General features: G+C 42.8%; 2 protein-coding genes across 7 annotated transcripts in view; both read left to right on the forward strand.

Annotated features, from left to right (window-relative positions):
- CES4A (carboxylesterase 4A) overlaps positions 1-6,861 on the forward strand; it is a gene marked incomplete at both ends in the record, with an annotated part of 14,487 nt that extends 7,626 nt beyond the window's left edge. Inside the window, 11 exons of the mRNA XM_084256543.1 lie at positions 132-491; positions 668-821; positions 2,158-2,262; positions 2,338-2,442; positions 2,586-2,624; positions 3,132-3,272; positions 3,752-3,832; positions 4,307-4,460; positions 5,072-5,203; positions 5,426-5,498; positions 6,693-6,861. Of these exons, the coding sequence (XP_084112669.1) occupies positions 132-491; positions 668-821; positions 2,158-2,262; positions 2,338-2,442; positions 2,586-2,624; positions 3,132-3,272; positions 3,752-3,832; positions 4,307-4,460; positions 5,072-5,203; positions 5,426-5,498; positions 6,693-6,861 (1,513 nt within the window). The remainder of the gene's footprint in view (positions 1-131; positions 492-667; positions 822-2,157; positions 2,263-2,337; positions 2,443-2,585; positions 2,625-3,131; positions 3,273-3,751; positions 3,833-4,306; positions 4,461-5,071; positions 5,204-5,425; positions 5,499-6,692) is intronic.
- A 12,778-nt stretch (positions 6,862-19,639) lies between these two features.
- CBFB (core-binding factor subunit beta) lies at positions 19,640-60,713 on the forward strand (the record flags this gene model as incomplete). Of its 6 annotated transcripts, XM_084257580.1 has the most annotated exons (6): positions 19,640-19,717; positions 19,919-20,005; positions 24,058-24,174; positions 41,060-41,176; positions 48,393-48,488; positions 60,648-60,713. In XM_084257580.1, the coding sequence occupies 6 exons, from the start codon at positions 19,640-19,642 to the stop codon at positions 60,711-60,713; spliced, it is 561 nt and encodes a 186-aa protein (XP_084113706.1). The 6 variants fall into 6 exon arrangements, with proteins under 6 accessions (XP_084113706.1, XP_084113707.1, XP_084113709.1 ...); XM_084257581.1 differs by lacking the exon at positions 48,393-48,488; XM_084257583.1 differs by lacking the exon at positions 41,060-41,176.
- Positions 60,714-64,682: the final 3,969 nt, after the last annotated feature.

Genomic DNA, 64,682 nt, shown 5'->3' on the forward strand with positions numbered 1-64,682 from the left:
CACGCACACGCACACTCAGGACTGCCTGGACTTCGCGTTTGGTCCCATTCCACCGTGGAACCTGGTGAAAACCCTTCCCCTCGCTCTGGGCGCCCCAGGCCCCAGGTGGGCCCCTCACCTCTTGCCCACAGGTGCCTGCAGGAGTCCTGGGGGCAGGTGACCTCCATGTACTTCAGCACGGGGAGGCGGTACCAGTGGCTGCGCTTCAGCGAGGACTGCCTGTACCTGGACGTGTACGCGCCGGCGCGCGCGCCCGGGGACGCGCTGCTGCCGGTGAGCCCCGCGGGCGCCCCCGCCCGGCCCGAGCGCGGCCCTCGGCCCCCGCCCGCGGCGCTCAGACGGCCGCCTCCTCCCCAGGTGATGGTCTGGGTCCCGGGAGGCGCCTTCCTCGTGGGCGCCGCTTCCACGTACGACGGCTCGGAGTTGGCGGCGCGCGAGCAGGTGGTGGTTGTGCTGCTGCAGTACAGGCTCGGCATCCTGGGGTTCCTGAGGTGGGGCCTGAGGCCTGTGGGCGGGGCGCGCGCTGTATCCCGCCTCTACGGGGCGGGGCCTACCTGAGGCGGGACAGGTGCGCGCTAGACCTGGTCTCCGAGGGACTGGAGGGGGCGAGGCGGGCGCACTTAGCCGCGGGGGCTCGGGACCTTAATCTTGAGTCCCGCACGCCCAGCACGGGAGACAGCCAGGCTCGCGGGAATTGGGCCCTGCTGGACCAGGTTGAAGCTCTGCGCTGGGTGCAGAAGAACATCGCAGCCTTCGGTGGAGACCCAGGCCGCGTGACCCTGTTCGGCCAGTCCGCTGGGGCCTTCTGCATCTCGGGACTGGTGAGTGCAGTGCTAGGCTCACCCAGCAAGCCGCAGGCCTTCTGCTCCCGCAAGTGCATCCCCCACTGCACGGACAAAGGCAGAATAAGTGTACAGGGACATCCCGGTCCAAACACCCGTCCTCACCCCGCGAGCGGCTCGTCCACTCATGACAAGGGTGTGGCACTATTCAGGGGGAACACTGGTGGGCAGGAAAGATCACCCAGCCCCTCTCGCTTCCTCACTTGGAGTCTGAATGGAGGCCACCATCTGCCTGCTGGGCAAGGCTGGAGCCACAGATGATATCTGGGAGTCATGAACAGCTCACCCGGAGTGTGCCTGCGGTGTGGGTGTGAGGTCAGGTGCCCTGCGAGGGGCACGTGCCTGGAGAGTGAGCAGGAACCACATCACACCTGGCCTTGTGGGGCACAGTAATACTGTTCAAACACCTGCGCACTCTCTGTGTGTCTAAGCCCCTTGCATGCATGCATTCATTTAGTTTCCCCCAACAATCCAAAGCAAGAAGTTTTGTCCGTTCTACAGATGGTGAGGCCCAGAGAGGTTAAGCAAATTTATCCAAGATGCACCGGAGAGTAGGGAGAGATTTTAAGCAGGAAAGTGACAGCACCCGATGTGAATTCTGAGCGATGGCGCAGCCTGCTAGAACTGGGTTGAAAGAAGCAGGAGCAGAGGCTTGGAGTGCAGAGGCTTGCAGTGCAGAGGCTTGCAGTGCAGAGGCTTGCCACAACCTGAGGGGTGTGGGGAGGGTGGGTGATATCCCAGAGGCACTGAAGGGGACTAGCTCTGAACTGGAGACAGGCAGGGTAGAGAGGAGAGGACGGTTACTGAGCGATGGAAGAGGGCGAAGGCCAGGCCTGGGCAGCTGGGCTGCAGACATGCGCAGAAGAGATGGTCCGGGACTGGGTGGATGGTATGGGGTGAGGGACACCACCTAGATGGGGACTGACTGAGGCAAATTGGAAACACATGAAGTCTGAGGCGCCCCCAGAGCAGGACAGGGGGCCTCAGATACAGCTGTTTCCTCAATGTGGGAAGTGGAGAAAGGCTAAGTGCTCCATGACCACGGGACTCCCCCACCATTTCCCGCCCAGCAGGAGAAGGGGGCCTTTTCCACAACCTCAGCTCACCCCTGAGGGCTCTTGGGGCCCATTACACAGCCAGGATACTGAGGCCCTGAGGAGGGAAGGCATTGGCTCTAGGTCTAGGACTCCAGCCCAGGACTCCTGACTCCCTCCCAGCTGCCTGCCTTCTTGGCAGTGGCCAGACAGGCACCCCAGAACGCCCAAATGATCCCCACTTGTGCATCTCATGGGTGCGATGCTCTCCATCCCTGCAGATGATGTCCCCCCTAGCCCGTGGCCTCTTCCACCGGGCCATTTCCCAGAGCGGCACTGCAGTGCTCAGAAATTTCATCAATCCTGACCCGCTAGCGGTGGCCAAGGTAGGTGCCTCCTCTCCCCCAGGGCTCAGCATGGAGCAGGAGGATAGCACCACCCCAGCTCCCTTCTCTCTGCAGAAAATTGCCCACCTGGCAGGCTGCAAACACAACAGCACCCAGATTCTAGTAGAATGCCTGAGGGCACTACCAGTGGCCAAGATGATGCATGTGTCCAAGAAGATGGTAGGTGGAACTTCCTTCAAGCTCCCTCACCCAATTGTCTGCAGTCACCCTCCTGACTCGGTACCCCACGGCCCCAGCAACGTTGTCCCAGGAGCACATTGGGGAGGCTCCCTTTAACTCTAGTCCCTTCCTCTCTTCCACAGAGATTCTTCCACTTCAATTTCCAGAAAGATCCTCAGGAGGTAAGCAGGCCTCGTAATATAGTTCCAGTATTTATTGAACAACTAATGTGTGCCAGGCCCTCAGTGAACTGTTTTGACCGAGATCCCTTCCCTAGTGAGGCTGATGTTTCTGTGGAAACATTAAACACTATGATTCATTCATTCACCTCCTTAGAACGTGATAGGTACATAGCAACACTGGAGCAGGCTAAGGAGGTCAGGCATGTTGGGAGAAGCAGAATTTCAAAGAGAAGTCTTCATTGAGAAGTTAACATTTAGCAAAAAATTTCAAGAGGGGAGAGGGTGAGCTACGTGGATACCTAGAGGGGCATCCCAAGTGTGAGTAGCCTGGTCTTGCAAATATTTGCTGCTCCTCCTCCACACCTGCTCCAGGGGCCACTGAGCCCCAACTTTTTCCCAATCCAGAGTAGCCGATGGAGTGGGACCTGCTGAACTGGGCACCCTAGACTATAGGTAGGCTGGGAGGGTTTGCAGGAAGACTGCCTGCAGATAGCCCTTGTCTTATAGATCGTGTGGTTCATGAGCCCTGTGGTAGACGGTGTAGTGTTCCCAGACAACCCTGTGATACTCCTGACGCAGGGGCAGGTTGCACCTGTGCCCTACCTTTTGGGTGTCAACAACCTGGAGTTCAACTGGGTCTTGCCTTATGTAAGTAAATAGAGGGTGCCCACCACAGTAGGTTGCAAAGGATGCCTCTTAGGTAATGCTGGGTACCAGATCAGATCCCAGTGGCCTCTCTGGGAAGCCCAAGTGCTTGGGGGCCTCCTGTAGTCCCTGTGTAGTAAGAGCTGGCCAGAAATAATGGGGGGTGGGGGAGAGAAATGTGGCAGCTTAGAGGACTGGGGCCCCAAATCTTCAGATCATAGTTTGTATGAATGATCACGTCCATTCCTGCCTTCAGGCAGCTGCAAATCCTGGGGCTCTCCCTTGCTCCTCAGTCACAGTCTGCCCCTGCTCAGGAGAGAGACTTCCAGCCCCCAAGCAGCTCTATACTAGGTGCTCGTGATAGGCAGGCTGGGAGCAGGAGGGTGGGGAAGGGTCATGGGCGCTTCCTGCACTGTGTGCTCTATTGGAGAACTCACCATGCTGGGGCCTGGCCCACACCTGGGTCCCTGTCTTGTGGACAGATCATGAAGATCCCACTAAGCCGACACATCATGAGAAAAGAAACCCTCTCCAAGATACTCTGGAGCACCAGCGCCCTGTTGGTGAGGGGCCCGACTGTCAGGGGTACTCAGTTTGATTAAAGAAGGCTGATCCCCTTTTTGGAACCTGGTAGCTGCTTTTCACAAAAGGCTCCCAACCAGGATAAAGGTTTTCTCTCTTTTTTTGGGGGGGGGCAGGGGAGGAATCTGGGGTTTGGCATGGAACCAGATCGCTGCTGGTGGGCAAGCCTCCCCCGCCCCCAGCAGCCCGAAGGACCTGGCAGACTATTCTTGTGCAGCAAGAACACAGGGGTAGGAATCAGCAGAGGGAGGCCTTCCCAGGAAGCTCCCCACTCCCCCCTCCCTCAGGGAGACAACTCCCTGCGAGTGCTGAGCCTGGGTCTAGTCACTGATGTGGCCACCTCTGGCCCAGCTGGCACCTAGACCTCAGGAAAGGCGCAGAAGAGGGAAAAGGCTTCCCTGGTCCTTGCCACAATCCTGAGATTAACTCAGGATGGGCGTGGCTTCCCCCTGCAGAACATCACCAAGGAGCAGGTACCTCTGGTGATGGAGGAGTACCTGGGTGAGATGGATGGCGGCGACTGGAAGATGTTACGAAACCGCTTGATGGACCTAGCTACGGACGCTGTCTTTGTGTCTCCCACCCTACGGGCTGCTCGCTGCCACCGCAGTATGTAGGGTCCCCAAGAGTGCCCACACCTGGCCCACTCATGGGCTTACCATCTGCTCACCCACCCTCTCTGTCCCTCTGGGCTGGTGAAGGGTTTCAAGAGGCCACTGAAGAGGCAGTATTCTTGCAGCTGTGAGAGGAGGAGCTGCTCCTTAGGGGGGCAGGGCCCAAGCAAGAACAGAGAAGAGAGCCTAGGCTGGTCAGGGAAGTCTTCCCGACTGAGACAACAGGCTCAGGGGTACCTTGGAGAACCCTCCCCTGGCTGACAGGGGCTTTGGAGAACATGTTGGTGAGAGATCAAAAATGGGGCTGGAGGGAGTGGATGCTGAAGAAACTTAAATGCCAAGCCAAGAAAGGAAAAGCTCAGAAGAGGGAAAAGGCTTCCCTTGCCACAATCCTGGGAATTCAATGATAGCACCCCTAGACAGCAGACGAGGAACCGCATCTCAGAGAGCTTGGGTGACATGGAGAACTGGGCTTACAGACACCGTTAAGATCTGCTCCCTTGATCCTGAAGGCTGCTTGAGGCAGGAGGGGTGGGATGCCAGGGGTGGATAAGGAAGTCAGCCAGCGGCTTCTCCTGCAGCCCGCCTCAGTTTCACTCTTCCTAGACGCCGGCTTCCCCGTCTACCTCTATGAGTTCATGCACCATGCTCCCACCACCATCATTATCAAGCCCCGAACTGACGTGGCAGACCACGGTGATGAGATCTACTACATCTTTGGAACTCCCTTCCTCAAAGGTGCTAAAGCCCTACCAGACACCCTCACTGATGTCTAGTCTCCCCACCTTTGTATTCGGACCCACCCCCCCACCAGCTGACCACAGAGAACTCACCAGTTCCTACTCGGGAATGCTCTCCCCAATCAAAGCCCCCACTATGGGGCTTTGAGCCGCAGAAGGCATAGGTGGGACAGCATCACCCTCTGCTGTTTCCCAAAGCCACACCCCATTGTGTCTCCAGGCCACTCCGCAGGTGAGGAGAGGGCACTGAGTTCCCGGATGATGAGCTACTGGGCCAATTTTGCCCGCACAGGGTAAGTCTGGCCCCGCAATACATCTGGGCACTAGATACCATGGCAGCTGCTTCAGATATTTGTCCCTGCCCATCGCTCAGGAAAGACACCATCAGCACAAGCAGAATGTTCCTTCTTCACCTATCCCCAGTCACAGGTCCTAAATGTCCCCAGAACATGTCCCTCTTTGTCCCATGAGCCACACCCGTCATTCACTCCAGCATTCAGCAGTCGTTGCTAGTGCTAACTTCTGTACCCAAGCAAATACCGGGAGCTGGAATTGGAGGACATCACAGAGGCTTGTTCCGCCCAGTGGCTTGTTCCCGCTTAAAGAGAACATTACATTACAACCTGGCATAATGAGAGCTGTACTGGGGGAGCAGAAGGCGCTTTAAGAGCATAGAGAGGTATCTGACCACGTTGGGGATTGGGTAGGGGTGGCTTCCTGGTAGAGGTGACATCCAAGCTGGGCTTTGGTGGCCTCATGAGGAGTTTCGCATCCACCTTCAGACACTCAAGGGGTTTTCTGAAATATCATCCGACTAAGTTAATCACCTGCTTAAAACTCTAAATGGCTTCCCTCTGCCCCCAGGATAAAGTCCCAACCCTTTAGCCTGACACAAAAACCTTCAGTCTTTTCTGTGTTATCTCCTTTCATCCTCTTCACATGCCTCAGGTTTTAACCTAACGCTACAGCAATGCTCCCTCCAAAAGCCCGAGTATGTCCTACCTCCTACCCTTAGCGCATACTGTTCCCTCTGCCTAGAAAGACATTTCCCGCCACATATCTTCCTACTCTTTCTTTCTTTTTTTTCTTTTTCTAAAAGTTTTATTTATTTATTTATACAAGCACTGGGTACAGTCAGAAGCGTGGGAGGGTGAGAGGATTCATCAGAGCCAGAGCGGAGAGCAGAGCAGGCAGACTAACGAAATACACTGCTGAGGGGAGCAGCGGACGGCAGGAGAGGTCTGCGCGCCATGTGGGACCCTTGCCGGCGGCCGGGGATCGAACCAGCGCTGCAGAGGCTGCGGGCAGCTTCGCAGCCCAGCGCTCAACCGCTGCGCCACAGGGGAGGCCTCCCTACTCTTTCTTAAAGCTCTGTTTACATAGCATATCTATAAAGCCCTTGGCCCCCAACTTCCAAAGGGGACAGGTAAAAGAAGGAGGCGGGGTGAAGATGAGCACAAATAACATCTCTTCCTCCTCCTGGGCAGAAACCCCAATGACGGGAAGCTGCCCTACTGGCCGCGCTACGACAAGGACGAGAAGTACCTGCAGCTGGACTACGCTGTGAGGGTGGGTGTGAAGCTCAAGGAGGAGAAGGTGGCCTTTTGGATGAGGCTGCACCAGAATACAGGGTGTGACAAGCAGAAGCACTTCTGAGGGTAGTTCTCTAGGAGGGAGCCTAAGGGATTGTCCCACCGCCCAGGTCTTGGGGCAACTGGCCCTGGACACATCTCGAACAGGGGTCTTGACCTCCCAAATCTAGGACCTGCAGAGACTCCCTGTTGACTCCAGGTCGGAGCCAGAGAGCCTGTTGTTTAGGGGCCCTGTGCCAACCTGGGGTACCTGCCTATCTCACTCACTTCATCAGGCTAGGCCCGGCCTCATCGCGGCCACACAGTGCCCAGTTCCCATCTCAGGAAAACCCTTCTTTCCCTTCTCCAAATCCTCCCACCCTTCAAGGTGAAGCCACTTTTATGGGAAGTCACCCAGACTGTCACTGCCCCTATCACTGCACCCAGTTGAGCCTTTACCCCGCCTTCTGCGCGTGGCTCCTCACACTGGCCTGAGGCCTTTGGGCAGGTTCTTTGTTAGATGGAGAGAAGCTTTGAGAGCTTAGGGTCTTCTCCCCCCTCCACACTCATCTCCGCAACGGCCTCTCCAAGCCTGGACACAGGATGGTGCACAATAAAACCATGCAGACGTGTCCTGAATTTTACCTGTCCAATGGCTGGGTGAAGCGGACAACATCTTGACTTGAGCCCTTGGAGGAGTGTCACTGCCTACTCCCTGCTGGGCCGAGCCTCTGTGTTACACTCTGTCACGGGAGCTGCAGCTAAGTCGCCTGGGCTGCCATACACTTTTTTCCTTCATGAGCGCATGGACCCCCTCGGGCATGCTCACTTGTCCACAGACTTAGTCTTGGTGGTGCATCCACATTCTTCACCCTCTGGTCTCTCTTGCAACTCAACCTGGACATACTCTAGCCTTTCCCATGAGTCTTTTGTTTTTTGTTTTTTTTGTGTGTAGTAAAATATACACAACATAGCACTCACCTAGAAGGTGGTCCGGGCAACCTCTGTAGAACTCAGTGGGTGCTGAGTGTGTTCCAGTGGGGCTGGATTCACCCCAGTCCTTGCAGGGGTCCTCCGGTAAGGTCCAGGTCCTGATCCCAGGCTGGTCCATCCTCTGAGGGGCCCTTCAGTTCTCCCCTCCTCAGGTTCTCACACAGGTCTGAGGTAGGAGCCTTCTCCAGACGGATACCAGCCCAGAGGCTATCTTCCAAATCAGAGGGCGTCCAGCTGAGCAGGAGCCAGGGCTCAGCCAGGATGCGAGAGATGCGAGAGTCATCAAGAACACTCAGGAAAACCCTAGCACTTTCTCTGGGAATTCCAGCCTGGAAGAACGCTGGTGGTCCGCCTGCAGGGTGGCTGGTCCCTGCTTCCCACAGTCCCGGCCCACCCCGCACACACCTTTCCCATCTCCTCAGAAAGGTCCCTACTCTCTGTCTGCCCGCCTCTGGCGGCCCTGCTGGGTGGGAGCGGCGGGGAGGGCTGCCTACTGGGGTATCGCCTCCCTCCCTTCCTGTCGCTGGGGCCACCCTGCCTCTCTCCTAACCCCCCGCCAGACCCCACCCAGTAGAAAGCGGTTTTCAGATCTGGTTGGATCTTGGTGAAAACTCTAGGACATTTCTGCGGCTGCTCTGCCCCGTGGCCCAGGCCGCCACTAGTGTGAGGCAGCACAAAGCTCCCAGCGGCTCTATTCGGTCTGAACCTGACTCCCCGCCATGCAAACCGCGCCCCTTCCCCTCCCCTAACAATCCCCCAGCCCCTGCCTCTGGAGCAGCAATTACCCGGCAAGGCGGCTGGGGAAGGGCCAATTAGTGCGGGAGAAGTGGCCCCTCCACGGTGCCCGAGCTGACCACAGCCCCGCAGCCAGCCGCTGCCTGGCCGCCGCGGCTCTCCTCGCCTGGCTGACGGCGGCTGCAGCCCGGGAGCCCCGAGGGACACCGTGTGGGCCTTCAGCCAGCTGCCGTGATGGATCCAGCAGCCTGGCACAGGGCCAGGGCCCCAGTGGACACCAGCACGCTGAGCCTGAAACTCACCGCCCCCGCTGGGTAGTGAGAGTGAGCTGAATGGGGGGAGGGGAGTCTTACCCTGTTCAGGTTCTGCACTCACCCACCCCCCCACACCTGCCATCCAGGTGCCAGCCAGCCATATCATCTGATGCTGAGAGAAGCAGGACTCTTCTGAGCACGGTGGCAGGCAGAGAGAGCTGGTGCAGCACACCCCCCCCCCCAGTGGGTTCCTTTAAAACTACAGCAATAACTCCATGGCTACGAGTGGTTAGGCTTGGGTCTATTTGTTTTGAAGTAAATCTGAAGGGAGGGAAGCCCATTTGAGTCCTGAAAACTGAGGCTAGGATTAGATGCCCTCACAAAGCAGAGTTCGGCATGCCTCTTTTGGGCAGATTTTGGGAGCTGTGTGTTTCTCCTTGGCCCCTTGGTCTGTGTGTGTCCTCAGATAAGCTACTTTCCTCTCTGGGCCTGGTTGTCATCATCTGTGCCCTGGGAACAATCTCTGTGGTCAAGCGCTACTCCAGCTGTGCCCCCGATCTCCTGTCTACTCCTAGCCCTTTCAGCCACAGGCTCTGTGGAGGAACATGCTGGTAACCCCAGCAAGGCGTCATTGGTGATCATAATGGATCTCTGACAGTGAAGGCGCAAGAACCCTTTAGGAGAGCCTTAAGGTGGAAGAAAAGCCTTTCAGGAAATTAGTACCAGTGGCAGGAAAATTCATCAAAAGCTGGCAGAGGCGCCTGCTGCTGATTCATGTCTCCTGCCTAAGGAGCAGCTCTTCTGACTGGGGGAAGGACTGGTAGCCTTCAGGGCCTCCCGAAGAGCCCAGATCCAAGACTCTAAAACGCTGGCGCTTCTTAGCCTTGGTGGAGGCACCGCCATCAATTTGCTGTTCCTGAATCATGGGATTCTGTAGTGCCAGCACAGGCTGCTGATGGGCAGGGGCCTTGATCTTTAACATAGCCCTTCCTTCTGCTGTGTGATCCTGGATACTCATTGACCTCTCTAATTCTTCCTGCCGGGTAGAATCCTGACCTCGCCTGGCTTCTTGGTGACCTATATAGCTACAATAGTCAGTACATGTGGGAAAATAGTAATTTTTCAAAGAGCGAGGATGCAACCATCCCCAAAACACCCCTAGTAGTTGGGAGTCTAATGTGAAAGCAGGGAAACAGCCTGAATGTGAGGCTCATTTTCCTAGGCATCAAGCACTTCCCACCCACAGTGCCCAGGTATGACAGGCAGAGAGCTGGTGTAGCACACACCTCCATGGGGCATGACTTAATCTGGCTTACAGTGTGAATGAACTCCTGGATATAACCTGACCTCCAAGCCCTGCCTCCTTTGGGCACCTACACACACACACTCATACCTCACATGTCTCAGAGAAAGCTCCAGAAGATGGGGCCATTGTTTGGCCCCACCTCACCCAAAGCTCCCCATTGGGCAGTCTTTGCAGCCCCTTCTAGCCAGCCCATGGCTGCCTTCAGCTCCCAGAATTAATCCATGTCCCAGCCAGCCAGCTCATTTGACGCTAAGAGAAGCAAGATCCTTTGAAGGGGCTATGGATATAACTTAGAGCCTCAGGGAATCTCGTCTAGGGCGACAAGGATTGCCATTGTCCTTGGCTGAGCTACAAATGGAGGCAGGCCAGAGTACACCTCTGCCTTGGGAGGGCTAACTAACCCCCTTGCCTCACTTGACCAGGTTCTTTTTTTCAGGCCCTCTCAGCTCATTTTATGGCATTTTGACTAGAACGTGTGTGAATTCAGGTTGTTACTCAGCGCTCCCCTTGACTGTCAGCATTTAAGGTGGATTTGTATCAAAGCATACAGCTGAATAAACCCTAGAATTTCAGAGCTAAAAAGGATCTTCGGTAGCCATAACCACCATTCCCTGAGATCTTAGATCGCTTTGGGCCAGACACTAACCCAAGTACCGTCTGTTGTTTTCGTCAGCCCTGTACACCCACCTTTTCCCTGTGACATCACCCTGTCCACAGCTACTCACAGTGATCATAATTCAGGGATGAGCAGGTAACCTGAACTTGGCCTATTCAAGACAAGCCCAAGCTTTTTCTGGGAATCTCAGGAAAAAGCAGTTCTCCTCACTTTAGGGTGAAAATAAGCCTAAAAGAGAAAAACAGAACCTAGAGAGAGAAAGAGAGAGAGAGAGATTTCTGCTGCAGTGCCAAAACACCTGGATCCAGCTATGACTGAAGTCATTTATACACCTAGATGTCTCAGTTAAATGAGCTAATACATTTCCTTTCTTGTACAAGATAGTTTTAATTGGCATTTAGATACTTCAAACCAAAACAGCCCTGATACATATAAGGCAAAGTCTTTGTCCTCAATTTATAGATTAGAAAACAGACACCAGCTAGCTCTGGGATCTCAGGTAAGTCACTGAAGCTCTCTGACATCAGGTTGCTCTAACAAAGAATGGGAGGAGTGAATTTCTTCCACTTCAGGGCACTTCTGCTCCCCTGGGAGCTCTCCTTGGGCTGACACGAGTTAGTTACTTGTTCTGTGTCTTGAATGAGTTAGTTACTTGTTCTGTGTCTCCGTTTCGACGAAATTGGACAGTAACTCCTTTCCCTCTCACCTTGTAGGAATTTGAGAGAGTCCAGTGAGAGTGTTTGGGAAATTGTTTTGTTCTAATAAAGCAAATGTTAAATAGTGTCCATATTTTACAAATGAGGCAAGCCAGCTTCATACCAGATAACAACTACTGTCCCCAAATGGCTCCTATCTCTTCCAAAACAATTTTTAAAGTTTTTAAAACCAAACCTAACAAAACCTTTAAAGGTTTATGGTCGGCTTTCCCACAGTATCTCGTTGGGCAGGATCGTGCTCAGAACAGGCCCAGAGAGTACGAGAGATAGCACAAAACAAAGCTCTCTTGGGAATAATTTTCTGTCACTGTTACAGGTTAAGTTCTCTAAGAGTCTTGCTTGCAGGATGTTTGTTAAGGAGTACCCTTGGGATCAAACCTGTTGATGGAGAGGAAGGAAGCAGAATTGGATAGAGGGAGAAACCAAGTTCCACTGCAGATTCAGCAACAGCTTCAGCTGATTCCATATAGAGCTCTGGTGCTAACATGGTCCATCAGCCTTGTCCTCTTGGGCCTTCATACTCCCATCTCGATCAGTCACTGGACATGAGCTACCCAGGAAGGAAGAGTGACCCACAGATAACCCTCTGGCTCGGGAGCCCCTGAAGGGACTGGGGTCATTCCCATTCATTGGGGTCACAAGTTCTTCCGTGGGCAGGAGCCAGATGAAGTTAGCACAAGGAACTAGGTAAGCTGCCAAGCCTGTGAGGTACATTTGAGGAGGCTGGGTCCACTCTGCAGGGCAGGCAGTGGTGAGGAGATTCTACCCAGCACAGCTGAGAACTTCTCAGAGGCCTCTGAATGCCCACTTCATGAAAGAGAATGCATTTGTTTGCCTAAGAAATGGGCAAGAGGCAAACCAGACAGAAATTTAGCCAGGGCTGGAACAGTCTAAAGCTGTTACTCATTCACTCAGAAGTCACCTAAAAGCGGAGAACTTTGCTTTACTAAATCATCTCTCCTGTGTTCCTGGGGAGAAGGCAGGCCAGGGAGGTGACCAGGGGCTAATAATTCTTTCTGCCTATTTTCAAAGCAATATTGCAACGTGATAGGGAACCCTGTCTGCCAGGATGGTTTAGAGCTTGGGAAAATAGGGAAAGAATCCAAGAACAGGGCAGGGTGTCAAGGTATCATCGGCAGGGAGACAAAATGAGAGAAGATAAAAGGATGCATTTGGATTCAAGAGTCGATAAATGAGCCAGAAGTGAGTGTTGAATTATTCAACCTCCTTTATTGATCCATTGATCTCTATCTGCAGGTCTTGGTTTATTCTTGGTAGGCGTTTCCTGTGTCTGAGACACTGAGAAGTGGAATGGGGGAGGAGAGATTTTTTAAGACTCAACAAGAAAGGCAGCGCCAAAGAGAAATTTGGCAACAGGTATCAGGTACCTTAAAATGTCCATACCTTTTGAAATAGTGGTTCTATTTCTGGAAATTGATCCTAAAAATACCATGCAAAACTTTTATGCAAAAGCTTTAAACACCATAATGTTCTTAGAAGCCTTATTTTAAAACAGCAAATAGAAGAAAACAACCTAAATAAATACCCAACAGTAGAGAGCTTGGCCAGGATGCCATTATGAGTTTCATATGATAACATGGGGGGAATATTTATGCTACAGGATGAGGTGATGAAGGAACACTCAAAACTGTATACAGAGCATATCGAATGTCATCACTATGCAAAGAAATGTGGATGGAAAGAAGTCAAAGAAGGGCATCCCTGGTGGCGCAAGGGGTTAAGTACAGCACTGTGAAGCTATCCCCAGACTCTGCAGCACGAGTTCGATCCCCTGGCAGGCCAGGGAGCTACCCACATGGCGCAAGAGATGTGGGTAGCTCTCCTGCCTCTCCTGCTGCTCCCCTCAGCAGTGTTTTTCAGTCAGTCTATCTGTTCTGTTCCCCAATCTCTCTGGTGAATCCTCTTACCCCCCACACCTCTGGCCTCTACCCCAGTTCCTCTATGCATAAATAAATAAATCTTTTTTTAAAAAAAGAAATAAGTCAAAGAAATGCACTGAAATGTTAGCAGACTGTTTTGAGGTAGTGGGACTCTCTTCCTATGTTTCCTAAATTTTCTACTAAAAATATGCACCAATTTTGAATAATTAAACAAAATTAACAGTGGGGCAAAAGATACCCTTATAAAGGCTGCACAGCAGTAAAATACACACAAAAGCTGCAGGGAGCCAAATCCTCCAGAACCAAAACCCAGGGTGCTGCTAAGTCCTAGGTACGCTGATTATCTCTGGCTCATCATATGCATTCAAATAATAGAATGAGGTGATTCTATTAGAGTGCAATCGATGGTCATATTGAACTCATTTTTAAAGAGAAAGTATATTTCTCTTCCCAGGAGAGAAAGGGAAGAATTTACACTAGGTGGTGGGAACAGTTAGAGCAAAGGCGCTGCGACATGTGAGGCTGTGAGCAGGCCAGTGTGGCTGGATTGCAGGGTGCCATGGGGGAAAACGATAGGAGCCGGGGTTGGAAAGGAAAGTAGTGATTGTGAGGGGTCATGAATGCTGCACTCAGGGCCTTTGCCAAGGCAAATCAGAGACTTGGGGGAGGGGTCTCAAGCTGGAGGGCATCATGCGGTTAGAGCTCACCACTGCCATTCTCTAGTCCCCTGGCTTAATCTGCTTCCCATCACCCACCAAGACTTGGAGAGTCAGGGAAAGGAAGGAGAGCAGTTCAGCAGCCCTCCCTGCTGATGATCCAGGTCTCCTGACCCCAGCCTGGCCCTCTTCCCACCACATGAGGCCCGGTCTCCATCCCCAGGCACCCAGACAAACCCCTCAGCCTCCTATGACAAACAGGCTCATTTGGAGCCTGGGCAAGATTTGCAAACGTCAAACTTGTAATTACAAGGATGAAATCATCTGGTTCCTTTTAAGCAAACGGGTTTATTGATCCCAACACTGAAGAATTGCTATTCTGGGGAAACTTGCTCCTCTCTGCTTTCCTCTCCCTCTGGGATGGCTGAGTTGGTGGGGGATGGTGGCAGGGAAGTTAAGAAGGGGGAACCTCTGGGAGGAGAAATTCTTAGGGGCTTAAGGGTGGATTTGATGTATATGGTATCTCAAAAAAAAAAAAACCACTCTAGGGGTCAGGAAACTGCCTCATTTAGACAGATGACACCCTCATCCTAAAACTAGAAGGTGGGTGGAGTCCAGGTTTTAGGCACTGTGCCAGTCACTAATTTTCCTTCTCTCCCACTCTCAAGTCTGATTTGTGGCTCCAGGTCCAACTTCAACTTTAAGAGGGCACAGTGTTTCCTCAGTAACTGAAGAGAAACTGTTTCCTTCGGAAAAATGCACTAGAGACTCAAGGACCTGGGAGGTCCTCACCCCCTCTCAGAGGCAAGACAATGCAGGTGACTGCTGACTTAGATCTCGAGAAAGCTATCCTTTTTACTGGACCTGGAGAGGCAGGATGTCTAGACTTAACCTTCAAGACCGGGGGGCACAAAAACCGGGGGACCAAAAATCGGGCTTCATAGGAAAGAACGCATAACCATCAAGGGCAAGAGGCCCATTCTGCCACTAGGTCCATGGTGGGACTTCATTCAACCTGCTGGAGCTTCTTTGGAAGCATGGTAGAGTGCCCCAAGATGGGGGTGGGGGGGCCCAGCTGCAGCTCTCTATGAGCTCACAGTTAAGGAAAAGAGCAAGACTTTTGGCATGTCTACCAGCAAAGGTGTTAGGGCGGAATGGTTAAGGAAATGATGCAGACTTGGGGGCATCAATAGGTGGGCTTTGGGCTGCTTCAAGACCAAAACACTGGGCCTCCCTGGTGGCACAGGGGTTAAGTCTTAGCATTATCAAGCTATCATCAGCCATTGCCACATGAGTTCAATGCCCGGCCAGAGAGCTAACCCACATGGCGCAGCAGACCTCTCCTGTCTTGCCCGCTGCTCCCCTCAGCAGTATATTTCAGTAGATCTGCCTGTTCTGCTCCCCACTCTGTCTCTAGTGAATCCTCCCACCTCTCGCACCTCTGGCCTAGGCCCCATATGCATAAATAAATAAAATAAATCTTTAAAAAAAAAAAAAGACAAAAAAAACTGGGAACTAATGAGGCAGCCAGCTCTGTCAGGGTTCTCAAGTGGGGCTTGAAGGTGATGTGAGACTGAAATATGTTATCCAGACTGGTCCAGAACCTAGTGTTGCCCTAATCTGGGACTTCACTTTACTTAGAGACTCAGCAAGAACCTGGCTGATCACCTGGCTACCTAGCTCAGTCGGCAGAGCATGATACTCTTAATCTCAGGGTCGAGGTTCCAGGATGAGGAACTGGATATGAGGAAGAGCACGAGGTATTAGAGTTATGCTGAGGAGGTGAAGATGATATATCCCAATGCTTAGCCATTTTGTTATCTGTAATGAGTGAAGATTTTGTCACTGTCCTTTGGTTACTTCCTTACTTTTTCAGGATCTCTATTTCTTCATCTGTCAGATGGGAACAAGATCTGTCTTAGAAGGTGGTTGTATGAACTGACTGAGATAAGGGGCCTATAAGCATCCAGCTTCACAGTTGGGTCACAGAATTGAGGGCCCCATCTCCTGTTCAACATTACTGTGCATTCTCTGCCCACCTAGGGAAATGGGAAGAGGAGGTATTGGGCTGGCTGAAACCTTAGGAAAGGAAGTCTCCAAACGTCAGGGCTTCAGAGAACTCTGCAAGGTTCCAGAGTGGGAAAGGGGTATTTCTAGACAACAAGCAGATCCCTCAGGTTTCCACGTGTGGCCCCTACCTGAGCTGGCTCTTAGCAAATCCCTCCATGCAGTGGTGCCTTGATCAATCTATACCCAGCTGGACTGAAGCACAAAGGTGAATATACCCAAATGGGGAAATTTTTCCCTTAATAATTCCCTTTAATCTAGTTTTAAAAGTAAGTGGGGGCCTCCCCGGTGGCGCAGCGGTTGAGCGCTGGGTTGCGAAGCTGCCCGCGGCCTCTGCGGCGCCGGTTCGATCCCCGGCTGCTCCCCAGCCACCGGAGGAGGGTCCCACATGGCGCGCAGACCTCTCCTGCCGCCGCTGCTCCCCTCAGCAGTGTCCTTCGGTCCTTCTGCCTGTTCTGCTCCCCGCTCTGGCTCTGGTGAATTCTCTCACCCTCCCGCGCTTCTGACTGTACCCAGTGCATGTATAAACAAACAAACAAAAACTAAATAAATAAATAAATAAAAACATGCCTCTATTAAAAAAAAAAAAATTAAAAAAAAAAAAGTAGGGCTTCCCCGGTGGCGCAGCGGTTGAGCGCTGGGTTGCGAAGCTGCCCGCGGCCTCTGCAGCGCCGGTTCGATCCCCGGCTGCTCCCCGGCCACCGGAGGAGGGTCCCGCATGGCGCGCAGACCTCTCCTGCCGCCCACTGCTCCCCTCAGCAGTGTACTTCAGTCCTTCTGCCTGCTCTGCTCCCCGCTCTGGCTCTGGTGAATTCTCTCACCCTCCCGCGCTTCTGACTGTACCCAGTGCATGTATAAACAAACAAACAAACAAACAAATAAATAAATAAAACATGCCTCTATTAAAAAAAAAATTAAAAAAAAAAAAAGTAAGTGGAAAATAGGCACTCCCTGGTGGCGCAAGGGGTTAAGCACTGCACTGTGAAGCAATCAGCAGCCTCTGCAGCACAAGTTCAATCCCCGGCCAGGGAGAATCCTACACGGCGCAGCAGACCTCTCCTGACTCGCCAGCTGCTCCCCTCAGCAGGGTACTTCAGTAGATCTGCCTGTTCTGCTCCCCACTCTGTCTCTGGTGAATCCTCTCACCCCCTGCATCTCTGTACCCCAGCTCTTGTATGCATAAATAAATAAATCTTTAAAAAAAAAAGTAAGCGGAAAATATATAAACGACAGGTCATTCAAGGAGATGGTCTCTTTTAGCCTTATTTCCCTGTCTTCCTTGCAGGTTAGCCACCAGACAATACCAAGTGTGGGTTACCCTGTGACCTGGAGTTGCCAAAAGCTGCCAAGCTGGTGCTGTTTTGGGTCTGCCTGGCAGGTTTTCCCATCCCTTTCCCTCAGGATATCATTCCCCACCCCCCGCAGAGAGTGACAATTAGAGTACTCTGTTCTGCTCTGCATACCCACCCTTCATGCAGTTCCACTGAACCTGGAAGGCTTTTCTTGACCCTGACCTTTTCCTTGTCAAAGCTCAGGATGTCTGTCTGAGCACGTAGGCCGCCCTAGGTGAATTCTACCTTGTCTCTTTGTGGAAGAAGGGTGCTTCCCTGTGGATTATTTTTTAGAGACAGAAATGGAAAGTTTGGGACAAATGTGTACCTACACAGAACATAGAGGTGCTGAATGGTGTCACACGGGATAGCCTTTATTTCCTATCACAGAGGCCAACAACAGCAGAAATGTTGTTCCCCTAGCCTCTGGCCTTCAAACAGGCCTTGTTCCCTGGGAGCAAACTCATCGTCTTCCTCTTATTTAAGCAATGGCTGCACTGAGCTAGTGCCTGGAAAACCTGAGGGAGAGGCAGCAGATGGGTGAAAGCTTCTATTCCTTGTGGGTGACTTAGTTCTGCCCTGGGATACAAGCTGCTTCACCCAACGTAAGTTGCACCGTGGTTTTTGTTGTTGTTTTTTTTTTAAGATTTATTTACTTATGCATACAAGAACTGGGGTGGAGGCAAGCAGTATGGGAGGTGAGAGGATTCACCAGAGACAGAGTGAGGAGCAGAACAGGCGGATTGACTGAAAGAGTGAAAAACACTGCTGAGGGGAGCAGCGGGTGGACAGGAGAGGTCTGCCGCACCATGTGGGTAGCTCCCTAGCCGGGGAGCAAACTCATGCCACAGTGGCTGCGGATAGCTTCATAGAGCTGAGACTTTAACCCCTGCTCCACCAGGGAGGCCCAAGTAGCACATGTTTTTTTTAAGACTGGTTTTGTCTGCGTTTGCCTGTGCTGATGTGAAATCTCCCTCTCCTGTGTCACCAGAACCTACAGGCAACAACAAAACTGCTCTTCCTATCTTTCCGCCTTTAGGTTCTCCCTGAGGCAGCCAATCCCAGGCAGGTGACATTCGCTGGCCAGCTCTTCACACCTGCCTGTACATGGTTACTTGGCAGAGGGCACACGACCAAGACTGGGTCAATCAAAGTTCTTCACGGGAATTTTACGACTTGGAAATGGAGAAATGGCTGCCTCCGCCCCTTGCCAGGAAATGAATGCCACCGAAACGAGACTGAGAGATTCAGCAATGAAAGAAATGGAGATAAAGTCCCTCTCTGTGATTTGTTTACCTGAAATAAAAACGCATGCCTTCCCAGCTTTAAGTGGGTCAGCCCTGGGGTTCTGTCACTCGCCGTGGAGACACCTGAGGGGGCGATTCTGAGGTAGCCGGAGACCGAACGTGCTAGAACCACATGAAGGCCCTCACGCGAGCACCGCGAGTTTGCGCGTGTTTGTATTTTAAGAACAAGCAAACAGCGGCTTCGCAGTCAGGACCCGTGCGGGGCCGGCAGAGCCGCGCGAGCGCCCACGGCTGCCGCAGCCCCGTCCCGCCACCGCGACGCGGACGCACGTGCCTCCTCCGCTCTCCGTCCACCGTGAGCCCCGGCCGGGCGCCGCCTCGGGTCCGGGGCGCGACGCGCCCCAGCAATTCAGTTACCTCAGGCGCAGGTGGCACGCGGGGCTGCTCCGCGCAGCTGAGGGGCCGCGAAGTTCCAGACAGTCGAGAGAAGCGGCCCGCGCGGGCCCCGCCGCCGGTGTCCGAGGGCCGGCGGGTCGCGCCGGGCCGGGCCGGGCCGGGGGGAGGGGGCCGGGCCGGGGGAGGAGGGCCGGGCCGGGCCGGGCCGCGCCGCGCCGCGCCGGGAGCTCGGGTTCGCCGCAGCCCGGCGGCCCCGCGAGCGGACGGGCGGCGCATGCGCGGCGCGGCCCGCGGAGTTGTGAATGGTGCGTTTTGTTTGCCGGAGTTTGGGGCGGGCGGGCCGCGCGCAGGAGGGTGGGGCCGCGGGGGCGGGGCGGGCCGCGGGGCGGGCGGCGAGAGGAAGTGGCGGCGGCGGCGGCCGGGGGCGGCGGGTGCTGGGTCCGCGCGGGCGGGAGACAACGGCCGGGCGGCGGCGCCGGGGGCTGCGCGCGGGCGGGCGGCGGCACCTCGGGCTCGGGCGCGGCGTCCACGCGGGCGGGCGCCTGAAACAAAGGGAAGCGCGAGCCGGGGCGCCGCGGGTGGGCGCAGGCGGTCGGCGGGTGCCCGCGCCAGCCGGAGCCCCGCGGCGCGGCCTCGGGCGGGAAGATGCCGCGCGTCGTGCCGGACCAGAGGAGCAAGTTCGAGAACGAGGAGTTCTTCAGGAAGCTGAGCCGCGAGTGCGAGGTGAGGCGGCGGCGCCGGAGGCCGCGCGCGCCCCGAGTGGGCCCGGGCGGGGAAAAGTTTGGGCGGGCGGGCCGGGCCCCGCCGGCGCGCCCGGGGCAATCTCGCCCGGCGGCCGCGCGGCGCTGCCCGTCCTTATCGGCGCCGCGGGCGGGCGCGGGCGGCGCCGCGGATTTGCCCCTGATTGCGGCGTCTCCCTCGCAGATTAAGTACACGGGCTTCAGGGACCGGCCCCACGAGGAGCGCCAGGCGCGCTTCCAGAACGCCTGCCGCGACGGCCGCTCGGAAATCGTAAGTCGGCGGGGCGGGGGGCCGGGGCGCGGGGGGCCGGGGGCGCGGGGGCCGGGGGCGCGGGGGGCCGGGGCGCGGGGGGCCGGGGCGCGGGGGGCCGGGCGCCCGGCGCGCGGGTCACTTGTTGCGCCCCGGCCGCGGCGCCCGGCGGGTTCCGGAACTGGGCGGCCGCCGTCTCACTTCCTACTCGGGATTCAAAATGCGAAACCAGACGCCGGCGGGCCGCGTCCTCGCGGGGAGACCTGCCCCGGCCCGCCGCGGGGGGAGGGGGCGCCCGGACACCCCCGCGCACGGGGGGCCTCGGCGGGGGGACGCCACCCCGGCCCCGGCTGAACCCGGGAAGGTGGTGCGGGCGGTGGCGCTGACCGAAGGCTTGGGGTGCACTGACCGAAGGCTTGGGGTACATAGGTGGGAAGAAATCATCCCGGGGTGGGGGGGATGAGGCTTCATTCAGGATTCTGGCTCTTGCACGATCGTTTGTTTTTCTTGGACGCTAGATTTTCGGTGAAGCTGTGTGTGTGTGTGTGAAGCTGCCTCCCCCGTACAACAGAATGAATCTGAGAAATCACCCAGGGGTTAGTTAGCTCTCGTCCTGGCAGGGGAGCGGGGGAGTCGGTGCCATCCTCTTAGAATGTTAAGCCTCAGGAGGATCTGAAAGACGCCTTTGCAGGCTCTTTTCAAACCTGATACCCCGCTCGGGGCTGTCGTGCCTGAAGAATTGAGTGGATTGGAGAAATCGACAGTTGAACTGGGGGCTGTTTCATCTCCACCAGACTTTATGTTGAAGGGAAAATATAAGTGTCCTCGTTGCCCTCATCTCCTTTTGATTTGTCCTTTTGATTTGTCCTGTTGGAGGTGCTGATGAGACCGAAAAGTGGGTAAGAAGAAACTAAAGACAAAGGTTGATTGTTAATTTTAAAAAGTAAAAAAATTCAAGTATTGTGTAATGCAGTACCGTTGTCTACTTGATGGCTTGGACCATTGCTTTTGCAGACTTAAGGTGAAGATCCGGTTTGAATTGGGGTTAATGATAAGACATTGGAAAACTCTCACCCCCATATAGAGAATATTTCTTTGTATTGAGACATACTACATATTCATACCATAGAATTCTCCCTTTTTGTTACTGAAGTCGAATTTATTTTTAAAGAATATGTGATAGTTAAGATGAAGGCGTTTTCGATTTATTTACTGATAGAAGTTACTGGCTAAATTTATTAGCTCTGGAATATTTTGTCGTTATTGCACATTATGAAAGAAAATCTTCACTTTTTAGCCCACTTCCAAGTTTCTTGACTAGTTCAGTACTTGCATGACTCAAATGTATAGGACAAATATGTTTTGGTTTGGCACTGAGTGGTACAAGAATCCTTCATCTAGCCTGCTCTGTGCAGGTTTTATGTAGTTTTTTTTTTTTTTCATCATAAGTTCTTGATTATTTGAATTTATAGATCACTAGATTTACTGTTCAAAATTTATCCTACGACTTATAAGCAGGCTGTGGTTTTTACTTTGACTGGACAAGGTATCATTTTGCATATATTTTGTCAACAGCTTTATATGGCAAACATCTGTCTAGAACACTACACTGTATATGTACACACATTTATAAAACATAGCACCATATATATGATTCCCAACAGGTTTTTTCCCCTCTTTTCTTTATGTTTTGGACATCTCTGACATGTTAGTTGTGCTAATGAAGATTTTATATTTTTTAAATGTAAAACAATGTAAGGGCTGCGATGCTCATCTTTTCTTAGCTGTAAAACTTACCCACACTCTTATTGTAACCTAAAATAAAAGTGATTATGGATAAGGAGTAGAAGAATCTGTTTGGTAAAATCTCATTTAATTCTCACTGTACTAGGAGTGTGGGCGATGTCTCCAACACTAATGATTAATAAAAGAAAAAATGCTTATGAGAGGTATGGTGATTACTTTGAGCAGTAAAAACTATATACATTTTTAATCTTGAAGATGGAAGGATAAAGGTATGTTGGAGTGGCACATGTTCTGCTCTTTTATTATTTATGGAACCTATAAAACATAGGTGGGACATCATGGAACTCTTACATACAATTACACCTATAGACAGTTTTACATATAGACAGTTTGACCTTTTCATGTTTTTTAACAGAATTTTCCCAACTGTTATGTGTAGCTATTCCATTTAAAAAAAAAAGTTCTGTGTTCAGATAAGTTTGGGAAACACTATTCTAGAATGATCCTGTTTTGTTTGTTTTTTTAACTACTTCTGTCTCAGAAAGGGATGTTGATATAATGGGCATAAAGTGATGAAGCAGGAAATCTCTTCTGAGGTTGGCCTTCAGACAGGAGGTGAGGTAATAAGATCTGTAGACTGTCTTTACTTAGCTCAGAACTGATTTGGTAGGAGTAGAAGTTACTAGTTCAGTGCTAAAAAAAAAAAATGTGTGCTGCATTTTGACAGAGGATCTTTCATTCTTGGCTAAATCTCTTATCAGCTACCACTCTGCTCTGATAATTTCATTATCTGAGGCTGAATAGGTGGCTCTCTTATTCAGTTCAAAATTATTTCTCTTATTTACATATACATGCAGTGTTTACGTGCTACTGTTGTAAGCACTTTACAAATACTGGAAACTGAGATACAGAGTTAAGTAATTTGCCTCAGGTTATACTGCCTAGGCAGTTTCCCTCCTAGAGCCTGCTTTTCATTTGAAGTATTATTGGTTCACTTCACTTGACATGATTGTTTTTTAAACTTATGCTAATATTGGGGAAATTTTTCTTTTAAAGATTTATTTATGTATGTGTAGAAGAACTGGAATGTAGGCCAGAGTGGGGGCGGGGGTTGTCACTAGGGACAAATTTTTGTTTTTTTAAGGTTAATGTTGATGTGTGTTCGGTCTACTCATATAGAATATTTACCTCAATGTTCATTAGGGAAATGCCATCAAAGATGTCTGTCTACAGAGATTTCGAGGTTAGGTTGACAATTATATTAACAGTATCAATACTAGAAATAGGAAGTATAATTTTTACCTTTTAAAAAATCTATAAAAACTCTTAAGCATCAGGGAACTAGTGTATAGCTGAATCAGCCAGTGACTTCAAACACATTGCCCAAAATGTGAACCCCTTGCTTTCAGATGAACACTCTATAGTTGAAAACAAATTACACTTTAGAATTTTAATTAGTAAAAGAAAAATCTTTTAACGAAGAGTTTATATTTATATGATGAAAAAAATTTTTTTTTCCAAAGATGCTTTTTACTTATTTCTTAATTCCCCTCTGGACTAGAGACAATGTTACTTCCTTTTTTTTTTTTTTTTTCTTTTTTACTCTGAGGGAAATATAGAATTAAATTGCTTAGGGGCTACAGAGAAAATGGTTTTAGGTTCTTCTATCTGTTGACTTGTGCCATCCAAATCGTTTATAAATACTGGATGAATATTCTTGTTATTGGCAGATCCCATTCTCCTACTTAAGTCAGATTTTAGAAAATTTATGCTTCAATCATCCAAGGTTTTAAAGAGGTGAGAACTATCGCATCACGTGTGAATGTATGGTTTATCAGAGGACAGTTCCAAATACATTTTTAACATGAACTTTAAGAGCATGGTATTTTCTTCAGCAAAGGAAATCGGGAACAGTTTAACTATGTAATTTGCACGACTTTAAACTGTGCTATGATTTAAATTTTAATATTTGTATAGATCTTCAGTGATTTTCCTATTTAAAGTACAAGTTTTTTAATTCAGGGATGGTGGCTTCTAGTTTGATGTTAGCAACGCGCGATCCTAACGTCAGCAAAAAATGACCTGAAAGAAAGTATTGATTCCATGTCTGATTTTATATTTAAGCAGCCAATGGCAAATGTCCTCAAAATGGAATCAGATGTTTGTAACTTAATACTTAAGAAAAATGATGAGTGCATGTTTTTTACTTTTAAGTATTCTCGGTGCTGCCTGGCTTAAGACAGAAACTGATGTAAAAATAAATGACTGCCTGCATAATTTATGTAATGTCCTGCTCCTGATCCTGTTTGTATTGATTTTTCTAAAAGGCTTTTGTGGCCACAGGAACCAATCTGTCTCTCCAGTTTTTTCCGGCCAGCTGGCAGGGAGAACAGCGACAAACACCTAGCCGGGAATATGTCGACTTAGAAAGAGAAGCAGGCAAGGTAGGAAGCATTTTCTTTGCAATTTGAAATACTGTGCATTGTTTCATTATGGATTATCTGATTTGCATAAAGAGCACAAGAGTCTATTTGGTAAAGGAGGTCACAGGTCTGATTATACAGGTATATTATTATATTTGTTTGCATTCCATAATAAATAAAAATGTTGCACAATTTAAAAAATCCTCCAAGTTTTTATATCATTCTATTACTAATTTAATGTATGTAATATTCACAATGGAAAGTTCTAGTCCTTTAAAGAGAGTAGCTTGCTTTCTTACATGTAACATTCAAAACTTAATTCGTTTAAAAGTGTTGACAAAAAAAATTTATTTTTTTTTTACTAAAATGTGTGTGACTACAGTACTGTTAAATGAAATTAAAAGAAAAATGGGAAAAGTCTCTGTGGGCTTAAAATTTAATAATATTTAGAAACAGTTCATGGGTAACTTTCTACTATTAATGCAGCAAATTTAATTTTGGGGAAAACAATGTGAAAACTAACATGGAAATTTTGTGTTGAGGAAAAGTTTCTGGGAAAACAAATGCATTAATTTCATGTTGTAAATAAAATTTTCATGTTGTAAGTTTAGATTGAAGATATGAAAAATGTAGGTGGAAATGTTTAAATTGGAGCCTTATTACAGCTGAGTTATATGTTTTATATGATTTTGGTAAAATTTTAATGAATAATATATTGGATTGGTTCATCTTTCAATGTAGATGTTTTTACTTCTTCACTTCTTGAAGTAAGATAGAGAATTTTTTTATATGCTTTATTTTATACTTAATATTTCTCCTGTTTTCTTCACGGTGTATTTTCATACCTGATTTTGCCAACTTGCTAATTTTTCTAAATGTTGTCACAATAGCATAACCTATCACTTTATTTAGAAAGCATAACATGCATTTAAACACCCTTCGGAGGAACTTGAAAGATTTTTGTATTAGGCTGTGTACACACACACATCACAGTGAAGAGTTTTTTTGTTTTCTTTAGTTTTATACAGTAAAGTTGATTTATTTTAATGGATGACAAACCAACTAATCTTTGGATTGGGAGATGGAAAATAAAGATTAAAGAATTTAAAAAATGAGTAATACGTAATTTGCTTCCCTATCTATTAACTTTTTTTGCTTGAAAGATTAAAAGCAAATGTTCCGGATTTTATTATTTGGTAATCCTTATATGTAAAGGAAAAGTTGGGAAATCATTGTAGGATTATTGCTTTTTTTTGCTTGGTGCATGAATGTGTGACTAAATGAAGAAAAATTTTTTTCCTTGTCCAAAATCTTTTCTTAAAGTTTATTTAACATGGTTCCTCAGATACTAAAGACATAAACTAAAAAATTCCTTTCCTCTTGGTTTTTATGCTAAACTATCTTAAACCATCACAATTGATATCTCCGTATTATGGGGGTCTTCCAGTATTTAATAATTAATAAATAGGTATTAACTCTGCTGCAAAGTATGTTTGCTTGAATTAATTTAATATTTGTTTGCTGGATTGAAGAGTACATTATTCTTGGCTTAAGCCATTGAGATACTGTCAGGTATATGAGCAACAAAAATGTTGACTGACTTATAGAATTTAGAGGATATGTTTTTAGGAAAAGTGAGCTATTGGGGAACTTATATTTTATTCATATTTGTTTTATAAGTTTTTTCTGTAAAGGATCAGGTAGTAAGTAGTTTACGTTTTGCAGGCATATGATCTGACGCAATTTTTCAGCTCTTCTGTTCTAGTGTGAAATAAATCATAAGCACCATATATGCAGTTGAGTGTGACTATGTTCCAAGAATAGCAGAAATCAATGTCTTTCCCTCAGATTTAAATCTTTGTTTATATGTAGATCATGTATTTCTCAAGTACAGCTCTGTCAATCCCGATACTACACCAATAGGACCTAGAAGAAAAGAACACTTTTAAGGCCCAAAAAAAAGCTAGTATATTGCTTCGTATCACTGGGATAAAGTACACCAGTGTGTTTAGAGAAAAGGGACTGACTTAAGTTTTCTCCATTATTGAGCATAAGCTTTAGGATCTTTTATTTTTCTTCCTCATTTTTTATGTATGTCTTTTTAATAGCTAGTTGCTTTTATTTCTGTCCCCACAGGACTAGAACTAGAAGCAAAGAAAATTACAGGAATTTCCCCAGATGTTAATTATTTGCCTCCACTCTTTATATTGATCCCAAATCACTGTCTCTTCCACATACTCTCAACCTAGGTACTTACCTCCTAATACATCTTAGTTCTCTTCCCATTCATACCCAATTTTGAGAAACTAGTGATTAAGACTTTGAAGTTAGGATTAATTGAGCTGAATACTGTATTCATATACTACTGCATTTACTGCTGTGTTAATTTGGGCAATTTATTTAACCTTTATGGTCCTCGGTTGTAAAATGAGATTAATGCATAGCTCCCAGTTCAATACCTGACAGTTATTCAGAATGGATATCTTCAGAAGATCTTTGTTGAGTATCTTTTTATGTATACCAAGCAATGTACTAGACAGTTGAGCTACAATCCTGCCATATTGTTTTGTGGAAGGATTCGAGAAGTAGACAATATAGATAATAAGTATTGTTATGTTACAAAGTGGTAATCACTCTGGAAAAAAAGGGAAAAGTAGAGTAAAATAAAGCTGTTCCATGAACAGGATTATTTGCTGTTTTAACTGGAATGGTCTGGGTAAAGGTGGTCATTCTTGAGTTGAGACCCAAGGAAAGTTAGGTATTGGGAGGTGGGGTGGAGGATGATGCTCCAGACAGGAGACATTCTGAGTAAAATGGAGTATTTTGGGTTTTTGAGCAGATGAATAAGATCAGCCTTAGGTTTTGGGTTACCCTTAAGTTTAGAGGACAGTAATGAAGCAGGGAGACCAATTGGCTTTTGTGTAACTTTTTTTTTTTTAAGATTTATTTATTTATGCATACAAGAGCTGGGGTACAGGCCAGAGATGCGGGGGGCAGGGCTGTGAGAGGACTCACCAGAGACAGAGTGGGGAACAGAGGAACAGAACAGGCAGATTGACCAAAATACACTGCTGAGGGGAGTAGTGGGTGAGACAGGAGAGGTCTGCTGCACCATGTGGGTTGCTCCCCCGCTGGGAACTGCTTCATAGTGCTGTGCTTTAATCCCTTGCGCCACCAGGGAGGCCTGGCTTTTGTGTAAACTTTGGTGAGAGATTAAAGTAGTGGAGATTGTGAGAAATAGCCATAGTTTGATCCAATAAGATTTGCTTAGGGATTGGGTGTGGGCTGTGAGAGTAAAGAATGCCTCCAACATATTTAGCCAGAGCAACTGGGAGTATGGGATTGCTGTCATATGAGATGGGGAAAGCTGTGGGTGGAGTAATTTTGAGGAGCAATTTAAGACATGTGAGTGTGTGGTGGTAGCTTGTTACTACAGCTTCTGTTTTCTCAATACCCACCCTTCTTAAGTTATGGCACTGCTTTTTCCACAAATAATACTTAAGTCTGCTTATCTTAAGAGTTCAAGGGCATTTTCAAAAAAGATCAACTTTATTAAAGTATAGTTTTACATAAAATAAAATGTACCCATTTTTAGCAAATATATGTGTACCCATGTAAATATCATCCACAATGCAGGTAACCCCAGAAGTTTCCTCATCTCCTTTTACAGAATCTGTAAATCTGACTTGGTTAGATGGTGGTGGGAGCAGGGTCTCGCAGGAGATGGCAGTCAGACTGTTAGCTAGGGTTATGCATTCTCTGAAGACTTGACAGAAGCTGTACAGTCCCTTTCCAAGCTCACTCATCTGACTATTGATTGGTGACTTCAGTTCCTAATTATGTATTTTTCTTCACAGAGAAAAGAGTAAAGCCACCCTCCTTCCTTTTTACGACCTATTCTACAGTCGCCTGTGTCTTACTCTATTCATTAGAAGGAGTCACTGAGTCTAGCCCACACTCAACAGGGAGGGGAGGATATATTTATGCATAAGTGTGTGAATACCAGGAGGCTAGGATCATTGGGGCCGTTTTAGAGACTGGCTACCACAATATTCACTTAAAATTAGTGAATTCAAAAAAATTAGAATGCTAATAAGAAACATGAGCTCCATAAATCTCTTCGATTGGAAATATGGCTTTTAGATTTAAGAAAATGGGTTCAGGGAAATCTTCTTTTATTCATTCTCTCTGCCTTTGTGAATATTTTCAAATCAAGGGTCTTTAAGGAAGATCTGTTAATGGATATGTGACCATGAATAAATACTTTAAGGTCAAGTCAAGGACTTTTAAAGTTTGTGTTACAAATACATTTCAAACTTTTGGACTCAGGTTTTTAGTGAGTTGTCTACGTTGACATCTAATAAGGGTCTTTCTTAGAAAAAGTTTAAATAATACAGTGTAGAGGAAAGAGCTGTGAGTCAAAAGATTGTCATAACTTTTTCTTACCTGTAAATGGGAATCACAATGTCGGCCATATTTATATACCTCATGTGAAGGTTAAACTAGGAACCAGGGCTTCCCTGGTGACATAAGGGGTTGAGACACAGCCAGCCTATGGGGCAATCTGCAGCCCCTGCAGTTGGATCCCCCCAGCCGGCCAGGGAGCAAAACCCACATGGTGCAGCAGACCTCTCCTGGCTTGCCCGCTGCTCCCCTCAGCAGTGTATTTCAGTCAATCTGCCTGTTCTGTTCCCCACTCTGTCTCTGGTGAATCCTCTCACCATCCACACCTCTGGCCTGTACCCTAGTTCTTGTATGCACGAATAAATAAATCTTAAAAAAAATAAAATAAACTAGGAACCAGAGTATGTAGGAAATATCTTTTAAATTATAAGGTTCTGTCCAAAATTAGACTATTTGATGATTTTCTACGGTGAGATTATAGATAACTTCATCATCCAGTTTTAGTGCTATAGGGTACCTTTGGTCAGCTTCATTTCAGGTAGCTATACAGTGTTGGAACACCACATCTTTCCCAAGGGGCCATCCTGGTGTATTAGAAACCCTGACATCCCAGATGTTTTTAATTCTTCCTTCATTTAAATTGCTTTCCTCTAGGGCCTCCCCAGTGGCGCAGTGGTTGAGCGCTGGGTTGAGAAGCTGCCCGCAGTCTCTGCAGCGCTGGTTCAATCCACGGCCACCGGGCGAGGGTCCCACATGGCGCGCAGACCTTTCCTGCTGCCCGCTGCTCCCCTCAGCAGTGTACTTTGTCATTCTGCCTGTTCTGTTCTCTGCTCTGGCTCTGGTGAATTCTCTCACCCTCCCGCGCTTCTGACTGTACCTAGTGCTTGTATAAATGAATGAATAAATAAATAAACCTTTAAAAATAAATAAATTGCTTTCCTCTAATTTAGCTGGTAGAAGACAAGGAAAGCAACTGGTCAGAATTTAAATCATTCTTGCCTTAAATTTTTGTAGCCCAAACAACTCCAGTTCCCTTGCTCTTTCCTCTTAGAACTGATTTTCAATACTGTTTATTTCAAACAAATGCCAATGATTATGGCTCACCATACATTATTGGTCTTCATTGGTCAGATTAATGTTTTTGCATGCATTTTGTGTGTCATAAAGCTTACAAGATCCTAGTTTGTGAGCATAAAGAAAAAGGGTGTGAAAAATATTTTATGAACTAAAGAATGAACTTTACAGTGCTACTGTTTGTTTGCTATTATTTCTATGGCGATTGAATACAGTGTCTAGTTTGATTACATTGGCCCCAGAAAAAGGGATTGAATTGTTTACAGTAGTTGAATTTCTATTTACAATTTATGATTTTAAATTGATAGAAATAATAGTAGTGGATATTGAAAAGTAGTTATAAAGTATATAATTAGAATAAGTACTTTTGAAAGTTCCATGTAATTTTTCTTCCTTTTTTTTTTTTTAAAGATTTATTTTTATTTATGCATACAAGAACTGGGGTGTAGGCCAGAGGTGTGGGGGAGAAGGGGTGAGAGGCTTCACCAGAGACAGAGTGGGGAGCAGAACAGGTGGAGCTACTGAAGTACACTGCTGAGGGGAGCAGCAGGCAAGACAGGAGAGGTCTGTTGGGCCATGTGGGTTAGCTCCCTGGCCGGGGATTGAATTCATGCTGCAGTTTCGAGATAGCTTCACAGTGCTGAGACTTAACCCCTTGTGCCACCACGAAGGCCTCCCATGTAATTTTTTTTCCTGAACTTTTATAAAACGTTAAACAAAAGTTTTTATTACTTTCATAGCATAACACAGCAAAATAAAATTTAATAACATTTGATTTAATGTATGAGGACAGACTGCTTTAAATGGCTTCTCCACAGTTCTATGACTTTGTTTCTTCTGGAGTATTTTGCTTACTTGCCTGCAGAATCTTTGTCCCAAAATAAATATTATGTCTGTTTATATACTATCCACAATTTGGCAGGGTATAGAGGACTCTGTGATGTTAGCTTTGAGAAATCCCTATTCAAGCTCAACAAGTTCTTTTTCCTTAGACAACCCAGTCACTCCAAATAAAAGATAGCTGTGGTAAAACTTTGGAATGTGATTTTCCCCTAGAGAAATTGAGGCAACTTTAGCTTGGTAGATCTAGATTTTAAGTATTTTAATTCAACTAAAATATGAAGAATATTTTGTAGGGTTTGTTTATCAGCAGTTTAGTACATGAAATAAGTCATGTTTTTTAAATATATTTTAAGTAAATGATATTTTATTTATTTTCTGTTTAAAGATTTATTTATTTATACAAGAGCTGGGGTATAGGCCAGAGGTGTGGGAGGGTGAGAGAATTCACCAGAGACAGAGTGGGGAGCAGAACAGGCAGACAGACTGAAAGCACTGCTGAGGGGAGCAGAGGGCCAGGCAGGAGAGGTCTCCCGTGCCATGTGAGATGCTCCCAGGCTGGTGGGGAATCAAACCCGTGCTGCAGAGACTGTGGACAGCTTCACAGCGGTGCTCGCAATGCGCTGCTCTCAACCCACTGTGCCACCGGGGAGGCCCTGATTATATTTTAATAGCCGAATAGTAATACTTAGAACAGGGAGCCTTATGCATATATTTTGAAAGAAGCTATTTTATTACAATTATTTTTAAGTCTCCGACTGTTGACTGACTTCATGAATAATAAAGTTTAAAATTTAAGATGTCATACTATCATCCAATTGGAGTTACATTAATTTTCTATGGTAAATGTACCTTTGAAGTATTTGAAAATTGTGTGCTCTTTTTTCTTTTGCTTGAATTGTATATTTTACCTGGATTTACCTTTTAGTATAAGGTGAAATTTCATTTGTGGCCTCATCTGAACTACATATTCTAGGTTAAAGAAGGTAGAAATAATGTCTGAGAGGAACTTCCTTAATTCTTCTCTCCTTGCTTCTGTTTCCTACCCCAATATTTTTTATTGATTAATTGAAATACTACAAGGATAAAAATTGTTGAAATGTTATCAACTGAAGGGATTGATTTTTGATAAGGGCTGCGATCTTCTAGTTCAGTTCTTTGCATTTTTCTCTTGTAATTGATTTTTTGGATCAGTGTTGCTGAAGTATAATACAACAGAATTCACCTATCTTTGGACAGCTTTCCTGCACATCTTACAAAAAATTGGTGGATACTTTTTTATCTGACATTTAAAAAAAAATCTGTATCTTTCTGATCTTACTGCTATTAACCATGAAAGAATAGGAAAATTAAAATTAAGTAAATCCCTTTGTATATAGAGGAAAGCAACAAAATGATTATCAATGTTAATTTTTAAAATAATAAAGAGGAGAAATATGGACATGGCTGCACTTAGTGAACAGACACAGTTAGTGTTCCTCCAGAATATAGGAAGCCTTTGCAGGTTAATCAAGGAAAAACAGTAGTCATACTGTACAGGTGATAGTCATGAAAAATATTTTTCTCATATCAGAAAGCCTTTGGCATACTAGTGAAAGCAGGTTTGGGGGGAAAGAAAGTTTATTAACTGCCTCTGAATAGAGGACTCCCTTTTCTATAGTGTACTTTTACTCCCCTGTTTAAGAATTACAGTAGCAAATACTTCTGTAGCCCTGGCTATGTGCCAGTTAGGTTTTAATGGAAACATAGAAAACACACTGATACATTTATGATTTCCATTTTACTGGTAAGAAAACATTTGTAAATTTTAATGCCATTTAGGGCTCAGAGACCCTATTTCTTTGATATCACTTCTTTGATCCTTAGTTTTCTGTAGAGGATTAGAGGCCACAGACTTAGTTAACATTCTTTATCTTATATATAGTGATATGGTTAGGGAATTAAATTATTGCTGTCTTTTTGTGAACGTATACACTATAAACAGTTGGAAACTATTTTTATCATCAGTGTTTTAGTTTAGGCTGACCCTCTCAAATTGGTGTGTATTTGCAACCATTAACTTAAAATAACACTTAAAATGTACTTTCTGGTGGTAAAACAATGCTTTTAGGATTCTGTTATTCTACAGTGCTGTACTATATGTCCTGAGAAAGTAAAAGCCGAATCTGGGAATGGAAGTGTTTAATCTCACTTGTACGATAGTGTTTTAAATAATAAGCCCTTCAAAGAAACCTTAGTTTTTTTGACAGTATTGCTTCTTATTCCTGCTAGTTTTTCAGTCCTGTCTTGCCATCCTTTTGCTATCCAGAACATTCTTAGTTAACTATTTCTGTGCCACTTAATTATTTAAATTGTGAGAAAATTCATGTAACAAAATTTACTTTCTTACCCATTTAAAGTATATATAATTCAGTGGGTTTTTTTTTTTAATTATATTTACAATGTGATCTTCACCAACACTCTAATTTCAGAACATTTTCGGTTCTGAAATCTGCAAGCCAGTTACTTGATAGGTGATCACCACTACCAGATACTGTGCTAGAGGATTTACATCCTCATTAACCCTATTAACCTTGCATTATATAGTGCTTTTTTTTATTTGCTTTTAAGAATACATTTAGTGCTAGCTTGATTTTACAGCTGAGTAAACTGAGAACCAGAGAGGTTAAATAAAATCTTCAGGAGTCAAAATCTGTTACCTACATAGAACCAGGATTCAGACTGAGGTCTTTTTTACCCCAGAATGTATATGCTTTTTACAATTACCACACTAATCATTAGGTGAGTTGCCTGAAACTCCATATACCACCTTCCAAAACCTTACATTTAAGTTATTTTGGCCTATCAAGTTACTCTTCCCATTCAAGCCAATAACAATTAATATTTCAGTATGCTCTTTGTAGTCCTTATTTTGATGACTTCAGAATAACCTTTAATATTTTTCTTTTTAATCTTTATCTTAACCTGAATTGTTTCTCTAATTCACTGTGTCAATAATGTTTATGGTGATTGTTGAACTGCTGGAAAAGTAGTCATTATCAATTGTTTTGTGTTAATATTATGTTAATAATTTGGTCAAATCAACTATAATATTTTTAAAAATAATTCTTAGTTAACTCAGGAATGGATTATAATAAATAGCGTCTGCCTTTTTTTATTTCATTACTTTTTTGTCTTAAGAAACAAAGACTTTCATAATGTAATTTTGTATGCTTTTCACTTGAAGTTATATCTCCTAGGTCAGAACATGTTCAGGATTCTCTTAGACATACACTGTTTACTATGAATCATAGAAGGAACATGACAAAATTAATCTGATTTTGGGGAGAGGGGAAGTAGTCATATGATGTAGTCTAAAGTCATGGTAAAGAGTTCATGGTATTTTTGTTCTAGATGCTCTGGATTTAACGATGAAGTTGACTATCCAGTCTGTTCTTTAGGAAATAGTCTATTTTCATATACACTGAAATATTTGGAAAACATTAATAGTGCAATTTGTTAATGCAACTGTGGTTTACGTGAATGTAGTCAGGAGTTCTGGATGCTAGCTGTTACCATTTAATAGCTGTGTGTACATCTGAAAATGAATCATTTTAATGTCTCTCAGTTTTATTTTTTTATAGATTTATTTATTTATGCATTCAAGATCTGGGGTGCAGGCCAGAGATGCGGGGGGTGAGAGGACTCACCAGAGACAGAGTGGGGAACAGAACAGGCATATTGAAGTACTCTGCTGAGGGGAGCAGCAGGTGAGACAGGAGAGGTCTGCTGCGCCATGTGGGTTGATCCCTGGCAGGCTGGGGATCAAACTTGTGCTGCAGAGGCTGTGGATAGCTTCATAGTGTGGTGCTTAACCCCTTGCGCCACCACGGAGGCCCTCAGTTTTAATTTCTTGTTTTAAAATTTTCTTATTGAATGGTTGTAACAGTCAAATAGGACTGGAGAAACTTTGAAAGTTGTAAAGCATTTATATAAACTTAAGGTAGTAATGCTAAATGTGTGTGAAAGATATTTGAAGAAATGACAGGAGCTAAGAAATGAGTTAAGAAATGACAGGAGCAGGGCCTCCCTGGTGGCGCAGGGGTTAAGACACAACCTATGAAGCTATCCACAGCCACTGCAGCAGTTCGATCCACAGCCAGGGAGCTACCTACATGGTGCAGCAGACCTCTCCTGACTCAGGCATGTTGCTCCCCTCAGCAGTGTATTTCAGTCAGTCTGCCTGTTCTGCTCCCCTCTCTGTCTCTGGTGAACTCTCTCACCCCCAGCACCTCTGGCCCCCAGTTCTTGTATGCATAAGTAAATAAATCTTTTTTAAAAAAAGAAGAAAGAAAAGAAATGACAGGAGCAGTGTGAAACTGCTTTGCGGTGGGTTAGGGGCTTCTTTCAGTAATTTCAAAGGAGAGGCATGGAGTTGCAGAGATTCCAGAAATAGCTTCAGAGTTCTCAACAGTGTTCAAGTGGTTTGTGATATTTAGACTACTTTAGAAACAATTTTTTTTTATATCGTGAGTAAGCCAGCAGGTTTTTAATAGACCGCCACAAAGAAAAATTTTATGTAAGAATATAAATCACATTACACATTAACCAAATTTTAGATTAGACTACAAATGTTTTCTATTTAACGAAGCCTTGTATATCTGACTATACATGTAAATGATATGATTGACTCACAGAAGGATTAGCTTTCACGCAACAATCAGTGTTTCTAGGTGGAGCATTCTTCTGAAAAATGATGTCTAGTGAAAATTTACAACACATGACATCAGATTTGTTGGCACTGTACAGGGTATATTTCAGTATGCTTTTTGGATTTTAAAATGTACCACAATGTGATTTTTGTTGTCAGAATGCCTCATCAGATGTCCCAGATTGAGCTAGTTCTACATTTTTTACTTTTTTACATTAAATCACTGTAGAAGCTATTCTTACACTTACATGCTACCCAGTTATTATAATTCAGAGGTAAGTGAGTTGAATGACCGTGGTGATTACCTAATAGGTGATTAGCCTGTTGAACCAGGAGCATGTGGCTAGAACAGGATGAGTTAATAAAGTATCTCCGAAAGAATCTGTTAAATAGACTACAGAAATGGTTATAACTAAAAAGCAGGGTACATACTTCTTAGTGGAAAATCTTTCTGTCCTGGGAGCCCATGGCATTCCAATGTTTCTCTGCCGATTCATTGGTGGAAAAGACTTCATTGTCTGAAAAAAAAAGTCTTCTTTCCCTTGGAAAGTAATTACTGTGTAAAATTAATTAGTAGAAATGTGTGTGTAAGCAGTCAAGTTTCTGTGATGCTCTATATGTTTCATAAATTTTTCAAACATTGATTTAACTAATTTTTCCTGTAGCCTATGAAATGGCATTATTTAGCCCTGGCTTTGTATGCTGAGGAATCTGAGACTTACTAGCAAACTTAATAATTTGTCTCAGACTCACACAGAATTTTTTTTTAAGATTTATTTATTTATGCATACAAGAAGTGGGGTACAGTCCAGAGATGCGGAGGGTGAGAGGATTCACCAGAGACAGAGTGGGGAACAGAACAGACAGATTGACTGAAATACACTGCTGAGGGGAGCAGTTGGCGCAACAGGAGAGGTCTGCTGTGCCATGTGAGTAGCTCCCTGGCTGCCAGGGATCGAACTCGTCACACAGAATTTAAACCCAGGTTTTATCTGATTCCAAAGTACATTTTGTTTTCTTTCTTCCTATGAGATCTTAGGATTAAGCATAGCAATAATACTCTTTTTCCTTTAAAAATAATTACAGCTGGGCCTCCCTGGTGGCTCAGCGGTTGAGCGTTGGGTTGCGAAGCTGCCCGCAGCCTCTGCGGTGCCGGTTCGATCCCCGGCTGCTCCCCGCCACCTGAGGAGGGTCCCACATGGCGCGCAGACCTCTCCTGCCGCCCGCTGCTCCCCTCAGCAGTGTACTTCGGTCCTTCTGCCTGCTCAGCTCCCCACTCTGGCTCTGGTGAATTCTCTCACCCTCCCGCGCTTCTGACTGTACCCAGTGCATGTATAAACAAAAACAAACAAACAAACAAATAAATAAATAAATAAAAACATGCCTCTATTAAAAAAAAATAATTACAGCTAATTCTTATCATTTATGGTAATCCTCTTATGTAAAGTTGATGTAAGTACTGAATTAGTGAATACTAAATAATTGCTTTCAGGAAAATACGTTAGGTTCCTACAGCTTCTGGTCACATGTTCCTCAGCCAGTCAGTACTTGATCTTGTGTTATGTCTGTTTTTGTTTATAGACGCCTTATTTAATACATATTGTTTGAGTAGTTAACCTCTCATAGTAATAAGATATTGAATATCTAGGTTATTTCCAGTCTTTTACTATTGCTAAAAAATCCTCAAGTAAACTTCTGTTGTAATCAAATATTTTGTGCACATCTTTAAGTTTTAGTACATTTCCCCAGGTATGGCATTGCTGGGCCAAAGGAAAATTCACTTAATGGCAAAAAATGTCTTTCTAGAATTGCTACCCATTTTATATTCCTGATACTCCTGAAACTGTTGAACCTGGTTTTCCTCCTCCTAGACATTATTAAAGTTTTTTAATTTTTATATTTGTTTATAGTCATCTTAATATATTTGATTGGTAATGTGTAATTTTTCATAATTTTTGGCCATTTATATTTATTTTGTTCTGTTGCTTCTAGGCCTTTGGCTAAGATCAAGTATATTTATTTTGTTCTAAACTCGTATTTCCCCCCAAGTGCTTAGCCAGTTTAACCATATTTATTGGTTGCATCTTTAGAGTTTTTGTTTTTCCCATTAAGTTGTCTGTGACTGCCACAGCCCTGCTGCATAAGCCTGATCTTCTATAAATACAGAGTATTACAGAGGAAAGGGCACTAGATGATGCCACTGTTTATTCCAGATTTAGATACTGTCAGAATATGTAAACTCCAAACTCTCCGAGATGGAAATATTTTGTACAGGCTGATGAATTAGAAGTTGACTAGGTTCTCGCATATCTTTCCTCTGAAACATTTCAAAATACCAGTAACTACCTTTTTAGCTACTTAATTTTGATCCATTCACTAAATGAAGCTCTCACAGACTCTGTGCTAAAAAGACCTTGGTGTTTGTGACAGGAAGGGAAGGATGATGCTTTTACTGTCATAGCTAAATCCTTTTTGACTTACACACCCTTTTGAGAAACTGGTGAAAGCAGTGACTTCCCTAGAAAAGTGTAGATGGTTACAGAGACACATTTTACACCACATTTCAGGAGGCTTCTGGTCTTCTTGAAACTTATCCATAAACCTGAGCTCTCCTGTAGGTTCTCTGAACCTCCATACTAAGAACTCTTGCTGTAAATAAAAGCATCATTAAAAGTTGTGGGTGACCTAAGATTTCCATAACATAGCCCTTAGCAATCTCTCCTCCCTGGATGCCAGATTTGTATCAGCAGTCCTTATCACTCCTCAGCACTCTGGAATACCATTTACAATTGCTAATCAAAAATCTGTTTACATATCATAGATGTCACTTATATAACAAAAATTATTACAAATACTGTTTTATAGTAGCTTTATGGAGATAAAATTCACATTGTAAAGTTTGTCCTTTTAGAATGTACACAGATTTTCTTTAGTATATTCACAAAGTTGTATAACCATTGCCATTCTCTAATTACAAAGCATTTTTATCACCCCTCAAAAAATCCTGTACCTATTTGTAATCACTTCTTATTCTTTCTTTCCCTAAGGCCCTGGCAACCAAATGGTCTATCTCACTGTATTTGCCTTATTGGGGACATTTCCTGTAAATAGAATCATAATATGAGACCTTTTTGGTTTCTTTCATTTACTATGTTTTAAAGTTTCAATTGTCTTGTAGCTTGTATCAATACTTTTATTATTTATGGTTGCATATATTCCATTATATGGATATTGCCACAGTTGATAGTACATACATGTTTTTGCTGAAACTTTACTGCTATAGTGATGGAATGTAAAGCTACAGAATATGAAGATGATAGTGATAGCATATATCTTTTAGACTGACTGTAACATCACCAATGTAGATATTTAGAACTTGGGTTCATTAAAAATTGTATAGCATTACCACAACAAAATATAAGGCTATAGTCACTTTTAACTTTCTGTGAATCTTAAACACAGTCTCTGATATTTTACTTATGGAAAGATGAGCAGGTTATTTTGTTGGTGGTTTTTTTGGTTTAATCTAGTCACCTATTTTAAAGGCTTTATAGAGTCCATTTTGTATAAAATATTTAATTGTTGTAGGATGATGGGTTTAATCCCTAGATCATATTCTAATATGTTTTCTTTTCACAATTTGAAATAAGGCATCATTATTTTCAGTGAAAAAGTCTTAGTGTTTAGATAACTTTATTGAATTACATTACAAAATGTCAAACTATTAAGAGACAGAATTTTATTTTCTTCATCCTTTGAGGTTTGGTGTTTATGAATGTATGAAAGTGCCAAACATTGACTTCGAAGATCTACACATAAAACTACTTATTTCAATGTGAACATGTAAATAAATCAGTGGGACAATCTAAATACTATTTTAAATTATGATTATATGCACAGGCCTTGACTAAGAATTGTAGCCATTTTCTGAACCTATTTAGGAATTGCCCAAATAGAGCAGTGGTTTTCTTTGTCATGAGAGAACTTTTATAAAAAAGTAATAAATGGACTTTTTAAAGTTCATGAGAAAAATATTTGGACTGTGGAGGTTAATATGAAAACCTAGATTATGGAACCTTTGCTTCTAATAAACATAAATCATTGATGATCAAGTTGGTCTTTATTAGGTAAGAAGAATTCTCTTCATGATTAGATGAGAATTTGTTTTTTAAGATTTATTTTTTATTTATACAATAGCTGGGGTACAGGCCAGAAGCGCAGGAGGGTAAGAGGATTCACCAGAGACAGAATGGGGAGCAGAACAGGCAGACTGACTGGAATACATTGCTGAGGGGAGCAGCGGGTGTGACAGGAGAAGTCTGCTGCACCATGTGGGTAGCTCCCTGGCTGGCCGGGAATCGAACCTGCACTGCTGAGGCTGCGGACAGCTGGACAGCTTCACAGCACTGCACTCAACCCACTGCGCCACCAGGGAGGACCATGATTAGATGAGAATTTAAAATAATGAGATGCATTAATAGGTGAAATGTGTTACTTCTCACTGTGTGATACCACCTGCCCCATTATAAAGAGCAGGTATACATTTTGATTAGAAGATGTAGCAAATCAAGTTATACTGATAGGCTGTGAAGGGGGTATTGTTTTTAGATTTCGTGAGGTGTTGAATATGAACTTGTCATAATCACTTGTTTGAGTAGGTGCACATCAGTGGGGTTTCAAATTTATAGTGTGGAAGGGAATGAGCACTTATCAGACCAGAAGGAAATGTGTGGTTAAACGGTTTCAGCTATAACTGTAGACTATTTCCCTTGGTCCAAATAGGAGGAGAAATGGAACCTTAGTTTTCGGGGGGTTTTTTTTTCCAGTGTAAGTAGAAATTGGTTCAACATGGCTTATTAGAACCTTAACAGGAATAATGGTTGTGTTAGGTAATGAAGTGGGGGGTGACACAAATCTGTACCAAAAAGGCATAAATCCATAGGTATTCTCGTATAGGTGTCTCAGTGGTAATGTTTCTACCTTATTTATAATTATTAACAATTATTCTTACTAAGCCTCTAAAAATAATAATGTCCCAAAATTCTTTGTTGAAGAAACTGCTGAATGGGTAAAGAACAGACTCCTAACCAGGTCCAACCAACTTTTGAAAAATAAAACTATTAAATAAATAAGAAAAACTGTCTTACCAATTTTTATAGAATTATGTGTAACAAACAATACTAATTTTAGCTCAAGGAAGCACTGGGATTATCCAAAAAGTATATTAGCTGTGAGTATGTGAGGCTCTTATAAGGGTTGTATTTGATAACCTGAAGTTTTGAAAGCTCATTGAAGTCCTGCTTCCTCTGCATTTTCAAAAATATTTGTTAAGGCAGCAAGATAAAATCTATGTACATGTTTGTTCAGGAAATCCATGTTAAATTAGGTAACGAAGACCTGAAAAATGTTGTGTTTCAAAAGTATTAAACCAGTGTGATGTTAAGGTGGAAGAGATTGTAAGAATTGTAATAAAATTTACATTTCTTTTTGTATCATAATATTCACCTCAGGATGATAGCATTAGCACTTTTCCTTTCTTAATGAAGTTTTAATTGCTCTTGAGCGCAATTACATTTTCAGTCAATATGAGCATTAATTTGGTGATTGAAAATAAACTATCTGAATTTGGAAATCATAATAAGGAGACTCTTGTTCTATGAGTTTTTATTTACTTGAAAAAGAATGGTGACTAGAAATAAAATCCTCACAAACCCAGTTAACTTCGCTTAATAGAATTTTGTTGAAGGCTGTGGTTTATATACTTTCCTTAATCCTTAATTTTATAATTATATTCATCTTTTTTCCTAAGAAAGCTGCAATTTTCATAAGTAAGTTTATCCTTTGTTTTTTGTGTGTGATGACTTATCATTGGTTTCATCCTTCTTTTCTGTATCCTAGGTGTATTTGAAGGCTCCCATGATTCTGAATGGAGTCTGTGTTATCTGGAAAGGCTGGATTGATCTCCAGAGGCTGGATGGAATGGGCTGCCTGGAGTTTGATGAGGAGAGAGCCCAGGTAGGTGACGTCAAGCTTTGCTGAACATGGTCCCTTTATCTCCCCTTTGTCTGGGGGTCTATCTTACCCATTCTTAAAAAGTATAGATGGTCTCTTGGGGCCTCCCTGGTGGTGCAGGCGGTTGAGCGCAGTGCTGTGAAGCTGTCTGCAGCCTCTGCAGCACCGGTTTGATCCCCACCCGCCTCAGAGCAACCCACATGGCGAGCAGACCTCTCCTGTCTTGCCCACTGCTCCCTTCAGCAGTGTATTTCGCCAGTCTGCCTGTTCTGTTCCCCACTCTGTCTCTGGTGAATCCTCTCACCCTTCTGTGTATCTGGCCTGTACCCTGGTTCTTGTATAAATAAATAAATCTTTTTAAATAAATAAGTATAGATGGTCTCACGTTCAAGTAATGGGAGGAATCCTGAACATGAGGCCCAAATCTGATCATGATATTAAGAAAGTTTTTCCTTCATTGATTCTGAATTTTGTTGGGATACCCCTCTCTGCTTGGTGGGGGAACTTCAAATTCTTGTAAATGGTTCTGTTTAATACTTGTACTTGATCTTCAGAACATTATGAGGGAAAAAAACAGTTCAAGGTAAAGTGTAGAACCAGCATTTGTGGCATGGCTAAGTGAGGAGCTTGGCAAGTCCTCTCCGTAGAAAGCAGTGATTAAGCTGGACAAAATTACTTTTCAAATACCCAGTAAAGAGCTCTGGAAATTAACAACAGGACATAAATTGAGGGGCATTTATTCAAACAAATGTGGCACTTCAGTAAGTACGGAATAGTCTGTGGCATTTTAGCAAGGGGTTACTCTCATCCCTTCCCTCTGCTTTGTAGTCCCTCAAGTTATACCCTTAGCAAGCAAACCCTGAGGACTAGCAACTCTGCTGTCCTATTGGAGGGCGTTGACTTGATTAATTCCATGCCCATGTATTAGACACAGTAGAATTCTCTGTTGCAAACAACTTATGAGAGGCTGATGTTGAAGGAAGCAATAAAATGGCAAACTATCCAAAAATTTTATCAGGCAGCCCTGGGGAAAGAGATAGCTAAAGTTGATCTTACTGACATCACACTTAACCCCTCATGGTCCAGAAGACTATGTGCATGTGCTAGGCTACACCTGTTCAGGAGCAAACAAAGAGGGCCCTTTTAAACTACAAGTCCCTGGCTGAAACCAGGGTAAACTAAGAAACTTCCTGCACTTTGAACATATTCCCCGAAGCTGCATACAGATTCGGTGGCAAAAGACAGAAGCCTACTAGCTTGAGGTGTTTAAGCAAAACCTCTGACCATCATGGCTGACCACTAAGTTATGCTGACCCAGGAGGAAACCTCTGGAAAGCAAGACTTAAAAAGAAAAAAAAAATTTAAGCAGTGGTATCAGAAGCGGCAAACTTTGGGAAAGAGATGCTACAGAATTAACCTCTCTGTTATCCTATTGTCTCCTACTATGTTGTTCTCCATGCTTGGAAATGTGAAAATTTTCTTAATAATATTAAGAGATTTGAAAAAAGAAAGAAAACCTTATCACTAAATAGTGCAGATTCAGAATTTAAATTCTTAAAAAGCATCTTTTTAAAACATACTTTTATTTCCATAGAGATAAGGAGCCCCCTAACTCTTTCAGAAAAGTAGTCAATAATGAGCAATTTGAAAGACTGTTTTCTATAAGAAGTGATTCAGCAGACTGAATATATGTAAGGGAAAATTTTCATATGGAGTTGACTTCTAAAACTGAATGTTTTATTAAAATGATAGGTAAAAGGCCTCCCTGGTGGTACAGGGGGTTAGGGCGCAGCACTATGAAGCTGTCCACAGCCTCTGCAGCACACATTCAATCTGCAGCCAGGAAGGTGACCCACATGGCGCGGCAGACCTCTCCTGTCTCACCCTCTGCTCCCCATTCTGTCTCTGGAGAATCCTCTCACCCCCCATACCTCTGGCCTGTACCCCAGTTCTTGTATGCATAAATAAATAAATCTTTAAAATAATAAAAAATTAAGTTTAAGCCACAGCATTTTTGATACTTAGAATTTTCCAAGCTGCTTGCCCTGGTCCACAAATTGAACTTTATCAATACAAAAAAGGCGTCCTCTTTTGTAATAGTTAAGCTAATGCAATAACTGGTTTTACATAATGTAAATACTGAAGTAAGAACCAACAATTTTATCTTACTGTTGTACATTTTTTTAAATAATTCTTTTTAAGATTTATTTTTATTTATGCATATAAGAACTGGGGTGCAGGCCAGAGGTATGGAGGGGTGAAAGGAGGATTCACCAGAGACAGAGTGGGGAGCAGAACAGGCAGATCAACTGAAATACACTGCTGAGGGGAGCAGCAGGCAAGACAGGAGAGGTCTGCTACGCCATGTGGGTCACCTCCTTGGCCAGAGATTGGATCAGGGATTGGTGTGGTGGCTGGTGATACCTTGAGAGCACTGAGACTTTAACCCCTGCACACCAGAGAGGCTTCCTTACTGTTGTACTTTTAAATTAATTTTGGCAATCACAGAAAAATGTTTAACCTTTAGCCTAATGAGCTTTCAAACATTTTTATTCTATGATCAGGTTAGAAAAATTGAATCATTATTGAAATAAATTTTCTATTTGAAGTACCTCTTAACACTGATGGAAAACTGGTATCTTGTTTGCAAGGATTGTTTGCAAAAACTGTTTGCAAGGTTTTTCTCATGAAGCCAACATATAAACAGCTTTGCGCTTTGTGCTTGATAATGTGAGTGACATTAATTTAGAAGAGTCATTTAAATGAAGTTATATTCTACAGAATGATGGTAAAAGTACCATTTGCAGCTGCAAATGTTAAATTGTTGCCTTTGAAGTTATGTCGTTGCTTCTTCAGCAGATTTATTTCTTCTGGTTTTCATGTGATCAGTGATATCATTCTGCCAGAGAATAGTACATATGCAAATAACACTTCCCTCATCAACTTTCTTGGAAACAAATTTGATTCTTAGTTTTTCATTAAACATACACCTCCATTTGTTAAATTGATTGCTTCATAAGGTAAGTATTATCAAGCTATAAAGATAACTAGATTTAAGCAGTTCAATATAGACAAAATTACTGTAACAAAAATAGTCAGAATATGTAGTGTTTGCTCCATGACAAGACTCGTAGGCCTTTGTTTCCCTAGTGAGTTTCACATAATTTTTGTCACCTTTTATGATCAACTGCCTAGCTACTTTTTTTTTTTTAAGATTTATTTATGCATTTAAGAGCTGGGGTGCAGGCCAGAGATGTGGAGGGTGAGAAGATTCACCAAAGACAGGGTGGGGAACAGAACAGGCAGATATACTGAAAAACACTGCTGAGGGGAGCAGCGGGTAAGACAGGAGAGGTCTGCTGTGCCATGTGGATCACATCCCTGGCCAGGGATTGAACTCGTGCTGCAGTGTGCTTCATAGCTTCATAGTACTGCCTCTTAACCCCTTGCGCCCCCAGGGAAGCCCCCTGCCTAGCTACTTTGTGCAGAATCTGGTATAGACCATGAAGTACTAGGGGGACCAAAATATTCACAGCCTGACTACCACCTGAGGCAAAGAGCTTGTTGCTCCTAGCTGTTGGAGCATGTGTGATCTGTGTCACACATCATCTGATCAGCAAGTGTCCTTTATGCTGTCCTTGAAAGGGAGGTGTTAACTTAAAGTTGCCATAGGGAAGAAGCAGGGTATCAAAGGTTTTAACCACCTATTAACATGCAGTCTCTGTTACTGTGTATATTTCACATTTCACTGAAAAAGAGCAAGGGAGAAGCTGGAATTAGAAAGTGGAGGACTACCAAATCTCTCTAGACTTATTTTACTATAATTGTCATAATAATCCTCTTTTTCTTATAATGAAATAAAAATCTATGACTGTTGCTGCAACACAGATTAGTGGTTAATAACTTCCTCAGGGAATTAGATCTCATGTCACATGCTCTCATTTCATCATGTAATTTTCTCTGCTGTATTTAATCATAGTTGACAATTATATATTGATTTGAGTAATTATATGTTCATTGTCCACCTGCCCCTCTCTACCAGGAATTATGAGGAAAAGTACCATTTGTTTCCTCACATTGTATCCAGAGCACCTAGTATAAAAACTCACTAAATATTTGTGGAATAAATGAAAAGTGTCTAATGAATACACAGGATGGAAAGTGTATCCTGTTATCAGCAGATGGATCCCAGTTGGGACCTAACTAAGTAATAAAAACCCTTTGCAAGTTGGGGATGCGGCATTCTTTTGTAGATGCCCCTGGCTTATATAGTACAGAAGGTCCTTGAATAACACTATTTTGTTCAATGTTTCTTTATAATGTTGATGACAATAAAATATCCCAGCTGATGAATTCAAGGACCTGCTTTCCTTACAGTCATTTTGTTTGAAGTGCCAGTTTCCAAGAAGCTGTCAACAACATTGAGAACTTACTGTACATTCTGAGAATACAGTAGGTATGTGTAATGATGTTTAGTTGAATGTACGTACTTTATATAAGTGCTTGTAAAATAGGAACTAGCACTTAATAAGTACTGTCAGGGGGTATGCTTAAGCACTTTAGATTTTTTCTCATCTTTACAACAGTTTGGTGAAGTATTCCTACTCTGCTCATATGTGTGTATTTACTGATACTCGGAGAAATGAAAAGGCTTCCTCTCTATCATAAAGCTAGTGAATGCATCATGACGATGGAAATTTGATCACACTGTCTTGTTTTGTTATAGACATTGTGTCAGTGAAAATTTCAAGTATTAAAGGCCCTATTAAGGGCCTCCCTGGTGGCGCAGCAGGTTGAGCGCAGCACTATGAAGCTGCCCACAGCCTCTACAGTGCTGGTTCAATTCCCTGCTGGCCAGGGAGCTACCCACATGGTGCAGCAGACCTCTCCTGTCTTGCCCGCTGCTCCCCTCAGCAGTGTATTTCAGTCAGTTTGTCTGTTCTGCTCCCCACTCTGTCTCTGGTGATTCCTCTCACCAAAGAGACCTGTACCCCAATTCTTGTATACATAAATAAATAAATCTTTAAAAAAATCCTATTAACAGCAACAAAGGATTTATCACAAAGAACAAGATATCCAAGCAGTATACAGTCTAGGCTTGGTATAGCACTTAATTATAGTAATTGGGGCCTTGGATCTTTCTGTCTTTCTCTACAGTGCTCTTTGTCTGGCTATATCCTCATTATTATGTTTGGAAAATGGTTGTCGTACCTCTGGGCACTGTATTATTTCCCAGGAAGGAGGAAAGGTGAAAGATCTCTTAAACAACTTTCTTAGGAGCCCTGTTAGGTGACTCACGCCTCCAGTTTCATTAGCTAGAACTGAACTACCAGGCCACCCCTTGCTGCAGTGAATGTAGGTGACTTTGGTGTTGTTTTTGATCTTTTAATTTCTTACATGTACCATCAAAAATCCTAGTATTCAGAAGTGTGTTACTTGCAAAGGTTGAGTAAGTCTGCTGTAGACAGTGAAGTAGATTTTCTTAGCTGGGGATATTATGGTCATACTTTGCTTCAGAAAGCATGTTCTGTCAGCTGGGCGGTATATTGGGGGGGTGACAGAAGCAGAGGGAAACTGATTAGGAGATGTTTGCAGTAATCTAGGAGATCTGAGGAGCCTGAACTAGGATGGTGTTTGTAGGAAACTAAAGATTAGGAAATACTTAGGAAGTCGAATGGATGGTGGCTGGTTGTTTTGGTGGAGAAAGGAAGAGAGAAGAACGCAGGTGGCTCCAGCTTCTGGCAGAAATGAATGAGTGGGCGCCTGCCAAGGCGAGGGAAATGAAGGAGACAGTTCTGCGAGTTTTAGATATTGGGGTTTCCCTCTTGTTGAGCTGTTTAGCTATTAATTAGGAAAGGATTAAGATTGATTTCTTACGTGTTAAAAATGTTTGTTCTTGATAATATCCCTTGGAGTAGTATTTACCTTTTGTTATCTAGAATTTCTAACATTTGTATAGTGAGTTCTGTTACTTCTATTTATGACTTCAGTGTCATAAGTAGAGAACCTGACTTTTATCTTCAAATTATAGAAGTATATGCCAATTTTTTTTTGTACTTTTTTGGTTTAAATACTAATTTAGGGTGAGATAGGAAAAGGGAAGAACCTTTTTAGTTGTTAGAATATGATTGGACACAATTACTGTTTCCAAGAAGGTGTGATATTAAAACACAGAGGGTGGTTTTTTTTTTTTGAGTGGTTGGTATTGAATTTTATTTTATTTTGATGTGTTGAGAAATACTGTCTGTTCATTTCCTTCAAAAGATAAAATCACCAAATTAAATTTCTTTATAGTAAATCAAAATTTAAAGATTGCCTTCCTTTTGACCAGAACTTCTATCTTGTAATAAATCACCAGAAAATGACCAACACAATGGATAAGGGGAACGACGCCCTCTATGGTTCCCAAGGCCGTTTAGAAACCGTGCAGTTATTTCTTTGGCCACATACATGTAAATCTGTAAGAAAGGTTATGTGTTGCAGACCGGAAGGGAATGAGCACTATTCAAACGGAATGCCCTACAAATGTTATGGCAAAACAGGAAGAATCTGTAATTACCCAGCATGCAGTTGGCATTGTTATCAACAAGTAAAGGACAAGATTCTTGCCAAAAGAATTAATGTTTGCATTGAACATATTGAGTGCTCTAAGAACTGAGAGAGCTTCCTGAAATGTATGAGAGAAAATAATATGTAAAAAAGGGAGGCCAGAGGAAAAGGTGCTTGGGTTAAAGTGCCTGAAGCGCTAGCCTGCTCCACCCGGAGACGCCTCCTTCATGACAAGCAGTAAAAAGGAGCCTGAGCTGGGGGAACCCTTGCCCTATGACCTGAGGACACGGTAGGCACCTGTGGGTTTGGGGCCAGAGATCTCTGAAAAAAATTTAAATACCGGGCCTCCCCTGTGGCGCAGCGGTTGAGCCTGGGTTGCGAAGCTGCCTGCAGCCTCTGCAGCGCCCGTTTGATCCCCGGCCACAGGGCTAGGGTCCCACATGGCACAGCAGACCTCTCCTGCCGCCCGCTGCTCCCCTCAGCAGTGTACTTCGGTCCTTCTGCCTGTTCTGTTCCCCGCTCTGGCTCTGGTGAATTCTCTCACCCTCCCGTGCTTCTGACTGTACCCAGTGCTTATATAAATAAATAAATAAATAAATCTTTAAAAAAAAAAAAAAAAGAATGCTTACACACTTTGGGGGGAAAAAAAATTCATGTATTCTTCTCACAGCAGGAGGATGCTTTAGCACAACAGGCCTTTGAAGAGGCTCGGAGAAGGACCCGCGAATTTGAAGATAGAGACAGGTCTCATCGGGAGGAAATGGAGGTGAGAGTTTCACAGCTGCTGGCAGTAACTGGTTAGTACTTTCCCCCAAACTCTCAGGCTCTTTTTTGTGATGTTTGTGCATAATGTTTTAAAACTGTTTAATTTTGTCATTCATTTTTTAAGTGTACTCTGTGACTGTTTTAGGGAAATGTAATTGCTATAAAGAAACTTAGTCTTAATTTTAAGATTGCATATGAATTCCTCATTTACTGTAACAGTGAATGTTTTCTTTTAATTTGTTGATCTAAATACTTAGCCTTTTTTTTCTTATTTTCCATATTGTAAAAATTACCTTAGTTAATATAGAATACATATTTTTAAATCATGAAAATACTGGGAATATTATTTTCCATTTTTTCGATGAATATTTGTCTTAATTTTGTAATGGTGTGATTTTCCATCATTTGTGTATTCTCTTTATTTTTTTTTTTAAGATTATTTATGCATACAAGAGCTGGGGTGTAGGCCAGAGATGCGGTGGGTAAGGGGATTCACCAGAGACAGAGTGGGGAGCTGAACAGGCAGATCTACTGAAATATACTGCTGGCACTGCAGTGGCTGCAGATAGCTTCATAGTGCTCTGTCTTAACCCCTTGCACCACCAGGGTGGCCCCTGTGTGTTCTCTTTAATATAAGAAAATTTGATCTTTTCAAATTCAAAAAAGAATGAAATTAATCCAGTCCTTTTTCTTTTAACCTTTTTATTGTGAAGTAAAATATAAATACAGAAACCAGTAGATTACTACAGGAAATGTATATGTAGATTGGTTATTATACACCCTTTATAACTATCATCCAGTCATCCATGTCAATAAAACTTTGATTTTTTTTCCTCAGCAATCCCCTTGCTCCATGTGTACATCTAATCATGACTTTCTCCCACCCCTCAAAAGTAATCATTATCTCGGTAGTTACAGTAATTGCTTCCTGATTACTTTTATGATAGTTTTCTTACCCATGACTTCTTCAGTCTTAGACATTGAAATGTAGTCTTGCCCAGTGTTTAAATTTGATAAAACTTTTAATTGACATGGATGTTTAGTTTTTCTTATCTAAAATTGTACCCTGGTTTAAGCAGTCTTCAGCTATAAAAAATAATACTTAGAGTATATAGAAGTTGCTCAGAAATTCTAATTCTAGGGGCCTCCCCTGGTGGCACAGTGGTTGAGCGCTGGGCTGCGAAGCTGCCCGCAGCCTCTGCAGCACCTGTTCGATCCCCGGCCCCTGGCGAGGGTCCCACATGGCGTGCAGACCTCTCCTGCTATGCCCACTGCTCCCCTCCTCAGCAGTGTACTTCGGTCCTTCTGCCTGTTCTGCTCCCCACTCTGGCTCTGGTGAATTCTCTCACCCTCCTGCGCTTCTGACTGTACCCAGTGCTTGTATAAATAAATAAATAAATCTTTAAAAAAAAATTCTAATTCTATAAAAAGTATACTTTAACAAAACAAGAATTATAAAGATAAGAGCTAATGTTTTAAAAAGAATATTTTCAGATGTTAATACCTATCACATGCCTCAAATTCATAAAGTTTAATCAGTGTAAAGATTTCACACAAGAAGAAATAAAAACCTAGCATAATTCATCTTTGATAATCAGAAGAAGTGGAGTTAAAAATATATCAACTAGGCAGCTGGGTGTCTCTTGTCAGTGCCACATCCAGCACCAGTTTGGTAAATTAAAATCAGCCACCGCAGGAGCATTCACAACATGGACATTGGCAAACACTTCAAATCAGGGCTTGGCTTCTTGATCTCCCTCTCACTCCCATTTTTTCTCACAGACAGCTGGTTGTTAAACATCTATCAGAGCCCTATTTATCAGAATCCCATATCATAAAACCTATTTTCAAAAAATATATATATATATATCAACTAGGGGCCTCCCTTGGTGGCACAGGTGGTTAAGTGCAGTGCTGTGAAGCTGTCTGCAGCCTCTCAGTGCCAGTTTGATCCCTGCGGGCCGGCAGACCTCTCCTGTCGCGCCCACTACTCCCTTCAGCAGTATATTTCATCAATCTGTCTGTTCTGTTCCCCGTTCTGTCTCTGGTGAACCCTCTCACCCTCCTGCGCCTCTGGCCTGTACCCCGGTTCTTGTATAAATAAATAAATAAATAAATAAATCTTTTAAAAAAATACATATATCAACTAAAAGAGTTCGGGAGATCAGAAGCACAACACTGAACTGTGCAATTAAAATGGTTAAGATGGTAATTGTTAATGATACATACATTTTGCTACAATAAAATTTTTTTGTCATTGTTCTAATACAGAAAATTGTGGGGGTTTTTCCATGCACAAAATTGTATCGACACTATTATTTCTGTCCTTGAGCAGCTATCAGTCTTGAGGGAAAATAGATATGTGTAAACAGATGGCTGCAATATACTTTAGCAGCAGCCCTGCGTGATTGAGGTTCAGAGTGGGAACAGTGGCAGTCTAGAGAAAGCGTACTTACATTTGCCTCTGCTGGGGGATTTACAGGAGAAATACTTGCAGGGATTTGAAGGAAGAGTGTAAACTGGCCAGCTGGACAGGTCAAGAAAAGTACTCTGGTTTTTGTACATGGCAAAGAAACAGTGGTGAAATAACTATTCAAAAGTGTGAAGGAGTAAGAGATCTCCCCACGTCAGAGAACATGAGTGATCAGTCTTTCTGGAGCAAGCTAGCATGACTTTAAATTCAGGGAAGAATTGTTTTAGAAAAAGTGTTTTTCAGCTACAATAGATTTGAAAAGTAACTATTTGATAATGGACTTAAGGAGTTTGGGAATAAATTTTTGTCTTTAAAAAATTGTTAAGAATTGTCCTAAAAATTTTAGTTTGCTTGTTCTTATAAATAGTATTACTTGAAAAAAACATTTTGTGAGTTTATATGTATGTGTATATTTAAGTATGAACAAAAGCATAATCTGTTGATGTATCATATAATTTGTTACTCAGATAGATTGTATCAGACTTCCTTGAGATTCCTGCAAGAAGCCATCACTGTTTTCTCTCAGAAACTGTGAGAATTAAATAGGAAAATGCTTGTAAAGCACTTAGTGTGTTGCTTGGTATGTGAATGCCTACAGTAAATAATAGATCTAAAGTACTTCTTTTAGCACTAAAAGCTCTACCACAGTGCTGGTTCCAGTTAATTGAATTATCTGGCTAACAAGAGCATCCTTTTAGTTCTCTAAAGTGTATCAGGGCACTTTCCCTGCATTATGACCTAGAGCATAGAGAAAATGGTTAGATTTTCATCAATGATTTAAGATCCTGCAGTCCCTTATGGCAGTAATTTAAAATATCAGTTCTTACAGAGAACAGTCATCTACAAATTGGGTTGGAATCTGATTTTAGAGGTTGCGTTGGCCATCACTTACAGGAGTTAAGGGTATGCATGTGTTTTGATACTTTGCATGTATATATTTTGCTTTCCTTAAAAAAATAATAAAATCCCAATGTTAGCTTATTTTCTTGCATTTTACTTTCTTTTTCTAAAAGAACAACATTGGAGTATAATGTTGTCTTTCCCCCCTGCAAATTCAAGCATCTATAGGGGACCTTACATCATACAGTCTGACATTCTTAATACAATTGAGGAAACAGACTCTGAGAAAAACTGGACTTGACCTCTTTCAAATAGTTGGTTAATGGAAGGAAGAGTGAAGACTAACCAGTTTCTTAACCAAAGGGTCTCCACAAATACAGCCTAGCTTTGGGAAATGAATTTCCACATCACCCATAAAAATGATTAAGTTGAAAAATAAAATTTGCCAGGAGAGGTTAGAAACCATTTTGCCTGGAAAAGAAAAAGCTGAAGCTGAAAAAAATAATAATGGCTCCAGTGGGTGGTCTTGATGCCTTGACTAGAAACAACAGCCAAGGAGCACTGGTAATTTGTGGGGAGCAGTAACCAGTAAATGGTCCTTGGAAGTTTGAGATCCTGGCAGCACAAGAGCTTAGGGACGAGCCACCCCTGTTTAGATAACCTCTGAGATCTCCAGCCCTGCCATGCTAAACTTTTAAAGGTAGTGCTCGCAAGCATTTAATACACGTGTAGAGTTAAGGTTACAACAGTGGGAAGCAGAATTCCATGTAGAGAATCGCCCAAAAGATTGTGATTTTTGCCAGTGTCATCTAACCTGAAACCAGTTATAAAACTCCATGGGCATGTTTTCATTCACCATTTGTAAAATTTTCAGTCTATCTATAGTTTTCAATCTATCATTCAATGGTAGGATTCAGCATTTTCTTTTTCTGGTTTTTCTGGGAAAAGGTATTTTAGTGGTACAATATTTTCTTTATCTTTCAGAGGTAAATGGCATATTATCATTAATTTGGCAAGTGAAAAACTAGTGAGTTGAAGAAACATTTATTTTAGTAACCTTGTCCAAACACTGTTAAATCTTTGGTACAATAAAGTGATATGCAGAATAGTGTATAATGCCTTACGCTTTTAGGTATTTTTAAAAGGACTAGATACACATCTTTGTTTAGATGTGCATGGGCTCTTTCTAGTAGGATGTGTGAGAAACTTCACCTGGAAACTAGAGGGAAATCAGCTATCTGAGGGGAGGGGCACATGGAGGGTGATTATTTTTCACTGTTTATCACTTGTGCATTTTAAATTTTGTATCATCTGCATCAATCACCTGCTTAAAAAATTTTAAAAATTTTAATGTTAACAGAGTACTCAAAATAAGCATCTAGATCTTGCTATCTGTATTCTCTAGTATACAGGACTGTTTTAAAAATTATGAAAGTCTTTCTTCATTTGAAGCTTTATACAGAACTTCATTTTATGAAGCATTTTAAAGAGGCGATGCTCTGGGTGAAACGGGGGTAGGGGTTGTCCGGGTCTTCCTGTAGGGTCCCTGAGGGTTCCTCCGGAGTTCCCTTCAGGGAACCCAGTAGATGGTAGAATAGATTGAATAACTGGAGAATCCTTGATGATGTTGAATGAGCATGAAATTTGTAATCCATTACCCTGGTTTTAAATCCTGGCTCCACTACTTGTTACCATGTGACACTGGGGAAGTTGCTTATCCTCTTGTGCCTTATCTGTAAAACGGGTTATATCCTACCTTTTTCTTTTTTTAAAAGATTTATTTATTTATACAGGAATCGGGGTACAGGTCAGATGCGCGGGAGGGTGAGAGGATTCACCAGAGACAGATCGGGAAACAGAACAGGCAGACTGACAAAATACATTGCTGAGGGGAGCAGCGAGCACAACAGGAGAGGTCTGCCACACCATGTGGGACCCTGGCTGGGATCAAACTGGTGCTGCAGAGGCTGAGGACAGCTTCACAGTGCAGCGCTCAACCGCCTGCACCACCAGGGGAGGCCCTATATCCTACCTTCTAAGCTGCTATCTAATTCAGTATGATTTTTAAAATGGGCCCTTTAGGAAAGATAGTTTTGTTTTGTTTTTTTTACACCATTTTTTACTTTTGTACAATGTATGCATTTTCATCTCGGGTATAGTCCCCGTGAAATACCCACCACCCATTCACCCGTGAATGGTGAACCATCACCATAGTCCCTTATGCCCTTCCCACCCATTTTGATCCCACTCCCTTCTTCCCACCCCCACCCAACCCCCCCACACAATGTCTCTGGCTTATAGTTGCCTGTTGATTGTGATTTTTACTTTATTATAATTACTTTTTTTTACCCCTGATCCCTTATTTGGATCCTCTATATTCCTCCTATAAGTGAAACCAACCGATATTTTTTTTTACCCCCAACCGCCCTTTCTGTGCACCCTGGCTCACAATATATATATCTGGAGTGGCAGCAGAACATTAAGGCAGCACATCCTAATATTAAACTGTGAAAGTCTAGACTCTAGTGGTGTATGTTTGTTTTTTGTTTTTTTTTTAACAACAATAAAGGATTTTGAGCTTTTCTTGGTTCTGCTGGAGGTTGAGATAGCAGTTGCCCATGGGGCTTCCTAGTGACTGGAAAGGGGGCATAAAGAGAAGTTTCCAAGTTTGGGTAGTATTCTATTTCTCATCTAGGCACTAATTGCATGAGTGTGTTCCACTCAGTGAAAATTTACCATTAGGTATTTATGATTTGTGCACTCTTTTGTACTTTAATAAAAAATAAACTTTATAGAAAAAAAAAATCACAGACATTTCTTCTGTAAAGTGCCTTTTCTCCCTGAGACTCCCTCCATGATTTGAAATTGATGTTACCCATGACAGAGAGTTCTCTTCAGGTTACACATTTCTATAACTGTAATTCAAATGTCTTACTTTTAGCTTTTTTGAAAGGAGATTGGGTTTAATAAGGGACAGAGATCGTACTCTGGTCATACCTAGATAAATTGGGAAAAACTTAGCCATTTGTTTGATAGCAACTCACACATATGCCGTGTGTTAGGAGTCCACTTTCAACTTGATTGGCCTCTTAACCTGAACTTGTAATACAGCACTTGTTGGCTATTAACTCAACTCAAGGTGATGGTGCTGAAAGAGATTTTCTTTATCATTATCTAGAAAATGCTTTCATATCTAGTTAGGCTAAAAAGCATTAGCAAAAAAATTGTCTTTAATATCAGAGAATGGGTAAATAATTACTGCTTATTCTACTTCAGGCAGCTCTAAGACAATTCAGCAAATCTTAGAATTTTATGTGGAAACAATTTGGAAAAAAAACAGGCAAAAGGCTTTATGTGGTTTTGTATTTGTGTTTTTATGCTTTTGGAGACTTCAGTTCTGTGTGGTCCCAGCCTCTATTTATTTTAAATTCCCACAGACTTCAGTTTTTTACTTACTTGACTATCAACACTCATTTTGTGTAAGGACAAATTAAAGTAAGAATCTGTCTGTGCTGGGCTTTCCTGAGGCACGTTTTGGGTAAAGGCAGTAGATGAGAGTAAACTGGGAATGTGAACTTAGAGTAAGAATGAGAATTGGGGAAAAAAATGAGAGAATTGGAGAAAGATAAATGAGTCTTTCCTCACTTACCCATTCTAAAAGGAAAGGTGTCTTGGTTTGCTCTCTATCATAGGAGATGTAGATTTTATTAAAATTTACTTTAGTTGGGCCTCCCTAGTAGCGCAAGGGTTAAGACGCAACCTGTGAAGCAATCCACAGCCACTGCAGCAGGAGATCCATTCCTGGTCAGCCAGGGAGCAACCCACATGGCCCAGCAGGCTTCTCCTGACTCACCCCGCTGCTCCCCTCAGCAGTGTACTTCGGTCAGTCCGCCTGTTCTTTTCCCCACTCTGTCTCTGGTGAATCCTCTCCCCCGCAACCCCAACCTCTGGCCTATACCCCAGTTCTTGTATGCATAAATAAATCTTGAAAAAAAAAATTACTTCAGTTAACCTTGTTTTAGTTTGTAAAAAATAATGCAGGATGCAAATCTTTTTTAACATTCGAAAATTTCACATAGATAAATTGGGAGGTGATGAATAGCTTTCTTGTAACAAAAGCGTGAGAAATCTGTGCTGAATATACGACAGTGTTGCTTCACACATGATTCTTAAATTCTCCTACCAAGTATATCTCCATTTTTGTGGAACTGAGGCTGAAAGAACAAGAAGTTTGTCCAAGATCATATAACTAAAGTAGTAAAATCATCCAAAGCCAGAAATGTAGATTATTTCTACTGTCTCTTTTATTTAGAAATGTTACTTTTATATTTAAAGTTTTCCATAAGTTTTATACCTTATTCTTTGTTATGTTGTGTTTTAACCTTTTTAATCAGTTTAGGGAGGGCCTCCCTGGTGACATAGGGGGTTAAGTCTCAGCACTATGAAGCTATCAGCAGCCACTGAAGCATGAGTTCAATTCCCTGCCAGGGAGCTACCCACATGGCATAGCAGACCTCTCCTGTCTCACCTGCTGCTCCCCTCAGCAGTGTATTTCAGTCAATCTGCCAGTTTTGCTCCTCACTCTGTCTCTGGTGAATCCTCTCACTTCTGGCCTACACCCCAGCTCTTGTATGCATAAATAAATAAAATGAATCTTTTAAAAAATAATAAGTTTGAGGAAAGTGCATTCTGTTCTCTCAATTTAAGACTTAAAAATTTCTGCTTTATGTCTCCTCTAAGTGATAGCAATTAAAAGCAATAGCAGGCCTCCCTGGTGGCGCAAGGGGTTAAGCACAGCACTATGAAGCTATCTGCAGCCTCTGCAGCACGAGTTCAATCCCCGGCCAGCCAGGGAGTTACCCACATAGTGCAGCAGACCTCTCCTGTCTCGTCCACTGCTCCCCTAAGCAGTGTATTTTAGTCAGTCTGTTCTGTTCCCGTCTCTGTCTCTGGTGAATCCTCTCACCCCACTGCACCCCTGGCCTGTACCCCAGTTCCTGTATACATAAATAAATAAATCTTTAAAAAAATAGATAAAAGCAATAGCAATTACTTAGGAAGCTTACATTAGTACTAAATGTGAATTAAAAGGTTCATCCATCCCAGGAATCTGGGTTTATACTTTGAGTGCCACATTGACTGCTTCAGTTCAACATTATGGAAATCACTTAACTTTCTTGCTCTCAGGCTGAACATCCATAAAACGAATGGAACTAGATCTTGAAAACACTGTACCACTCTGAAATTCTTTAATGCTATGTTCTGATCTGGCCCCGTGTCAAACAAAGTGATTAGCACAGTGTATGGATGTGCATTCAAAAAATTGTAGCCATTTTTGATTATTAGGGAAATCAAGTTTCATTCATTTTCTTTTTATTTTTTTAAAAGATTTATTTTTACATAGAACCGGGGTACAGGCCAGAGGTGCAGGGAGTGAGAGGATTTACCAGAGACAGAGTGGGGAACAGAACAGGCAGACTGACTGAAACACACTGCTGAGAGGAGCAGCGGGCGAGACAGGAGAGGTCTGCTGCGCCATGTGGGTAGCTCCCTGGCTGGGGATCGACTGCTGCTGCAGTGGCTGCTGATACCTTCATAGTGCTGTGTCTTAACCCCTTTGCGTCACCAGGGAAGCCCTTGAATTTATTTTTTAATGGAGGTAATGTTGGTTTACATTGTTGTGTTTTGGAAGTATAGGATCTCCCCCTTTCAGTGTTGTTACCATAGTGTTCTCACCACCAAAGCACCCATAGTCTACCACTGTGCTCCCTTCCCATTTTGTGCTCACCCCTCCCCTCCCCCTCTCAATGTCTCAGTTCTGTAGTCTGCTTTCAAGGTCTAGGTTTTGAGTTTGACTTTATCTGGCCCTTGGTCAGGTTTCTCTAGTTCTGTTCATTTTCATTTGATATCAGCTCTTGGCTACCCCCATACAGCCCTGACTGGTAGGGAAAACTCCAGCTCCCTGGTGGCTGTTCTTTGTCTCCATTTTAGACTGCCTTCTAGAAATGGATTTGTCATGTTTCTAGGTAATGTACATTGAAAGAGAAAAAACAGGAGAACAAGTAGTAAGCAGTCTATAGTAAAATGTCTAAATTCTCTATAAACGTTAAAAACAGATTTGTATTCTGAAGACTTGAGTGTCTGCTTTATATTAAAACTTTATTCCGAAATAACTATTGATAAAAGTTAGAATCAAGGATCCATGAGGATTGACTAAACTAGAAATTACAAGCTTTGTGCTTTTGGAATAATTGAGCTCAGAACACTTCCTTTCCCATCATCTAGTCTAGCTAACTACGCATAAAAGAATTGCTTCTAAAACATCAGCCTATATTAGAAAGCTGTCACATTAGAAGGCACTGCTTCTCAAGGGCAGCTCATCTAGTTGTTGAAACTCAGTGCTGTGGGAACTATTGCACTGAACCTAAATCTGTTTCCATATTTGTCTCCTTCATATGACAACCCAGGCATTGTCCCTTCTAGCATTAAATTTCTTCCCAGCTCTCAGCTGTCCCTCTTCTGCTCATAGTTATACTATTATCACTTACACTCCTCTTATTTTTCCTATTATTGACTCTCCTTCACATTGTCTTCCCACACATCTTCCACATTCCTTCTTCACAATGTAAATAGAAATCAAAAATATAAATAGCAAAACAACTTTCTTCACTTCTCCCCATGCTTTACAAAAATATATTTTAATCAAACCCATGGCAACCCTGAATAGCCATGACCAAATGGGAGAACTCCAGGTAACTGTTATTTGTCACTCATTTGGAGTCATCCTGTTATTAAAATAACTTAAAAATGATTCTTACCCCAAGACAAAAGCTGAAATAGCCTTTTCACAAAGTATTGGTAGGTTAGTAGTGATTATAAATATTTAATTAGGATTGATTTTTTTTCCCAGATTTTTTCTTCATTGCTCAGCCCCTTTCTACCTTCATTGACTGAAGCCAGATGCTTATATCACCATCTCTAATTTGCAGAATTGATCTGTCCTTATACTACATCCAGCATTGATTCTATATGGAGCATAAATCGTTTTTCTGATGCATATGGATTCCATAGCTCTCTCACTCTGAGATCACACACAGCATAACTTTAACCTGACCAGTTAATCGAAAGGAATGTGTTAAAATGTAGTCCGTGTGAAGTATACTAGTTAAAAAGTTAAAATCTTCTAAAGAGAGGGCCAGTGGCGCAGGTGGTTGAGCACTGTACTGTGAAGCTGTCTGCAGCCAGCCGGGGAGATACCCACATGGTGTGGCAGACCTCTCCTGTCTCGCCCACTGCTCCCCTTAGCAGTGTATTTCATCAGTCTGCCTGTTCTGTTCCCTGCTCTGTCTCAGGAGAATCCTCTCACCCTCCCGTGCATCTGGTCTGTACCCCAGTTCTTGTATAAATAAATAAATCGTTAAAAAAAAATCTAAAGAGATACATAAATATGTCTGAGAAAGACTGATTTTACTTATTTGGTTTGAAAGTGAATAAGGCAGTGAGTGTCCTTTTTGTCTAAACGACATGACCCTCTTGAATTAGGAAATAGCTGGAGCTTCTGACTAAACTTGATCTTATAGAAGTGTGACTTTGTTGAGATATTTCTTTGAAGGTCAAGGATGCCTTTTCTCTTAACAGCTGCTTTAGATCTTAGGAATTAAGTGTCAATTTTAGGATATGTTTGTTCGTAAAAATTAACAGACATTGGAGAATCAATTGGTGATACTAATACACAATTCCATTTAACTAAAAATTGCACTGGTGATTAATTGCATTTAGTTCTAGTTACTGGCATCTAACAGGTGGCAAAAAAATCAAGATCCAGATAAAAGATGATGGTGGCTTAGAGTAGGGTGAGTGTGGACGTAGTCAAATTATCTAATACAGGAAAACTGTTGCTAAAGGAGCCAGGGTCTGGATACAATCAGATGTTTATGCTTGACTGATATTTGTAGTCACTAAAGAAAGATCATGAAAGAATGTGAATTGGAATTTGTAAAAAGAGACTGAAAGTAAATGTTGCATGTGAACCAAAGGGGCACTATGTTATATAAAACCATGTATTAGCAGTGTCAAGTACAGTATGTTAGATGTTCTCTTAAGTAATTTGCCATAAATAGTTTAACTATAAGTGTTGTTACAGTTAATTGAATTGAATCTTGAAATCCTCTATGTTTATAATTGTCAAGTTTCTTAGGAGTTAAATACTGTTACAAAGATAACTTACAGAGATAGATGTATACCGAGAACTCTTTAAATTTAAATTTCTATTTTTGCTTTTGGGACAGTACTTTATCCACAATAATTCTGGATTTTATTTCCCAAGATAGAGATGTCTAGTTAAATTTCAGTTGACAGAAGTGGAATTAAGACATGAAATTCACTACTACAGTCATAAACTGGTAGACCATATACTACTGTATGACTGAGTTTCTTCATCTGTAAGATGGATGAATAGTACCTATGTTACAGGTGATTGGTAGCAATTAAACTGGCTCATCTATGGAGTGTTTAGGAGAGAGCCCAGCATATAGTTGGGTGCTCTATACATGTCAGCTATTACTAAAAGGGAAAGTTTGCTTGGGTCGATTGGCTGTGTTAAAGTTAAGCCCTCTAGCCTCAAAACTATAAATATAGATTCATTGTTCTTTCAACATTCGTTGATATGTACTATATAAAGAGGAAAAATAATCCATACTTAATTTTAAGTCTTTTCTTACATATGGAGATAGTGGTTAGGGTTTTTTTAGTTGTGAAATTATGTGCTACTGTATCTTATATTTTATATAACAACTTTGATAATTCAAAACTCATTTTGACCCCAATCTATGATTTTTGTCATTGCAGGCAAGAAGACAACAAGACCCTAGTCCTGGTTCTAATTTAGGTGGTGATGACCTCAAACTTCGTTAATTAGTAGCACAGCAGATGTGTTCCCATCTTTACATATGTGTTGTTTCTCGTTGGCAGAAATAATTGATTAAAAAGACCAGAAACTGTGATAACTGGAGGTACTTTGGTCTAATTCTCAACCATAGGCAGTTATAAGACATCACAAACTGCCATGGTTTTGCACTAAAATTATAATACCTGCATTTCTAATTTTGTATGCATGTAGCCAGTAATAATTTGAAATTTTTTCCTATGCAAGCTTCCCTTGTTGGCATTATTTTAGTGAGTTGAAACTATCCACTTATAAAGCTCTTCTTTCACTCCATTTTAATTTAAAGTTCATGTCATTTTAAGACAAGTCAAGAAATTAAAATTTTTATCAGAGGGTTTTTTCCCTAGTCGGTTGCTCTTTTTTTTGTAATTTTAGATGGCTATACGACTTCATTTTAGATAGGCATTCTTGGTTTTTGTGTTTTGTTCCCCCAATTTCCTTTCATGTTTTTATAATCTATGGCATTTAAACTGCTGATATGTTTGCATTATTTACAAGCTAAAAACCTAGTAGCATCGAGCTGTCTGCCACAGCCTTCTAACACAAAGTTTACAGTTGTTAAAGTTGCAGTATCCTTTCAAATGTCAGTAATCAGCTCCTTTCCTTTTTAAACATAAAATTTAAATTGGTATTAATTCTAACCTGCCCCAGATCTGTTTTAGATTCTGTTCTGTAATCATGAGTTGTGTGGAGATAATTCTCCATAGATAATAATATTTCTACTGAAATGCCTAAAAGAAGTCACAGACTGGCTTCTGTTTTATTCAGGGATTTTTTTTTTTTTTTAAGTCAGTCAGAAAAGGGATACTGGAGCTTCTTCATGTATGTAACAGCATATTAAACTGGAGACAGTGATGAATCAGCTACAAGGTAATATTGTATTAAAACCATGTTTAACATGTCTGCTTTTTTGTGTATTTTAAAATGCAAGCTTTTGTAAAAACAAAGCTGGGTGATAAAAGATAAGAGAAAATGTTCATCTGTGCAGAGGATACATTTTCTTCCATTAATTATCCCGGGAAAAAAATTCACATCTATATATATGGTATTTTTCAAAAGGACTATTAATAGAACCTTTTGAGATGAATTAGTGTAAGAATATTTTTTAAGAATAGCTTCACTGTCAAATTGAATGCAACTTTTTTTTTTAAATACAAGACTGGAAAAAAGTGCTAAGTCATTTGGCACCTCCTTAAAATATTTTTCATGGTCACATTCATTAAATGTTAGTACATTTCTGAATTTTTGCAAAAATGTATTTTATCATAATAGAATGGCATTATTTTAAAGAGTTTGAAAAATGGACATGGTCAATTCAGAAAATGAACTGAAGTCTGAATAAGGTCACTGCATTTAAAACTTATATATGTACTTGATATTGGAGGTCTGACTTTCATTGTATATAGGTCTTATAATTCATAAACATATCCTGTATCTGAATAAAAATATTTGTTATATATTTGAAGTCATGCATGGTAAGGAGTTTGTTTAAATTGTTATCAACAATAGTGCATCATAAAAGACCATGCTGATTTTGTGTGACTAAATACTATGAATGAATTTGGTTGGTATTTGGTGTTATACAGCTCACATGTTTACACACTCAGTGCCCTAATTTCCCCTGAGGGAATTGCCTTTTTAAGTGGTCCTTACAGTGGTGTTTTAAGGTTACTTTATTACTTTATTACAGAGCTCCTTGGTTTTTGACTTCTGCACTTAAATTTTTTTAGTAACGTGATGATGGTACATTTTTCTCAGTTGCATCTAGCTGAGGGCTTTCAGTCCACCAGTAACTAAAATCACATGTTATTAAATGTTCATGTTGCCATCCTCCTGTAAATACTGGGTTTTTCCAATCATTTGGCACTATGCTGCTTTTGTCTGTCTTAATGCTGGCATTAAGATCATGAGCCCTTTTTCTCCAGTAGTACAGGCCTTGGAAACTACTTTTATTAAGTTATTGATGCAATTTGATATTTTTCCATAATCTGTATTTAAACAAAATTACATCATTGCATCATCTTTTCTAAATTCATCTCCATAAAAACTTGCCTTAAGCTTCCAGATTGCTTTTGCTACCATTAGCCATACTGTTGTTTATATGTTTAATTTACTTTCACAATAAACTTCTGTGTAGTAAAAACAGAATCTTGGCTCTTTATTGACATAATCCAACAATTTTTATTCTAGTGTTCAATGTGACCAAAATATTGTTTATCCTGAACCTTTCTTTGATCTTGCTTGCTCACCTTTAAAACAGCAGCAACAGTGGCATCTAGTGGTTATTTCTGCTAATTCCAAAAGAAACCTTTAATGTCAATATCACACAATACTAATTTCTGTTTATTATTATTTTTAAAAGTGACCTTATTTAGTTATTCTATAATACCTTAAAAGGAAGACTTCCAAAAATTACACATCCATATTAGTACCATCTTTCAAGCTAATCATTTTAAGGATACACAATTTGATTGTGCTGGTATTGTATCAGGCATTCTTAGGAATTTTCCTGTTATTTTTCCCATACCAGTAAATTAAGCCTTTTACTTTACTTTAAAAGATGCCTTAAGCTTGATCCATAATGAAAAAATGTACATATTCATACCAGACTTACTGCAGATAACAAATACCTTTAAATATTGAATTGGCACCATTAAGCAAAATTCCAAAGGATAAGATTCATGTTCTAAAGATTAGTTTCGAAAATTACTTGAGCAGTAACACGATTTTAGTAAATATATCACCTCCAGAAATATGTATTCAGATATGATAGTTCTGGGCTGCTTTAGCAAAGAAATCTCTACGCCTCATTCAACAATGGGGGAGCTTTTTCAAGTTATAAGCCATTGTATTATCCATCACTAACTCATTACCCTAAACTTAGCTTAAAACGACATTTATCTCATGGTTTCTATGGATCAGAGATGCAAAAGAAGCTAAAAGGGGTTGGTCCAGCTTTCTCATGAGGTTGGACTCAAGTTGTCCGCCCTGCTATAGTCATCTCACCACTTGATGATGGCTGAAGGGTTACCTCTCCAGCCCATGCAGGTGGACACTGAGGCTTCAGTTCTGTAGACTACTGGACAAAGCCTGACTCCTTGCTAGGTTTTGAAATGGAGTCTTCCTTTAGTTCCCTGCCACAGGGGTGTGTCACCATCACCATAGGGCAAGTCATAGGTTGGCAGCTGGGTTCCCCCCCTCCCCAAAAGTGATCCAAGAAAGAAAAATATAATAATGTAATATTCTGTTAAAAGTGAGTTATTGGTTTGGGCCCACACTCTAAGGGAAGGAACATTAAGCTGCTTGAAAGGCAGAGTGTCTGCCTCCCAAGTGGCCAAGGGGTTAAGTCTTAGCACTGTCACCCCAACCTGAGTTCAATTCCCAGCCAGGGAGCTGACCCACATGATGCAACAGACCTTTCCTGTCTCGCCTGCTGCTCCCCTCAGCAGTGTATTTCAGTCAATCCTCCTGTTCCCCGCTCTGTCTCTGGTGAATCCTCTCACCCCCCACACCTCTGGCCTACACCCCAGTTCTAATACGAAAAAATCTTTAAAAAAAAAAAAAAAAAGGCAGGGTTTCAGAATATGTAGATTATTTTTAAAACCACCATAACCATATTTGCCACATATGTATCTACATATAACTATAAGACAATATTGATGGGGCCTCCCCGGTGGCGCAGTGGTTGAGCGCTGGGTTGCGAAGCTGCCTGCGGCCTCTGCGGTTCAATCCCCGGCTGCTCCCCGGCCACCAGAGGAGGGTCCCACATGGCGCACAGACCTCTCCTGCCGCCCGCTGCTCCCCTCAGCAGTGTACTTCGGTCCTTCTGCCTGCTCTGCTCCCCGCTCTGGCTCTGTAGAATTCTCTCACCCTCCCGCGCTTCTGACTGTACCCAGTGCATGTATAAACAAAACAAACAAATAAATAAAACATGCCTC

The sequence above is a fragment of the Talpa europaea genome (assembly GCF_964194135.1).
Source record: "Talpa europaea genome assembly, chromosome: 16".
Lineage (NCBI taxonomy): Eukaryota > Metazoa > Chordata > Mammalia > Eulipotyphla > Talpidae > Talpa > Talpa europaea.